General features: G+C 49.7%; 1 protein-coding gene and 1 pseudogene across 1 annotated transcript; both read left to right on the top strand.

Annotated features, from left to right (window-relative positions):
* The first annotated feature begins 6,272 nt into the window (after positions 1-6,272).
* On the top strand, positions 6,273-9,558 carry LOC139353621 (A-kinase anchor protein 9-like). The gene is made up of 7 exons (XM_070997969.1): positions 6,273-6,439; positions 6,512-7,090; positions 7,147-7,465; positions 7,854-8,009; positions 8,101-8,192; positions 8,266-8,373; positions 8,713-9,558. The coding sequence occupies exons 1-7, from the start codon at positions 6,401-6,403 to the stop codon at positions 9,109-9,111; spliced, it is 1,692 nt and encodes a 563-aa protein (XP_070854070.1). The 5' UTR covers positions 6,273-6,400; the 3' UTR covers positions 9,112-9,558.
* Positions 9,559-22,862: 13,304 nt separating this feature from the next.
* On the top strand, positions 22,863-27,792 carry LOC139353620 (uncharacterized; annotated as a pseudogene).
* The last annotated feature ends 44,016 nt before the right edge of the window (positions 27,793-71,808 follow it).

Raw genomic sequence — 71,808 nt, 5'->3', positions numbered from 1 at the left:
GAAAAATTTAAAACTACATCGTCGTCGAACAAAATTTAATCACCGTCGAGAAAATTTAGGAATTAAATCGTCGTTTGACATCGGATTGTGGTCACCATCGTTGCACGTGGGAATTCAGTGAATTCTTGGTGACAAATAAAATAAAATTTTCAATGAAGATTTTAACCAGTTCGAACATCGTTTGATCGAAACTTTTCCTGTCGTTTGCCAGTTAACTATTATTTCACAGCAATATGGGGGCGCGTTGGATTTCGTATCTCCGGAAGCGGGAATTGGAGGCGATTCTGAAGGAGTTTTCCTTGGAAGCAACCGGAACAGTTGAGGAAATGAGGAGCCGGCTGTCTGCTTTTAATAATCGGGACGACCACGTGCTGGAGATAGCCGAGCGGCTACAGGATTGCGAAGCGGAAATTACAGCCGCCCTAACGGATAGGAAGCAGCGTTCACCGACTCCGAACCCACACCCACCGGGTCCAACACAGCTTCAGGTGCCAGCACTGGAAGGCCGAGGTGCCGCCGATGTAGTCGGAGACACGGAGATCCATCCGGTCAAGCGGGATATTTTTCCCAGGAAATCAGAGATGTCCGCAGCCACGCTAGCGGAAAAGCTGAAGAATTGGGGAATCACTTTTGACGGGACCACGGACCCCATAACCTTCATCCAACACCTCGAGGAACGAGCCACCGCACACGAAGTTGACGTGGAGAAGATGCCGCAGGCCATCCCTGGTCTTTTGACGGATACAGCTGAGCACTGGTTTCGGACAAGCCAGCTGCTAGGAAAATCTTGGACGAACTTCAAGAAGGCGTTTCTTGACTTCTTTCTGCCACCCAGGTACTTTCAGCGACTCGAGGATGAGATCCGCACCAGAGATCAGCGACGGGGAGAGACTTTCAAACAATACCTAGTCAACATCAGACTCATGATGCACAGAGCGGGGTATAATGCGGAGCAGAAGTTGGACCGGATCTATGAAAATCTCCAACCGGAGTACCAGATGTACGCAAGGAGGCACGACTTCACCACTTTGGAGCAACTTACCACTTTAGCGGTAAATTACGAGGTCACCCGCGATCGGAGCACAGGAAGCCATGCCAGAATGTTGGCCGAACCACAACCAGCGCCTAGAAGGAACGAGTACGAGATCCCAGCGTATGCATAGGTCAACAGAATTTCACACGACCGGCCAGACGACCACCCACCCCAGCCACAGTTTTACAATCAGTTCCTCGAGTGGGGAACAGGTCAATGGTGCCGAACTTCAGTCTTGCTTGCAGGAATTGTGCCCAGGAGGGTCACCGTTTAGCTACATGTCGCAATCCCATAGTCCTCTTTTGTTGGGATTGTGGTCGCAGAGGAGTACGCACTCTCGACTGTTGCCGTCGTACCCAGCCGGGAAACGAGAGGAGTCTTCCCCGGAATTAGGAGAAATCTTACAGGTTCAGTCGAGCAGAATTATCGCGCAGGTGCAAATCGAGGGTCAGGAGTTTAACGCTACCATAGACACCGGAGCTAGCAGAAGCTTCGTGAGCGAACGAGTTGTTCAACGTGTAGGGTCGGTACACACTCATGTCAGCCTGGCGGAAGGCTCACGCAAGGAGATAACCAAGTCTCTGGTAGTTTTCCCTTCGTTCATGGAAGACGTACTATTGGGCATGGGCATGTCTGCCACTCTCCAATGCGGCCGCGCTTCGCTGCAGCTGTACCCTCTCCTAATATGCAGCCCCACTAACGACTTAGCTATGCCTCCTCTCTTGACAAATGCGTTCACTCCAGCAAACAACGATCCAGATAACGAGGTGCAAACCACCCCGACCAGCAGTATTTTAGGGTCTCGAGACGACAACGCCGTGCGAAATAATCCATTTCGACGGAATCATGCTACTGTTTCAGCGGAACCAGTAGAGGAAGGGCGAGCGCCTTCCCCAGTCAGACCAGGATACACGCCTGACACTGGAGGAGCACTAGCCGCAATCACCGCAAACGCCGAGCAAGAAGAATTAGAACCCTGGGTAAACAAATTCCTACAGTAGGAATTGGCCAAATTCGAAGGATTGACAGGAATGTCAAATATCGCTGAGCATACGATCACGATGCGAGATGATAAGCCCATGATAGGTATTTTCCTAAGAATCCCGCGATGCAGAGGATTATCGATGAGCAGATCGACGAACTGCTACGCAACGACTGTATAGAGCCTTCTCGGAGCCCCCACAGCGCCCCTATTGTACTCGTGGGCAAGAAATCTGGAGAGATGCGACTATGTGTAGATTTTCGACAACTAAATGCCCATTCTATTCCAGATGCATACCCGCTGCCAAGGATAACACACATCTGGGAGCGTCTGCGCCATGCCAAGTACATATCGACGCTCGATTTGAAGATATTGGATATTGGCAAATCCCTGTAGCCGAGTCCAGCCGCGAGTGCACAGCATTTACAGTCCCCGGGAGGGGCTTGTACCACTGGAAAGTGATGCCGTTTGGCCTCCACTCAGCAGCAGCCACATTCCAGCGGGCGCTCGACAGCGTCATAGGACCGGACATGGAGCCCAACGCGTTTGCGTATTTGGATGACATCATCATCATCGGCCGCACTCTGGAGGAGCATGTGCAGCATCTACAAGAAGTATTTCGACGGCTACGAAAGGCGAACCTTCGTCTCAACGCGAAGAAATGCATTTTCTTTAAGCGCAGCCTGGTGTACTTGGGACACGTCATCAGTGAGGAGGGAATTCACATGAATCCCGACAAGATTTCGGCAGTACGGCGACTGAGTCCGCCCACCACATGCAAGGAGTTGAGGAGATGTCTAGGGATTGCGTCATGGTACAGGAGATTTGTACCCAACTTTGCCAGCGTAGTGCAGCCCATGTCTTTGCTACTCAAGAAAGGAAAGAAATGGCAATGGGAGCAGGAGCAGCAAGATGCGTTCGAGGAACTCAAAAGAAAACTCACGGAGGCGCCGGTTCTCGCCTGCTCCGACTTCAACGAGAAGTTCGTGTTGCAAACAGACGCCAGCGACATCGGCCTAGGAGCAGTTTTAACGCAGAAAATCCAGGGAGAAGAACGAGTCAACGAGAACGCATTCGCCAGCAGACGCCTCATCGCCGCCGAGGAGAACTACTCCGCCACAGAAAAGGAGTGTCTGGCTATCATATGGGCCATCAGGAAACTCAGATGCTACTTGGAAGGTTATCGATTTGAGGTGATAACGGACCACCCCGCCTTGAAGTGGCTCAACTCGATTGATAATCCCACCGGCCGCATAGCGCGCTGGGCGTTTGAACTGCAGCAGTACCAGTTTGACGTCACCTATCGACGCGGGAGCCAGAACATTGTTGCAGATGCACTTTCTCGACAGCCTTTGGAAGTACTTCAGATGATCCAGGAGATGCACATGGTACCAGCGGATGCTGAAACTTGTTCAGGACAGGCCTGAAGATTACCCGGACTACGCGTACGAGAACCAACAGCTCTATCGGCATATCGGATCCCGACCTGACGACGAAGACTCCGTGCCCTGGAAACTGTGCGTAGCCAAGGAACACCGACAGCGAGTACTGTCGAAATGCCATGACCAGCCGACGGCAGGACATCTCGGAATCAGGAAGACAACCACCCGCATCGCCCAGAGATATTACTGGCCAGGTCTTTTCCGCGATATTGCCAGGTATGTCCGCAAGTGTGACACTTGCCAACGGTTCAAAGTCAGCCAAACCAAACCGGCGGGTAAAATGTTCACCAGACAGATTAACGAGCCGTTCGATACTGTCTGCGCCGATTTTATTGGCCCCTTCCGCGATCCAAGAGTGGGAATACGATGCTGCTCGTATTCTTCGACGCCTTTTCGAAATGGGTTGAGTTGGTCCCCTTGAGAAAAGCTACTTCGGCGCATCTCGAAAAATCCTTTCGGGAGAGGATTTTGAATCACTTTGGTATTCCCCGAACATTTGTCTGCGATAATGGGACACAGTTTACGAGTCGTTCATTCAAAGCCTTCTGCAAGCAGGCGGAGTCGTTTGACCCCTCACAAATAGCGCCACCAACATCGCCAGCGCCAACAGCATCGGCCGCCAGCGCCAACAACATCGCCAGCTAGCAGCTACAACATCGCCAGCGCCAACAGCATCGGCCGCCAGCGCCAACAACAACGCCAGCTAGCAGCTACAACATCGCCAGCGCCAACAGCAAACAAAACCCTCGCGAATAACTTTGTAAAAAAAAACATTGTACAGTGCATTTAATATATAAGCTTAGCCAATAATCATAAGATTTGTAGTTATATTGATACACAATAATTATTTTAGCTCAGCCTAAGCGATAGGTTCTGTTTACCTTTTCCCCCTCCGTTCTCACATCAGCAGTAGCCACACACACACACACACACACCAGGAGAGCAACGAAATATTCACCACGATAAGTGCAGCGCCGCACAGGAGCAAGCGAGAGAGGACATGCGATCGAGGAGGAAAACAACCCCCGAAAATTGGAACGCGCCAAGGGAAGAGCGAGAGAAAAGGAGTACCGAAACTTCGACAAGTGGAAAAAACCCAGAGCAGCCGAAAACTTGAACAAAACGCGGCGGCAAAGCTTGACTAGCTCTCTTTTGGAAAAGGCGGTGCACGGGATCAGAAGTGCTAGGAGTCATTTTTGCAAAGGCGGTGCACGGGATCAGAAACAGGAGCTCTCTTTTGGAAAAGGCGGTGCACGGGATCAGAAGTGCGAGGAGTCATTTTTGCAAAGGCGGTGCACGGGATCAGAATCAGGTCTCTCTTTTGGAAAACGCGGCGCACCGGACCAGAAGTGCGAGCAGTTCACTTTTGGACTTTTGGAAAACGCGGCGCACCGGACCAGAAGTGCGAGAAGCAGGGGACTCTTGCAAAGGCGGCGCACGGGATCAGAAGTGCGAGCAGAGCATATTTATGTGGACAACAGGAGTCTTTTGCCTTCGGGCTGATGCCAAGTGACCCAGGAAGGAGTTTACCTAGACGACCTCGAGGAGAGTGTGCCTGCCCAGGACCAGCGGCGGAGCACCCGGAGTCACGCGTGTGTGTGTGCGTGAGAGCGTGAGAGTCCCGTGCAATGAGAAATTTCTCGAAGGCCTCGATGCGGTTTCGCCCAGAGTAGGCTAGAATTTATAAACCATGACCTACCTAACCCGTTAATTGCGAGCACTGAGAAAAAAAAAACATGAACCAAGAATTTAAACAAAGAATATTTTCTTACATATCTGAACACAAAATTTGCCGCTGCCATGTTGTTCTTTTTCCCTTTGACTACTTTGATTTCTGATTTGATTTCCGAGCTGACTACACCGAGAGAAAGGGGTGGACTCAACTTTAGGAAACCTGTTGCTCATTAATTAAATAAAAATATTTCTCAGATATTAAAAATACTACGCACTGCCACACCCTCTTTTCAAAGGAACTTCGGGAAATATTTTTTTAAAAGCAAAATTTATTCTTCTTCTTCTATCACTGCCGGCTGTATTGAGCCAACTCGCGCCCGACTACACTGGGAAAACAAAATAAAGTAGAAACTCGAGTTACAAATGAATCAATAAAAATACCCCAATAAATGTATTTCTCGCCTGATTTTAATGCAACTCGTAGGGAAAAAAATCCAATCAAGCTGGCCACGCATAAATATGAATATTTCCAGACAAATGCCTAGATTTTAGGCCATAAATTCTGCCCTAGGGAAAAGTTGTCCCCATAATCGATCCCCTCTATCTCGGCCTTCTCGTAGCGAATGCGTTACCGCTGACGCTTTTCACTCTGCTACAGACACCGAATAAACTGTTTCTCTCACTCCATACCCCGGTGGCTGGCACTCTACATCTCACGCCAGCCAACCGATTTTCGTATTAGACCTTTTTGTCCCATATCTTTACAAATATTTTCGGTAAAGAGACCCTGGCGGGACTGAGTATATCCCAGCCTACGAGACTTCTTTACAACTTTCAATGTTGTTTTGCGTCTGTTGTGTTTGCTTGCTGTGGCCGCTCGCTTGTGTTTTCCGTTTGTTGCTGTTTTTTGAATATAAAATAAACGACGCGCCGAAAGTAATTGTTATTTGTTCCCCGTGTTTTTTTTTTTCGCGTCTAGTAGTCCTTGTGCCCGTCGAACGGAAGTGTCAAACTCACCAGTGCTAGTCGCCCCAGTTGTGCAGTCAGTAGGACCACAAGTTTCCACATTTCCACACACGACAGGCCTGTTTGCTGCTCTCTCTGCCCGGCAAACAAACATTTAGTGAATATTTTCTACACTTTTTGTTCGGTGGTTTTTTTTATTTTGCTAAAGTCACGTTGTGCCATCGGTATTGTTTTCGTTTCGGTTTTCGGGGAACAGTGCCGTTGTTCGTCTTGGGGGTCTAGTGACCTTGCGCGACCCGCACCATGGACCTGCGCAGCTGGCGTAAGGTCCTTATCCAGTGGGTAAGTAGTAGAGATCCTGGGATCTTCGCAGGTCTTCCCGATGCTATCCACTTACGCGATTTCCCGACACAGGTCATCGAGTGTCGCTTCACCGAACACAACTTCATCACGCTGGAGCAGTCGGACATCGATGCCTTCTTCTCGATCTACGTGCAAAAGGCCCAGGTGGCGCCGGTAGAGGAGGAGAACGCGCTGCCGGCCCAGCCTGGGGAGCACCGCTCCCCCCTGCAGAACTTCCTCCGAGATCATTATCCAGAGTTCAGTGCCCACATAGATGGCCGTGGCCAACTTGTGACCGCGGACTACGTGTATGTCTACACACTGCTCCTGCATTACTCATGCGTGAAGCAGCCCAGCGTGTTTATCCACAGCATCTGCAAGAAGCTGCCGGAGCTAGTGCAGACCTGCATCGCAAACTTCTTCGGCCAGACGTTGGAGCAACAGCTGACGCGCCAATTTCTCCGCCAGTCTATGAACAATGTGGCTGTGATTTACCGCCAGGGCGTCCAGATCAGCCCCAGTCGTCCGAGCTGCAGCACCATGAGTCCCGAACTGACCATTGACACCACACCGGACACATCCTCGTCCACATCCGCATCGCCTCAGCCGCCGAGCAGCACGCCACAGATCCGTCATCCAGCGCCTCCAAATGTCCGCCAACGAAATGCTAGCAGCGCACCCGGGAGCTGCACGGTGTTCGGGCCCAGCTGGAGGTGGTGTCCTACGAGAAGACCATGCTCGAGGAGCAGCAAACGGAGAAGGAGGACCTGATCATAGAAATGCTGGACAACATTGATGGGGCCAGAGGGTCAGGCTCGATGCTGTGCTTCTCGACGAAGCAAGCCACACTCTCGCTTAGCTCCAGCAAGATAGCGTTCTGCTTCTGCAGCTCTTTCCTCAGCTCGGCGTTCTCGTGCTCCTTCTCGCGCAGCTGCTTGTCGACCACAGAGCTGTGCAGATTCTCGGGCGTGGTGTTCGGGGACAGGGAACAGTTGAGCAAATCCGAGGACGCATTTAGAACCTCACGTCGGTTGTGTAACTCCTCGCGCGCTTCCTGTAGACAACGATCCAGCTCCTGCTTGTCGCGCTTCAGGCTGGATTCCTCCAGGCGCTGTTCCAGCTATTCAAGAAGAAAAACAAAAAAATATAAATATATATTTATGGAATTTTGGGTAGGTATTATGTAGGTACTTTGAATTTATATTTCCTAAACAGCGCCCTTTTTCGCCAATATTAATTTTAGAATTATGTACCTAGTAGCTTTAATTTAATTAAATAATTAACAACCATTAAATATGAATTCAAAAATATTAATTTAACAAATAAAATTCCCTCTCAATACCAAAAGTGTGTACAGTTCCGACCCAAAGGTGACTAGTTTTTCGCTGATATTCACACAAAATTCAGCGCTTCTAAATGTCCGCTCCGCTCACACCCAGAACCGAGCTGCTGGAGCAGCGCACCCGGGAGCTGCGCGGTGTTCGCGCCCAGCTGGAGGTGGTGTCCTACGAGAAGACCATGCTCGAAGGGCAGCAAGCGGACGAGGATCTGATTAAAACGCTAAACAAAGGTAAGAATGCCTCATAGATCTTGTGGCTTACATCCCTCTGATAGTAGTTAAATATGATAGTAACATATTTTATCGTTTTTTCCCATTACAGAGAACATGATGGCCAAGAGTCAACTGGCCAAGCTCAAGAACGCCGTCCAGAATGGTGAGAATGCAGACAACGTGCTAAATGAGTTCGATCATGTAGGTAGTAGACCACCAGATGGTCACAGGTACTTGGTGCCATAAACCAATAATAAAACTTTCCTCATTTCAGTTGAAGCGAAGCCTGATGAAGGAAAGCAGCCAAAAGGAGGCCATTATAGCCGAGACTAACGATAAGCTACAGGATTTGCGCGCCGAAAAATCCGAGCTTGTCGAGCAGGTATGCTACCTCTCTGATTTTATGGGGGCATTACACAAAAGAACTAAATCCGGCGAATTTTGTGTGAATATCAGCGAAAAACTAGTCACCTTTGGGTCGGAACTGTACACACTTTTGGTATTGAGAGGGAATTTTATTTGTTAAATTAATATTTTTGAATTCATATTTAATGGTTGTTAATTATTTAATTAAATTAAAGCTACTAGGTACATAATTCTAAAATTAATATTGGCGAAAAAGGGCGCTGTTTAGGAAATATAAATTCAAAGTACCTACATAATACCTACCCAAAATTCCATAAATATATATTTATATTTTTTTGTTTTTCTTCTTGAATAGCTGGAACAGCGCCTGGAGGAATCCAGCCTGAAGCGCGACAAGCAGGAGCTGGATCGTTGTCTACAGGAAGCGCGCGAGGAGTTACACAACCGACGTGAGGTTCTAAATGCGTCCTCGGATTTGCTCAACTGTTCCCTGTCCCCGAACACCACGCCCGAGAATCTGCACAGCTCTGTGGTCGACAAGCAGCTGCGCGAGAAGGAGCACGAGAACGCCGAGCTGAGGAAAGAGCTGCAGAAGCAGAACGCTATCTTGCTGGAGCTAAGCGAGAGTGTGGCTTGCTTCGTCGAGAAGCACAGCATCGAGCCTGACCCTCTGGCCCCATCAATGTTGTCCAGCATTTCTATGATCAGGTCCTCCTTCTCCGTTTGCTGCTCCTCGAGCATGGTCTTCTCGTAGGACACCACCTCCAGCTGGGCCCGAACACCGTGCAGCTCCCGGGTGCGCTGCTAGCATTTCGTTGGCGGACATTTGGAGGCGCTGGATGACGGATCTGTGGCGTGCTGCTCGGCGGCTGAGGCGATGCGGATGTGGACGAGGATGTGTCCGGTGTGGTGTCAATGGTCAGTTCGGGACTCATGGTGCTGCAGCTCGGACGACTGGGGCTGATCTGGACGCCCTGGCGGTAAATCACAGCCACATTGTTCATAGACTGGCGGAGAAATTGGCGCGTCAGCTGTTGCTCCAACGTCTGGCCGAAGAAGTTTGCGATGCAGGTCTGCACTAGCTCCGGCAGCTTCTTGCAGATGCTGTGGATAAACACGCTGGGCTGCTTCACGCATGAGTAATGCAGGAGCAGTGTGTAGACATACACGTAGTCCGCGGTCACAAGTTGGCCACGGCCATCTATGTGGGCACTGAACTCTGGATAATGATCTCGGAGGAAGTTCTGCAAAGGCGAGCGGTGCTCCCCGGGCTGGGTCGGCAGCGCGTTCTCCTCCTCCACCGGCGCCACCTGGGCCTTTTGCACGTAGATCGAGAAGAAGGCATCGATGTCCGACTGCTCCAGCGTGATGAAGTTGTGTTCGGTGAAGCGACACTCGATGACCTGTGTCGGGAAATCGCGTAAGTGGATAGCATCGGGAAGACCTGCGAAGATCCCAGGATCTCTACTACTTACCCACTGGATAAGGACCTTACGCCAGCTGCGCAGGTCCATGGTGCGGGTCGCGCAAGGTCACTAGACCCCCGACGAACAACGGCACTGTTCCCCGAAAACCCAACCGAAAACAATACCTATGGCACAACGTGACTTTAGCAAAATAAAAAAAACACGACCGAACAAAAAGTGTAGAAAATATTCAATAAATGTTTGTGTTTGCCGGGCAGCGAGAGCAGAAAACACGTCTGTCCTGTGTGGAAATGTGGAAGCCTGTGCTCCTACTGACTGCACAACTGGGGCGACTAGCACTGGTGAGTTTGACACTTCCGTTCGACGGGCACAAGGACTACTAGACGCGAAAAAAAATACACGGGGCACGGGGTACAAATAACATTTACTTTCGGCGCGTCGTTTATATTATATTCAAAAGCCGACGCTAGGGATGGGAGAAATGTATCAAAATCGATACTTTTCGTATAAAAATAAATATTTATATCGTGATATTTTTCAACTGACTTATCGCTGTTATCGCTATCAGCAACGTAAGTGACGGAAACGTAAGTGCGTAAATACAAATAAATATTTATGTCCTTCAAATTAGCGTCGGCCTGTTAGCAATGTCCGTCAAATTAGCGTCGGCCTGTTAGCAACGAAAGTGGAACGGTGGAATTTGGAACATGGGGGCTCTTTATATTTTTAAATTTTCTCGCTTTTTGGGGACCAAATCGAAAAATCTAAAATGCTAGATTGTTAAGAAAGAAAAGATCTATCGATCTAGGTAGGTTTGAGACACATCCGAGGTCTATTAATGTTTCAAAAATGCATTTGAAAAATCGTGTCCCCACAATTTTCTTAACTGCTCCCCTCACAGAGGTTGTGCCAATATGCACGATAAGCCAAGCTATTGGGAGTTAATTCAAGCTCCTTTTCTGAAAGTTTCATTAAAATCAAACCCACAGTTTTCGAGAAAACAGCCTAACAGTGACGCAACCTCGGATTTTCCCCATACAAAAAAGGGGGCAAAAATGAAATTACCTACGGCTCCACTCCTAGAAGTTGTGCCAACATGCACGGTATATGGGTAGATAGGGGATAATCTAAGAAGTGTTCTGTGAAAATGTTATCAAAATCAAACCCACAGATTTTGAGAAAACTGCTTTACAGTTGGGGGTGCTAAAAAGGTTAATAAAAGACCGTTTAATCCAGAAACTGAACCTTTAGATACTAAGACATGAACCTCAATGTAAACAGCTTAGCCATGACAATCATTCGACGCTAACTTTCTATAACTTTATACAACTTTCACAGAGGTTGTGCCAACTTGCACGGTATCGCATTAGAAGGGGCATCATTTTAGCTAATTTCTGAATAAATTACAGGCAATTCAAATCCACAGTTTTCGAGAAATTCAAGTATTTTCAATTATGGCTTTTGCCACGCGGTCACACTGTCCAGGCCAGCGAGAAATCGTATGCACCCGTGACATCAACCATCAAAATATATATGCAAACTAAAGTTTGCATATTAATTCATACAACTCTCACAGGGGTTGTGCCAACTTGCACGGTATCGCATTCGAAGGGGCATCATTTTAGCTAATTTCTGAATAAATTACAGGCAATTCAAACCCACAGTTTTCGAGAAATTCAAGTATTTTCAATTATGGCTTTTGCCACGCGGTCACTCTGTCCAGGCCAGCGAGAAATCGTATGCACCCGTGACATCAACCATCAAAATATATATGCAAATTTTAATTAATTCATACAACTCTCACAGATGTTGTGCCAACTTGCACGGTATCGCATTCGAAGGGGCATCATTATAGCTAATTTCTGAGTTAATTACAGGCAAGTCAAACCCACAGTTTTCGAGAAATTCAAGTATTTCCAATTATGGCTTTTGCCACGCGGTCACACTGTCCAGACCAGCGAGAAAGCAAATTCAGCCAAGACATTTACCACGAAAAGGTATTTATCGATATATCGCCAAGTGCCAAGCTACGACCTACAACACTTAATTGAGCCAATCGAATACTTTTGGCCGCCAAGTATTGAAAAATATATATTTTTATGTTTCAAATTTTCATTGTGATATGTATGCACCCCCTAATTGGTATTTATTTCCCTATTATTTTAATGTATAATTCATCGAAATCGAGCCAGTGGTTTGGTAGAATTTAACATTTTATTGATTTAAGAAAAATATAAAAATTACCTATTTGCTATTGTGGAGTTGCCATACTGCCGAACAGAATCCCCGTTACTTTGAATTAGAAGCTCGTGCAGATAAGTAAAGTGAAAAGAAAATAAAAGCTGAAATTTATAATAAAACTTAAAACATAGATACATTATGTGTAATTTATTCGTATTAAAACTATTTTGCTGCTCGCTAATGCGATTAGTGTGAGTGCTGGCAGCGCGGTTGCCAAACAATTTAAAAATCGCTTAACAGACAACACACCCGCACACCCAACATCCCAGCTTCCACAAAGTGCATATTGATTTCCTTCTGTGTCGACATGTTGATGTCCCAGTGCCACAGAGAGTCTGCTGCATCATTTCTAAGTCTCCTCCGGCTTTTGTTTGAGTTTCGATTCGTGACTTCTCCATCCTGGTTGAAAGTAAATCCGCTCGACACAAAAGGAGCGCGCAGAAGCACACGGAGCTTAGCTGGTACAGCGAGGAGCACTCTTCAACTTCCTCCCTCCCCGGCATCGCTATCTTCGTTATCCTTATCATTATCCGGCATACGCGCGGAAACATCCTCCACCCCGAGTAAACAATGTTGGCGCCTGGAAACACTCAAGTGCAATATTTGGCAACAATTATTTAATGTCTACATAATAATGTCTACATTATAACATTTGACTTTGTGTACCGCCATGTGAGCTAATTAGTGGTCGCGACCCCCCGCATGGCGACCCCAATTAGTCGCCCCATTCTATTAAACCCGAGTGCGCTTTGGCTGCATTCCGGAATGGTGTCATACCTGCCATAAAGCATATCTGCCAGCCGTAAAAGGCGCCGTGTCAACACGACCATTGCACTTCTGCTCCGGCGGGACCAAGATGACATTGCATCACCACCATCGATTCCAGTGGGTCAACAGCCGTCCCGGTGACGGGTTTGCCATCCCCCCGACCCAGGGCTTAGTTCGGTGCGTGTGATTAAACAATTGCATGGCCGGGTGGGAAGCCCTATTTGCCTTTCGGAAAAGAAATTCCTGGAACGGCCCTTATTAAATTGCTCAACCTAAAAGTTTTGAATTTCTCACACGGACACCCTACAAAAATTTGGCTCTCAAGTGGCGGCAATGTGCCAAGTGGGGGTAGTATTTCAAGTGCAGTGGCGTTCATGACTGGGACCCCGGGTGGAGCGGACGCGTCCGCAAAACACTCAAATCGCCCCCAATGGTGGTGTATTTATATTTCGGGGCACGGAGGCCAGCTGAATTATAGCTTCGGTGTTTTATAACATATAACCTCCTAAGCTTGGAAATAATTTTTATTTATTTATTTATATTCTGGTTTTGGGACAATTGCAAATTGCCACCAACCACTTAATTTAGCTATAGCTACTGGGCCTTAAGCTATTTACATATTTTCTGCAAAAGTTTATTTATATATAGTTATTAACAAAATTTAGATATTGTTATATAAGCGTATGGCCTTGATGAAATCATTGGCGCTGGCGCCAATTGGTGGATTTTGGGGATAGGGCATCAGGTGACTTTATGGAGAGGAGAAAGTGCCGCACGTTGTTTCGCGTACCGCAGTGCTCGCACTGGGGTGGGGGTTGTTTATTGAGAACATGCCCATGGGTGTATCTTGAGTGTCCAAAACGTAGTCTTAAGAATTTTGTGAGATCTCTGCGGTTGATGTTGTCTTCGGATGGGATGGTGTAATCTTTAATTGATCATTTCTTTTCGTTGACATATTTGTAGTGGTCAGATGCGTTTTGCCAGATCGATTCCATTTGTTTTTTGAAAGTATTTTTAATGAATAACTGTGTGTCTGTGAAGTTATAGTTGCATTCCATAACCTGTGGGCTTCTTTTGTTGTGAGCTTCTTTTGCTGCTAGGTCTGATGTGTCGTTACCTGGAATCCACAGTAATATAATCTTTGGTTGGTGGCGGTTGAGGATGTCTCGAATACGAACGGTATAGAAAGATTGGTTATTGGTGTTGGTAACTAAAGTTACAGCCCTTCAGTTAAAAAAAAAAGTTTCACTTGTGAATCACCTTGTGAATCCCGTGGGACATGTCCTCTTGCACAAGTGAAGAACAAGTGACGCTCCATATAGTAAATTGTATGGGATGTCCGCATTTTCACAAGTGAAAATTCAAATGAAAATTTTTCGAAGTCCCACGGGATTTCACTTGTTCCTTTTTTTTCGGCCAAAGAGCTAGTGGGATGGCTCTGAGGGCGCCGAGCTGAAGGCTACCGAACGGGTCGCAGGTTGCGGATAGAGAGCGCCCTGGTTCTCCAGGGTAGCTACGAATAAGCGTGGAAGTTGGACACGGCCCGGCTACCACCAAGCCCCCAACACGAAGCGCAAATAAGTAGCCCCGGACAGTCAGCGGGTATCTGCGCCGTAGCAGTACCGACGTCGCGCTTGTGCTGCCGCCTCCGACAAATAGCTCACACACACCCCTGCCCACACGCTCTGTACCTACCTCTTCCCTACCCACACAACTCATCTCACCCCGGGCTGGACTAAGGTGTCACTCGTACCGTGCCGAGAGTCAATCTGGCTGGGAGCCCGAGTCATCAAACAACTCAGTCTCAAACGGTGAGTTCAGGCAAGTGGCGACCGCCTGTTCTAATTCAGCCTTACCCGGGTACGGCGGATCTCTGCCCGGGTGGACCTGTCCTTTCTCCGCAGCTCGTGGGAATTAACATGAAGAATTTAACAAATATAAAATTAAAAGACTGCACAAGACAAGAGCCCGACACTCTTATAAAGTCGGAAGTCGTAACCAACGACGAAAGAAAGAGCAAGATCACGGCTCTGTCCACCCCTGCCAAGGCCAGCGAACAACGCAGCCGGCTAAGCCCAACTCGCCATAGCGACAAGCCCAAGCCTCCCACCAGCGTATGTGTGGCTAACAAGCCACTCCAACCTGAGGGTAGCGCTAAGGCCGGTCTCGTGGTGAGTACCAGGGCAAAGGAGTTTAAAAGGGTACAGCCTAACCAGGCAGGACCTCTTGAAAGAAGGAAGGCTTCTAGGATCCTCAAACGGCTGGCCACCAATCCGATACGGGAGGATCAGACATCGAAATTGGATTACCTGAAAATCCAAGAGGACATAGCCTGGGCAAAGGCAATTATCCCAGACTTCGACATCGCTATGACCACCACCCACAGCAACAAGCGAGAGAGGTCGATGGAGTCAGCTCAACCAGCGAGCAAGAAGGCTAAGGTAACCAACCGCGGCACATGGTCGAGATCCTTTGCGGAAGTGGTAAAGGATCGGAAGATCATTGGTGTCATCGACCAGAGCGTTGAAGGCGGAAGGATCCCAAGAAACCAATGGGGTCTGGTTAGACGGGCCCTTGCATCAGTGGCCTTGAAAGTGCTGGACGAAAACCCAGGCCCGCCACCCGATTGCACAGATGCAGGGTGGTACCAGGGCAATGTAATGTAGAACAGTCAAAACAAAGAACAAACCCCCATTGTGGAACCCAACCCTAGCGAACCTTAAAAGAGAGTGTAGAACTTACTTCAATAAAGCTAAATACAATAATAGCGAATCCTCCTGGAATTTATATCATACAAAACTAAGCCTATACAAAAAGGAAATTAGAATATCAAAACGAAGAGCCTGGGCTAACTTCTGCAGTGGTATAGAATCTACTGCGGAGGCATCCAGACTCAGAAAAATTCTAGCTAAAGCTCCAGCGACCATTGGCTATCTTAAAACCAATGCTGACAGCTGGACGGAAAACATTCAGGAAACCCTTGAACTACTATTAGACACCCACTTCCCTAAGAACACCCATGTAGTGGAGGACCTCCACATAGAGGAGAATTTAGACGACCAGAGTATTGACAACATTTCAAACCCTGGCCGCATTCAGTGGGCTGTCAACTCTTTTAAGCCCTGCAAATCACCTGGCCCAGATGGGTTCTTCCCGGCCCAGTTACAACGGACACTAGATATGTCCCTTCCCTGGCTGACAGCCATCTTCAACGGCTGCCTTGCTCTAAACCATATTCCAACAAGGTGGCTGGACGTTAAGGTAATTTTTATACCGAAGCCGGCAAGCCCTCCCACACCAACCCAAAGGACTTCCGCCCGATCAGTCTCTCTTCCTTCTTGTTGAAGACCCTGGAAAGGCTAATCGACACCCATATCAGACTAACCATCGACCATAGCCTACTCTCTGACGCACAGCATGCGTACCGTAAGGGTAGGTCAACCGATACCGCCCTCCACTCTCTAGTGTACAGTACAGAACGAGGCTTCCGCAATAAGGAATACTCTCTTGTAGCGTTTCTAGACATAAAAGGCGCCTTTAACAACGTCACCCCAACGGCGATTACTTGTGCTCTGACTGAACTGGGCATTGAGTGGCCCATAGTGGGACTCATACACACCATGCTAACCAGCAGGGTAGTGCACTTCACTATGGGACCGGCCCACTCGACCAGGAACGTCAGTAGAGGAACCCCCCAAGGGGGCGTACTCTCACCTCTTCTATGGGTTTTAGTGGTCAACAAACTGCTTTCACTCCTAGAAGAGGCGGGCACAAAAGTGGTAGCCTACGCGGATGACGTGGTTATCCTACTGCAGGGTAAATTCCCGCAAACCCTTTGCAATCTAATGGAGACAGCCCTATCCACCCTCTCCCGGTGGACAGCTGGCTGTGGACTGTGAGTTAACCCGGAAAAAACCGAACTAGTTCTCTTTACAAGGAAGTACAAGGTACCAATTCTAGTTCCCCCAAAACTACACCAAACGCGCCTAACCTTTAGCAACCAAGCAAAGTACCTAGGTGTCATTCTTGACAAAAAGCTCCTCTGGACTGATAGCATCCTAGATCGCACACGCAAAGCGGCCATAGCCCTCTTCGCTTGTAAAAAAGCCATGGGGAGGAAGTGGGGTTTCTCCCCCATGATAGTTCACTGGCTATATACTGCAATAGTCAGGCCCATTCTACTCTACGGAAACATCGTTTGGTGGCCTTCTCTAGATAAAAACTGTAACCTCCGGATCCTTTACAAGATCCAAAGAGGCGCAGAGCTCTGCATCAGTGGGGCGCTGCGCACTACCGCCACTGAGGCACTAAATACAATTCTCGATCTCCAACCCCTGGACCTACTTGCCAAAAGCTGGGCATCAGCCACAGCGCTGAGGCTCCGTGAAGCAGCGGCATGGACAACAGGCTCCACGGGTCACTCCAATATCCTATCAAAGCATTCACCCCTACCACGTTATACAGACTACGCCCCACCCATAGTCGACTTCAAAAGAAGATACAAAATTTATATACCCACCCGTTCAGACTGGGACAACCTCCCACATAAATTCGTAAACGCCGTCAACATATACACTGACGGTTCCAAGCTTAACTCCCAAACAGGTGGGGGAGTCTTTTCCCCCGAACTAGACTTAAAAGTCTCATTCCGCCTACCAGACCACTGTAGTGTTTTCCAAGCGGAAGTGATTGCAATTCAGGAAGCCACTACCACTAACTTCAGGAAATTCATTTTCTGATTTCTCTGATTTATTTTCCAATAAAAAAGTCTTTCTTTTTAAATTCAACTTTTCTAAAACTCTTTTGTAATTTAGGAAAAATCGTTTCTGCCATTTTTTTGGAGCATTTTTTTGCTTAAAATATCCACTATTGGCAATACAAAAATTTTTACGTAAAGACGTAAGAATTATTTGGTACTCGTTTTCTGACAAACGGCCTGACGTCCCTATTAGTCATAGCTCTAAAGCGGCTTCTATAGCCTTGGTCACGTTTACATTATTATTTCTGAAAATAACAAGAAAATATTCATGTAATTTTTTTAATTTTTAGGGGAGAGGTCGGAAAATTAGGAGGTCTGTAAGTTGGGACACTTTGAGCTTGTATGTTGAGTCGCCTTTGAAATTGGGGAAAATGTGATCGTTCAAGGATCGTGTTGTTTCTTATTATTATCTGGTCTAAGTACTTTAAAAATGGACTGGAAACAAGTTAAGTCGAACTAAACTTAATTTAACAAACATGAGTATATAGTTTATAAAAGTTTGGTGTACTTTTGGTATAAGTTTTAATTGCTTTTAAAATTCATTTCAACAAATGAGGTGTCATTCGACGCTTATTCACAGTAAGAATAAAACTAGCTAAATAGCCGGGGGTTTTTAGCCCCACCGTATCCAGCAGCTCCAATTTTCTAAAATTTTACTTTTACACTTTCACCGCCTTTTCTCCCAAACAAATCTATATTTCGAAAGTCTTGGTATGCAATCTTTTTGGTTTTTACGATACCTTTCGATGTGTGTATCACTCGTTACGATCGTTATCAGGAGCGTTGGCCAAGGATTCGGAGGACCCGGACAAAGGTTTAAGGAAGGCGATGACCAATGTAAAAAGCAAATTAACGTAACACAAAATTAGGCTTACTAAAAATAATTGTCCTTTAACAGAAAATATTTAAAAGTATATACAAATTTATGTATTTTAAATTCTATAAGTGAAAACTTATGGAAAAAATCTGATTTTCACAAGTGATTTCACTTGGGACGTATCACTTGCAAGTGATTTCATAAGTGAAAACGCATGGAAAAAATCTCATTTTCACAAGTGATTTGACTTGGGACGTGTCACTTGCAAGTGATTTAATAAGTGAAAACTCATTGAAAAATTCTGATTTTCACAAGTGATTTCACTTGGGACGTGTCACTTGCAAGTGATTTAATAAGTGAAAACGCATGGAAAAAATCTCATTTTCACAAGTGATTTGACTTGGGACGTGTCACTTGCAAGAGATTTCATAAGTGAAAACTCATGGGAAAAATGTTATTTTCACAAGTGATTTCACTTGAGACGTGTCACCGGCACGTGACAGGCCATACGAAAAATGGGTATAAGGAACAAGTGAAATCCCGTGGGACTTCGAAAAATTTTCATTTGAATTTTCACTTGTGAAAATGCGGACATCCCATACAATTTTCTATATGGAGCGTCACTTGTTCTTCACTTGTGCAAGAGGACATGTCCCACGGGATTCACAAGGTGATTCACAAGTGAAACTTTTTTTTTGAACTGAAGGGCTGTAACTTTAGTTACCAACACCAATAACCAATCTTTCTATACCGTTCGTACTCGAGACATCCTCAACCGCCACCAACCAAAGATTATATTACTGTGGATTCCAGGTAACGACACATCAGACCTAGCAGCAAAAGAAGCTCACAACAAAAGAAGCCCACAGGTTATGGAATGCAACTATAACTTCACAGACACACAGTTATTCATTTAAAATACTTTCAAAAAACAAATGGAATCGATCTGATAAAACGCATCTGACCACTACAAATATGTCAACGAAAAGAAATGATCAATTAAAGAATACACCATCCCATCCGAAGACAACATCAACCGCAGAGATCTCACAAAATTCTTAAGACTACGTTTTGGACACTCAAGATACACCCATGAGCATGTTCTCAATAAACAACCCCCACCCCAGTGCGAGCACTGCGGTACGCGAAACAACGTGCGGCACTTTTTCCTCTCCATAAAGTCACCTGATGCCCTATCCCCAAAATCCACCAATATCGCCAGCGCCAATGATTTCATCAAGGCCATACGCTTATATAACAATATCTAAATTTTGTTAATAACTATATATAAATAAACTTTTGCAGAAAATATGTAAATAGCTTAAGGCCCAGTAGCTATAGCTAAATTAAGTGGTTGGTGGCAATTTGCAATTGTCCCAAAACCAGATTGTAAATAAATAAATAAAAATTATTTCCAAGCTTAGGAGGTTATATGTTATAAAACACCGAAGCTATAATTTGTAAATGGAATTGTTGCGCGTCCATGAGTCGGTCAGCTGGCCTCCGTGCCCCGAAATATAAATACACCACCATTAGGGGCGATTTGAGTAATGTTTTTCGGACGCGTCCGCTCCACCCGGGGTCCCAGTCATGAACGCCACTGCACTTGAAATAATACCCCCACTTGTCACATTGCCGCCACTTGAGAGCCAAATTGTTGTAGGGTGTCCGTGTGAGAAATTCAAAACTTTTAGGTTGAGCAATTTAATAAGGGCCGTTCCAGGAATTTCTTTTCCGAAAGGCAAATAGGGCTTCCCACCCGGCCATGCAATTGTTTAATCACACGCACCGAACTAAGCCCTGGGTCGGGGGGATGGCAACCCCGTCACCGGGACGGCTGTTGACCCACTGGAATCGATGGTGGTGATGCAATGTCATCTTGGTCCCGCCGGAGCAGAAGTGCAATGGTCGTGTTGACACGGCGCCTTTGACGGCTGGCAGACATGCTTTATGGCAGGTATGACACCATTCCGGAAAGCAGCCGAAGCGCACTCGGGTTTAATCGAATGGGGCGACTAATTGGGGTCGCCATGCGGGGGGTCGCGACCTCTAATTAGCTCACATGGCGGTACACAAAGTCAAATGTTAATTAATTAAGAGCGGATTTGTCGCCATATCCCCGGAATGTTAGTTGGGGGAGAATGGGATTTCAGCACCTGCCCGATGTCCTCGGCTATGCATACCACTTGGGGCTCGCCTCTTCCGTCCAATAAAAAAATGTTTTCTCAAAAATATCCAAGTCTTCTCAGCAGTATCTCCTCCGGGGCTTATTGCTGTAGCTCTGCGCCTGTTATGCAGCTCTGGTTAAACATTGATAAGCCGCCACTGGAGTTGCAGTCACGATCCGAAAAAACCTTATGTTGACATTAAGTTATTGTTGCCAAATATTGCTTTTGAGTGTTTCCAGGCGCCAACATTGTTTACTCGGGGTGGACGATGTTTCCGCGCGTATGCCGGATAATGATAAGGATAACGAAGATAGCGATGCCGGGGAGGGAGGAAGTTGAAGAGTGCTCCTCGCTGTACCAGCTATGCTCCGTGTGCTTCTGCGCGCTCCTTTTGTGTCGAGCGGATTTACTTTCAACCAGGATGGAGAAGTCACGAATCGAAACTCAAACAAAAGCCGGAGGAGACTTAGAAATGATGCAGCAGACTCTCTGTGGCACTGGGACATCAACATGTCGACACAGAAGGAAATCGATATGCACTTTGTGGAAGCTGGGATGTTGGGCGCGATGAAGCTGGGCCGCGGATGTGTTGTCTGTTAAGCGATTTTTAAATCGTTTGCAACCGCGCTGCCAGCACTCACACTAATCGCATTAGCGAGCAGCAAAATAGTTTTAATACGAATAAATTACACATGATGTATCTATGTTTTAAGTTTTATTATAAATTTCAGCTTTTATTTTCTTTTCACTTTACTTCTCTGCACGAGCTTCTAATTCAAAGTAACGGGGATTCTGTTCGGCAGTATGGCAACTCCACAATAGCAAATAGGTAATTTTTATATTTTTCTTAAATCAATAAAATGTTAAATTCTACCAAACCACTGGCTCGATTTCGATGAATTATACATTAAAATAATAGGGAAATAAATACCAATTAGGGGGTGCATACATATCACAATGAAAATTTGAAACATAAAATATATATTTTTCAATACTTGGCGGCCAAAAGTATTCGATTGGCTCAATTAAGTGTTGTAGGTCGTAGCTTGGAACTTGGCCATATACCGATAAATACCTTTTCGTGGTAAATGTCTTGGCTGAATTTGCTTTCTCGCTGGTCTGGACAGTGTGACCGCGTGGCAAAAGCCATAATTGAAAATACTTGAATTTCTCGAAAACTGTGGGTTTGAATTGCCTGTAATTAACTCAGAAATTAGCTATAATGATGCCCCTTCGAATGCGATACCGTGCAAGTTGGCACAATCTCTGTGAGAGTTGTATGAATTAATTAAAATTTGCGTATATATTTTGATGGTTGATGTCACGGGTGCATACGATTTCTCGCTGGCCTGGACAGTGTGACCGCGTGGCAAAAGCCATAATTGAAAATACTTGAATTTCTCGAAAACTGTGGATTTGAATTGCCTGTAATTTATTCAGAAATTAGCTAAAATGATGCCCCTTCTAATGCGATACCGTGCAAGTTGGCACAACCTCTGTGAAAGTTGTATAAAGTTATAGAAAGTTAGCGTCGAATGATTGTCATGGCTAAGCTGTTTACATTGAGGTTCATGTCTTAGTATCTAAAGGTTCAGTTTCTGGATTAAACGGTCTTTTATTAACCTTTTTAGCACCCCCAACTGTAAAGCAGTTTTCTCAAAATCTGTGGGTTTGATTTTGATAACATTTTCACAGAACACTTCTTAGATTATCCCCTATCTACCCATATACCGTGCATGTTGGCACAACTTCTAGGAGTGGAGCCGTAGGTAATTTCATTTTTGCCCCCTTTTTTGTATGGGGAAAATCCGAGGTTGCGTCACTGTTAGGCTGTTTTCTCGAAAACTGTGGGTTTGATTTTAATGAAACTTTCAGAAAAGGAGCTTGAATTAACTCCCAATAGCTTGGCTTATCGTGCATATTGGCACAACCTCTGTGAGGGGAGCAGTTAAGAAAATTGTGGGGACACGATTTTTCAAATGCATTTTTGAAACATTAATAGACCTCGGATGTGTCTCAAACCTACCTAGATCGATAGATCTTTTCTTTCTTAACAATCTAGCATTTTAGATTTTTCGATTTGGTCCCCAAAAAGCGAGAAAATTTAAAAATATAAAGAGCCCCCATGTTCCAAATTCCACCGTTCCACTTTCGTTGCTAACAGGCCGACGCTAATTTGACGGACATTGCTAACAGGCCGACGCTAATTTGAAGGACATAAATATTTATTTGTATTTACGCACTTACGTTTCCGTCACTTACGTTGCTGATAGCGATAACAGCGATAAGTCAGTTGAAAAATATCACGATATAAATATTTATTTTTATACGAAAAGTATCGATTTTGATACATTTCTCCCATCCCTAGCGTCGGCTTTTGAATATAATATAAACGACGCGCCGAAAGTAAATGTTATTTGTACCCCGTGCCCCGTGTATTTTTTTTCGCGTCTAGTAGTCCTTGTGCCCGTCGAACGGAAGTGTCAAACTCACCAGTGCTAGTCGCCCCAGTTGTGCAGTCAGTAGGAGCACAGGCTTCCACATTTCCACACAGGACAGACGTGTTTTCTGCTCTCGCTGCCCGGCAAACACAAACATTTATTGAATATTTTCTACACTTTTTGTTCGGTCGTGTTTTTTTTATTTTGCTAAAGTCACGTTGTGCCATAGGTATTGTTTTCGGTTGGGTTTTCGGGGAACAGTGCCGTTGTTCGTCGGGGGTCTAGTGACCTTGCGCGACCCGCACCATGGACCTGCGCAGCTGGCGTAAGGTCCTTATCCAGTGGGTAAGTAGTAGAGATCCTGGGATCTTCGCAGGTCTTCCCGATGCTATCCACTTACGCGATTTCCCGACACAGGTCATCGAGTGTCGCTTCACCGAACACAACTTCATCACGCTGGAGCAGTCGGACATCGATGCCTTCTTCTCGATCTACGTGCAAAAGGCCCAGGTGGCGCCGGTGGAGGAGGAGAACGCGCTGCCGACCCAGCCCGGGGAGCACCGCTCGCCTTTGCAGAACTTCCTCCGAGGTGAGTTCGGGTATTTTGCATTTCCAGCCCGAAATAATTTTGCATGTCATGTCTCCTGAAAAACAGGGTTGTCATCCTTCATCTATTTTACTACTATACTATACTATTTTTTCAATACTATACTATACTATAGGGGATACTATTTTTTCAAAGTCATGGTTGCCCAAATGTCATGAGTCTACATTCCAAGACACCTTTGATATAGGAACTTTCATATAGAAAAAACATAGGCACCTACCAGAGTCGATTGTTAAAGAACTGATTATATGAGAATTTCACTTTGTTGTAAACAGAACAAGTGGAAATAATGGTATTCAAGGACTAATGGTCATTGTATATTATTTCAGTACTGTCAGGGTGTATTACCTCATATCTAGATAAGAAAAAAATGTTTTGGATATAGGAACATTCATGGGGAAAAGGAAGGACTTTGAATAGACCCTAACCGACTTGATATTTAACTTATAGAACTGATTATATGAGCAATTTTTTTTAATTTCAATAAAACTAGTTGAAATATAAGTATTGTTCAAGGGCAAATGTTTATTTTATTCCTATTTAGTCAAATATTGAATTGTGATTATAAATACAAGGGAATATAAATTCTTTTTAGATATGTACATATCAAATTCCCCTTTTTAATTTAGTTATTTTCTTATTTTGGGATTTTCAAAGGATTTTCTTTCTTCCATTTTACTTCACTTTATTGTCAATAAACTAGTTGAAATAGTAGGATTATTCAAGGATTAATGGCCATTTTATACAATTTTAGTGAAACCTTAGATTACTATAGGACATGCAAGGGTATGTACACTTCTCAAGTCCTCTTTTAAGCTAGTTCCCTTGGCGCCTCGAAAAGGTTTTGGGATTTTCCAAGGATTTTCCTCCCCTAACTTGTTGCTTAAAACTAGCCAAATAATGAGACCCATTTTTATTCCAACGCAGATCATTATCCAGAGTTCAGTGCCCACATAGATGGCCGTGGACAACTTGTGACCGCGGACTACGTGTACGTCTAAACACTGCTCCTGCATTACTCGTGCGTGAAGCAGCCCAGCGTGTTCATCCACAGCATCTGCAAGAAGCTGCCTGACCTAGTGCAGACTTGCATCGCAAACTTCTTCGGCCAGACATTGGAGCAACAGCTGACGCGCCAATTTCTCCGCCAGTCTATGAACAATGTGGCTGTGGTTTACCGCCAGGGCGTCCAGATCAGCCCCAGTCGTCCGAGCTGCAGCACCATGAGTCTCGAGCTAACCATTGACACCACACCGGGCACATCCTCGTCCACATCCGCATCGCCTCAGCCGCCGAGCTGATCATCGCGATCGCCAGCGCCTCCAAATGTCCGCCAACGAAATGCTAGCTGCGCACCCGGGAGCTGCACGGTGTTGCCGCCCAGCTGGAGGTGGTGTCCTACGAGAAGACCATGCTCGAGGAGCAGCAAACGAAGAAGGAGGACCTGATCATAGAAATGCTGGACAACACTGATGGGGCCAGAGGCTCGATGCTGTGCGAAGCAAGCCACACTTTTGCTTATCTCCAGCAAGATAGCGTTCTGCTTCTGCAGCTCTTCCCTCAGCTCGGCGTTCTCGTGCTCCTTCTCGCGCAGCTGCTTGTCGACCACAGAGCTGTCCAGATTCTCGGGCGTGGTGTTCGGGGACAGGGGACAGTTGAGCAAATCCGAGGACGCATTTAGAACCTCACGTCGGTTGTGTAACTCCTCGCGCGCTTCCTGTAGAAAACGATCCAGCTCCTGCTTGTCGCGCTTCAGGGAGCTGATTGTATCTTCTCTGGAAGATACAATCAGGCTGGATTCCTCCAGGCGCTGTTCCAGCTCCCGGATTCTGTCCACGCACGCGAGTAGTTTGTTCCCGGACGTTTTAAGCTATTCAAGAAGAAAAACAAAAAAAATATAAATATATATTTATGGAATTTTGGGTAGGTATTATGTAGGTACTTTGAATTTAGATTTCCTAAACGGCGCCCTTTTTCGCCAATATTAATTTTAGAATTATGTACCTAGTAGCTTAACATGATTAATAACCATTAAATATGAATTCAAAAATATTAATTTAACAAATAAAATTCCCTCTCAATACCCAAAGTGTGTACAGTTCCGACCCAAAGGTGACTAGTTTTTCGCTGATATTCACACAAAATTCAGCGCTTCTAAATGTCCGCTCCGCTCACACCCAGAACCGAGCTGCTGGAGCAGCGCACCCGGGAGCTGCGCGGTGTTCGCGCCCAGCTGGAGGTGGTGTCCTACGAGAAGACCATGCTCGAAGGGCAGCAAGCGGACGAGGATCTGATTAAAACGCTAAACAAAGGTAAGAATGCCTCATAGATCTTGTGGCTTACATCCCTCTGATAGTAGTTAAATATGATAGTAACATATTTTATCGTTTTTTCCCATTACAGAGAACATGATGGCCAAGAGTCAACTGGCCAAGCTCAAGAACGCCGTCCAGAATGGTGAGAATGCAGACAACGTGCTAAATGAGTTCGATCATGTAGGTAGTAGACCACCAGATGGTCACAGGTACTTGGTGCCATAAACCAATAATAAAACTTTCCTCATTTCAGTTGAAGCGAAGCCTGATGAAGGAAAGCAGCCAAAAGGAGGCCATTATAGCCGAGACTAACGATAAGCTACAGGATTTGCGCGCCGAAAAATCCGAGCTTGTCGAGCAGGTATGCTACCTCTCTGATTTTATGGGGGCATTACACAAAAGAACTAAATCCGGCGAATTTTGTGTGAATATCAGCGAAAAACTAGTCACCTTTGGGTCGGAACTGTACACACTTTTGGTATTGAGAGGGAATTTTATTTGTTAAATTAATATTTTTGAATTCATATTTAATGGTTGTTAATTATTTAATTAAATTAAAGCTACTAGGTACATAATTCTAAAATTAATATTGGCGAAAAAGGGCGCTGTTTAGGAAATATAAATTCAAAGTACCTACATAATACCTACCCAAAATTCCATAAATATATATTTATATTTTTTTGTTTTTCTTCTTGAATAGCTGGAACAGCGCCTGGAGGAATCCAGCCTGAAGCGCGACAAGCAGGAGCTGGATCGTTGTCTACAGGAAGCGCGCGAGGAGTTACACAACCGACGTGAGGTTCTAAATGCGTCCTCGGATTTGCTCAACTGTTCCCTGTCCCCGAACACCACGCCCGAGAATCTGCACAGCTCTGTGGTCGACAAGCAGCTGCGCGAGAAGGAGCACGAGAACGCCGAGCTGAGGAAAGAGCTGCAGAAGCAGAACGCTATCTTGCTGGAGCTAAGCGAGAGTGTGGCTTGCTTCGTCGAGAAGCACAGCATCGAGCCTGACCCTCTGGCCCCATCAATGTTGTCCAGCATTTCTATGATCAGGTCCTCCTTCTCCGTTTGCTGCTCCTCGAGCATGGTCTTCTCGTAGGACACCACCTCCAGCTGGGCCCGAACACCGTGCAGCTCCCGGGTGCGCTGCTAGCATTTCGTTGGCGGACATTTGGAGGCGCTGGATGACGGATCTGTGGCGTGCTGCTCGGCGGCTGAGGCGATGCGGATGTGGACGAGGATGTGTCCGGTGTGGTGTCAATGGTCAGTTCGGGACTCATGGTGCTGCAGCTCGGACGACTGGGGCTGATCTGGACGCCCTGGCGGTAAATCACAGCCACATTGTTCATAGACTGGCGGAGAAATTGGCGCGTCAGCTGTTGCTCCAACGTCTGGCCGAAGAAGTTTGCGATGCAGGTCTGCACTAGCTCCGGCAGCTTCTTGCAGATGCTGTGGATAAACACGCTGGGCTGCTTCACGCATGAGTAATGCAGGAGCAGTGTGTAGACATACACGTAGTCCGCGGTCACAAGTTGGCCACGGCCATCTATGTGGGCACTGAACTCTGGATAATGATCTCGGAGGAAGTTCTGCAGGGGGGAGCGGTGCTCCCCAGGCTGGGCCGGCAGCGCGTTCTCCTCCTCTACCGGCGCCACCTGGGCCTTTTGCACGTAGATCGAGAAGAAGGCATCGATGTCCGACTGCTCCAGTGTGATGAAGTTGTGTTCGGTGAAGCGACACTCGATGACCTACTGGATAAGGACCTTACGCCAGCTGCGCAGGTCCGTGGTGCGGGTCGCGCAAGGTCACTAGACCCCCGAGACGAACAACGGCACTGTTCCCCGAAAACCGAAACGAAAACAATACCGATGGCACAACGTGACTTTAGCAAAATAAAAAAAACACGACCGAACAAAAAGTGTAGAAAATATTCACTAAATGTTTGTTTGCCGGGCAGAGAGAGCAGCAAACAGGCCTGTCGTGTGTGGAAACTTGTGGTCCTACTGACTGCACAACTGGGGCGACTAGCACTGGTGAGTTTGACACTTCCGTTCGACGGGCACAAGGACTACTAGACGCGAAAAAAAACACGGGGCACGGGGAACAAATAACAATTACTTTCGGCGCGTCGTTTATTTTATATTCAAAAAACAGCAACAAACGGAAAACACAAGCGAGCGGCCACAGCAAGCAAACACAACAGACGCAAAACAACATTGAAAGTTGTAAAGAAGTCTCGTAGGCTGGGATATACTCAGTCCCGTCAGGGTCTCTTTACCGAAAATATTTGTAAAGATATGGGACAAAAAGGTCTAATACGAAAATCGGTTGGCTGGCGTGAGATGTAGAGTGCCAGCCACCGGGGTACGGAGTGAGAGAAACAGTTTATTCGGTGTCTGTAGCAGAGTGAAAAGCGTCAGCGGTAACGCGCATTTGGGCCTGGCTCATAGCATTCGCTACGAGAAGGCCGAGATAGAGGGGATCGATTATGGGGACAAATTTTCCCTAGGGCAGAATTTATGGCCTAAAATCTAGGCATTTGTCTGGAAATATTCATATTTATGCGTGGCCAGCTTGATTGGATTTTTTTCCCTACGAGTTGCATTAAAATCAGGCGAGAAATACATTTATTGGGGTATTTTTATTGATTCATTTGTAACTCGAGTTTCTACTTTATTTTGTTTTCCCAGTGTAGTCGGGCGCGAGTTGGCTCAATACAGCCGGCAGTGATAGAAGAAGAAGAATAAATTTTCCTTTTAAAAAAATATTTCCCGAAGTTCCTTTGGAAAGAGGGTGTGGCAGTGCGTAGTATTTTTAACATCTGAGAAATATTTTTATTTAATTAATGAGCAACAGGTTTCCTAAAGTTGGGTCCACCCCTTTCTCTCGGTGTAGTCAGCTCGGAAATCAAATCAGAAATCAAAGTAGTCAAAGGGAAAAAGAACAACATGGCAACAACATGTGTTCAGATATGTAAGAAAATATTCTTTGTTTAAATTCTTGGTTCATGTTTTTTTTTTTCTCAGTGCTCGCAATTAACGGGTTAAGTTAGGTCATGCTTTATAAATTCTAGCCTACTCTGGGCGAAACCGCATCGAGGCCTTCGAGAAATTTCTCATTGCACGGGACTCTCACGCTCTCACGCACACACACACGCGTGACTCCGGGTGCTCCGCCGCTGGTCCTGGGCAGGCACACTCTCCTCGAGGTCGTCTAGGTAAACTCCTTCCTGGGTCACTTGGCATCAGCCCGAAGGCAAAAGACTCCTGTTGTCCACATAAATATGCTCTGCTCGCACTTCTGATCCCGTGCGCCGCCTTTGCAAGAGTCCCCTGCTTCTCGCACTTCTGGTCCGGTGCGCCGCGTTTTCCAAAAGTCCAAAAGTGAACTGCTCGCACTTCTGGTCCGGTGCGCCGCGTTTTCCAAAAGAGAGACCTGTTTCTGATCCCGTGCACCGCCTTTGCAAAAATGACTCCTCGCACTTCTGATCCCGTGCACCGCCTTTTCCAAAAGAGAGCTCCTGTTTCTGATCCCGTGCACCGCCTTTGCAAAAATGACTCCTAGCACTTCTGATCCCGTGCACAGCCTTTTCCAAAAGAGAGCTAGTCAAGCTTTGCCGCCGCGTTTTGTTCAAGTTTTCGGCTGCTCTGGGTTTTTTCCACTTGTCGAAGTTTCGGTACTCCTTTTCTCTCGCTCTTCCCTTGGCGCGTGCCAATTTTCGGGGGTTGTTTTCCTCCTCGATCGCATGTCCTCTCTCGCTTGCTCCTGTGCGGCGCTGCACTTATCGTGGTGAATATTTCGTTGCTCTCCTGGTGTGTGTGTGTGTGTGTGGCTACTGCTGATGTGAGAACGGAGGGGGAAAAGGTAAACAGAACCTATCGCTTAGGCTGAGCTAAAATAATTATTGTGTATCAATATAACTACAAATCTTATGATTATTGGCTAAGCTTATATATTAAATGCACTGTACAATGTTTTTTTTTACAAAGTTATTCGCGAGGGTTTTGTTTGCTGTTGGCGCTGGCGATGTTGTAGCTGCTAGCTGGCGTTGTTGTTGGCGCTGGCGGCCGATGCTGTTGGCGCTGGCGATGTTGTAGCTGCTAGCTGGCGATGTTGTTGGCGCTGGCGGCCGATGCTGTTGGCGCTGGCGATGTTGGTGGCGCTATTTGTGAGGGGTCAAACGACTCCGCCTGCTTGCAGAAGGCTTTGAATGAACGACTCGTAAACTGTGTCCCATTATCGCAGACAAATGTTCGGGGAATACCAAAGTGATTCAAAATCCTCTCCCGAAAGGATTTTTCGAGATGCGCCGAAGTAGCTTTTCTCAAGGGGACCAACTCAACCCATTTCGAAAAGGCGTCGAAGAATACGAGCAGCATCGTATTCCCACTCTTGGATCGCGGAAGGGGCCAATAAAATCGGCGCAGACAGTATCGAACGGCTCGTTAATCTGTCTGGTGAACATTTTACCCGCCGGTTTGGTTTGGCTGACTTTGAACCGTTGGCAAGTGTCACACTTGCGGACATACCTGGCAATATCGCGGAAAAGACCTGGCCAGTAATATCTCTGGGCGATGCGGGTGGTTGTCTTCCTGATTCCGAGATGTCCTGCCGTCGGCTGGTCATGGCATTCCGACAGTACTCGCTGTCGGTGTTCCTTGGCTACGCACAGTTTCCAGGGCACGGAGTCTTCGTCGTCAGGTCGGGATCCGATATGCCGATAGAGCTGTTGGTTCTCGTACGCGTAGTCCGGGTAATCTTCAGGCCTGTCCTGAACAAGTTTCAGCATCCGCTGGTACCATGTGCATCCCGCCTTATCCTCCTGGATCATCTGAAGTACTTCCAAAGGCTGTCGAGAAAGTGCATCTGCAACAATGTTCTGGCTCCCGCGTCGATAGGTGACGTCAAACTGGTACTGCTGCAGTTCAAACGCCCAGCGCGCTATGCGGCCGGTGGGATTATCAATCGAGTTGAGCCACTTCAAGGCGAGGTGGTCCGTTATCACCTCAAATCGATAACCTTCCAAGTAGCATCTGAGTTTCCTGATGGCCCATATGATAGCCAGACACTCCTTTTCTGTGGCGGAGTAGTTCTCCTCGGCGTCGATGAGGCGTCTGCTGGCGAATGCGTTCTCGTTGACTCGTTCTTCTCCCTGGATTTTCTGCGTTAAAACTGCTCCTAGGCCGATGTCGCTGGCGTCTGTTTGCAACACGAACATCTCGTTGAAGTCGGAGCAGGCGAGAACCGGCGCCTCCGTGAGTTTTCTTTTGAGTTCCTCGAACGCATCTTGCTGCTCCTGCTCCCATTGCCATTTCTTTCCTTTCTTGAGTAGCAAAGACATGGGCTGCACTACGCTGGCAAAGTTGGGTACAAATCTCCTGTACCATGACGCAATCCCTAGACATCTCCTCAACTCCTTGCATGTGGTGGGCGGACTCAGTCGCCGTACTGCCGAAATCTTGTCGGGATCCGTGTGAATTCCCTCCTCACTGATGACGTGTCCCAAGTACACCAGGCTGCGCTTAAAGAAACTGCATTTCTTCGCGTTGAGACGAAGGTTCGTCTTTCGTAGCCGTCGAAATACTTCTTGTAGATGCTGCACATGCTCCTCCAGAGTGCGGCCGATGATGATGATGTCATCCAAATACGCAAACGCGTTGGGCTCCATGTCCGGTCCTATGACGCTGTCGAGCGCCCGCTGGAATGTGGCTGGTGCTGAGTGGAGGCCAAACGGCATCACTTTCCAGTGGTACAAGCCCCTCCCGGGGACTGTAAATGCTGTGCACTCGCGGCTGGACTCGGCTACAGGGATTTGCCAATATCCGCTCTTCAAATCGAGCGTCGATATGTACTTGGCATGGCGCAGACGGTCCCAGATGTGTGTTATCCTTGGCAGCGGGTATGCATCTGGAATAGAATGGGCATTTAGTTGTCGAAAATCTACACATAGTCGCATCTCTCCAGATTTCTTGCCCACGAGTACAATAGGGGCGCTGTGGGGGCTCCGAGAAGGCTCTATACAGTCGTTGCGTAGCAGTTCGTCGATCTGCTCATCGATAATCCTCTGCATCGCGGGATTCTTAGGAAAATACCTATCATGGGCTTATCATCTCGCATCGTGATCGTATGCTCAGCGATATTTGACACTCCCGTCATTCCTTCGAATTTGGCCAATTCCTACTGTAGGAATTTGTTTACCCAGGGTTCTAATTCTTGCTCGGCGTTTGCGGTGATTGCGGCTAGTGCTCCTCCAGTGTCAGGCGTGTATCCTGGTCTGACTGGGGAAGGCGCTCGCCCTTCCTCTACTGGTTCCGCTGAAACAGTAGCATGATTCCGTCGAAATGGATTATTTCGCACGGCGTTGTCGTCTCGAGACCCTAAAATACTGCTGGTCGGGGTGGTTTGCACCTCGTTATCTGGATCGTTGTTTGCTGGAGTGAACGCATTTGTCAAGAGAGGAGGCATAGCTAAGTCGTTAGTGGGGCTGCTTATTAGGAGAGGGTACAGCTGCAGCGAAGCGCGGCCGCATTGGAGAGTGGCAGACATGCCCATGCCCAATAGTACGTCTTCCATGAACGAAGGGAAAACTACCAGAGACTTGGTTATCTCCTTGCGTGAGCCTTCCGCCAGGCTGACATGAGTGTGTACCGACCGTACGTTATGTGGCGTCCCTACACGTTGAACAACTCGTTCGCTCACGAAGCTTCTGCTAGCTCCGGTGTCTATGGTAGCGTTAAACTCCTGACCCTCGATTTGCACCTGCGCGATAATTCTGCTCGACTGAACCTGTAAGATTTCTCCTAATTCCGGGGAAGACTCCTCTCGTTTCCCGGCTGGGTACGACGGCAACACTCGAGAGTGCGTACTCCTCTGCGACCACAATCCCAACAAAAGAGGACTATGGGATTGCGACATGTAGCTAAACGGTGACCCTCCTGGGCACAATTCCTGCAAGCAAGACTGAAGTTCGGCACCATTGACCTGTTCCCCACTCGAGGAACTGATTGTAAAACTGTGGCTGGGGTGGGTGGTCGTCTGGCCGGTCGTGTGAAATTCTGTTGACCTATTGGTGATGCTCCTGCATACGCTGGAATCTCGTACTCGTTCCTTCTAGGCGCTGGTTGTGGTTCGGCCAACATTCTGGCATGGCTTCCTGTGCTCCGATCGCGGGTGACCTCGTAGTTTACCGCTAAAGTGGTAAGTTGCTCCAAAGTGGTGAAGTCGTGCCTCCTTGCGTACATCTGGTACTCCGGTTGGAGATTTTCATAGATCCGGTCCAACTCCTGCTCTGCATTATACCCCGCTCTGTGCATCATGAGTCTGATGTTGACTAGGTATTGTTTGAAAGCCTCTCCCCGTCGCTGATCTCTGGTGCGGATCTCATCCTCGAGTCGCTGAAAGTACCTGGGTGGCAGAAAGAAGTCAAGAAACGCCTTCTTGAAGTTCGTCCAAGATTTTCCTAGCAGCTGGCTTGTCCGAAACCAGTGCTCAGCTGTATCCGTCAAAAGACCAGGGATGGCCTGCGGCATCTTCTCCACGTCAACTTCGTGTGCGGTGGCTCGTTCCTCGAGGTGTTGGATGAAGGTTATGGGGTCCGTGGTCCCGTCAAAAGTGATTCCCCAATTCTTCAGCTTTTCCGCTAGCGTGGCGCGGACATCTCTGATTTCCTGGGAAAAATATCCCGCTTGACCGGATGGATCTCCGTGTCTCCGACTACATCGGCGGCACCTCGGCCTTCCAGTGCTGGCACCTGAAGCTGTGTTGGACCCGGTGGGTGTGGGTTCGGAGTCGGTAACGCTGCTTCCTATCCGTTAGGGCGGCTGTAATTTCCGCTTCGCAATCCTGTAGCCGCTCGGCTATCTCCAGCACGTGGTCGTCCCGATTATTAAAAGCAGACAGCCGGCTCCTCATTTCCTCAACTGTTCCGGTTGCTTCCAAGAAAAACTCCTTCAGAATCGCCTCCAATTCCCGCTTCCGGAGATACGAAATCCAACGCGCCCCCATATTGCTGTGAAATAATAGTTAACTGGCAAACGACAGGAAAAGTTTCGATAGGACGAGAGAAATTCTTGGACGAGGGTCAAACGATGTTCGAACTGGTTAAAATCTTCATTGAAAATTTTATTTTATTTGTCACCAAGAATTCACTGAATTCCCACGTGCAACGATGGTGACCACAATCCGATGTCAAACGACGATTTAATTCCTAAATTTTCTCGACGGTGATTAAATTTTGTTCGACGACGATGTAGTTTTAAATTTTTCCACGACGATGTTTTTGAGAGCTGCCGATGCACGTGTTGACTCGGCGATGGTTATATGAGAAGCCCCCAACGATGTGATCCCGTTGCCTGTACTTGATCGACTCCTGCTCGTGTGAGAGGGACGACGATGAGAGTGAAAACGAAAAAAACAAAATGGCTGCGCTGTAGGGAGTATACGTTAGCTTTTCCCTACCTCGTTCTTTCGAAACTCTCGTGACCTGAGTTGGCTAGCCTAGAGGGCTCTCGCTCTCTTTCTCTTTCCGATTATCTGCCTGTATGTGTTTCGTCCTCACTTGATTTGCTGGCCACGTGAGCTTGGAACAAAGAATCTCTGATTTTAGGTTATGTACTTTGCTCTGCTTAGAAATACATGTATGTGTGTCTGCGTGCGTTAGAAATTTCTCGCTGTGTGTGGGTATACTTTTGTATAAGTTCTCCCGAATGTCATGTGCTCTGCTTAAATTCTAAGTTTTTTTTTCTGAGGTTATGTTCGATGCGTTGGTATATTTTTGAATATATATATATTTTCCTGTTTCCTGCCCTAGAAATTTTTGTGACCCTCGATATATGACTCTCCTTACGTTACGTTACCGAAAATTTTCAAACTTTGTACACAGATGGGTATTTAGACCATATTTAGGTCGTCTAAAATTTTCGTAAACCCCATGTCCCTGTTCGGGCTCCATTCTGTAAAGAAGTCTCGTAGGCTGCTATATACTCAGTCCCGCCAGGGTCTCTTTTTCGAAAATATTTGTAAAGATATGGGACAAAAAGGTCTAAGACGAAAATCGGTTGGCTGGCGTGAGATGTAGAGTGCCAGCCACCGGGGTACGGAGTGAGAGAAACAGTTTATTCGGTGTCTGTAGCAGAGTGAAAAGCGTCAGCGGTAACGCGCATTTGGGCCTGGCTCATAGCATTCGCTACGAGAAGGCCGAGATAGAGGGGATCGATTATGGGGACAACTTTTCCCTAGGGCAGAATTTATGGCCTAAAATCTAGGCATTTGTCTGGAAATATTCATATTTATGCGTGGCCAGCTTGATTGGATTTTTTTCCCTACGAGTTGCATTAAAATCAGGCGAGAAATACATTTATTGGGGTATTTTTATTGATTCATTTGTAACTCGAGTTTCTACTTTATTTTGTTTTCCCAGTGTAGTCGGGCGCGAGTTGGCTCAATACAGCCGGCAGTGATAAAAGAAGAAGAATAAATTTTCCTTTTAAAAAAATATTTCCCGAAGTTCCTTTGGAAAGAGGGTGTGGCAGTGCGTAGTATTTTTAATATCTGAGAAATATTTTTATTTAATTAATGAGCAACGGGTTTCCTAAAGTTGGGTCCACCCCTTTCTCTCGGTGTAGTCAGCTCGGAAATCAAATCAGAAATCAAAGTAGTCAAAGGGAAAAAGAACAACATGGCAACAACATGTGTTCAGATATGTAAGAAAATATTCTTTATTTAAATTCTTGGTTCATGTTTTTTTTTCTCAGTGCTCGCAATTAACGGGTTAGGTTAGGTCATGGTTTATAAATTCTAGCCTACTCTGGGCGAAACCGCATCGAGGCCTTCGAGAAATTTCTCATTGCACGGGACTCTCGCTGGCCAAAACGCGGTTCACTCCACTCACTCACCCGTCTCGCTCTCACGCACACACACACGCGTGACTCCGGGTGCTCCGCCGCTGGTCCTGGGCCTGCACACTCTCCTCGAAGTCGTCTAGGTAAACGCCTTCCTGGGTCACTTGGCATCAGCCCGAAGGCAAAAGACTCCTGTTGTCCACATAAATTTGCTCTGATCGCACTTCTGATCCCGTGCGCCGCCTTTGCAAGAGTCCCCTGCTTCTCGCACTTCTGGTCCGGTGCGCCGCGTTTTCCAAAAGTCACCTGCTCGCACTTCTGGTCCGGTGCGCTGCGTTTTCCAAAAGTGAACTGCTCGCACTTCTGGTCCGGTGCGCCGCGTTTTCCAAAAGAGAGACCTGTTTCTGATCCCGTGCACCGACTTTGCAAAAATGACTCCTCGCACTTCTGATCCCGTGCACCTCCTTTTCCAAAAGAGAGCTCCTGTTTCTGATCACGTGCACCGCCTTTGCAAAAATGACTCCTCGCACTTCTGATCCCGTGCACCGCCTTTTCCAAAAGAGAGCTAGTTAAGCTTTGCCGCCGCGTTTTGTTCAAGTTTTCGGCTGCTCTGGGTTTTTTCCACTTGTCAAAGTTTCGGTACTCCTTTTCTCGCTCTTCCCTTGGCGCGTGCCAATTTTCGGGGGTTGTTTTCCTCCTCGATCGCATGTCCTCTCTCGCTTGCTCCTGTGCGGCGCTGCACTTATCGTGGTGAATATTTCGTTGCTCTCCTGGTGTGTGTGTGTGTGTGGCTACTGCCGATGTGAGAACGGAGGGGGAAAAGGTAAACAGAACCTATCGCTTAGGCTGAGCTAAAATAATTATTGTGTATCAATATAACTACAAATCTTATGATTATTGGCTAAGCTTATATATTAAATGCACTGTACAATGTTTTTTTTTACAAAGTTATTCGCGAGGGTTTTGTTTGCTGTTGGCGCTGGCGATGTTGTAGCTGCTAGCTGGCGTTGTTGTTGGCGCTGGCGGCCGATGCTGTTGGCGCTGGCGATGTTGTAGCTGCTAGCTGGCGATGTTGTTGGCGCTGGCGGCCGATGCTGTTGGCGCTGGCGATGTTGGTGGCGCTATTTGTGAGGGGTCAAACGACTCCTCACATTCCCCTCCTACTTCGGGGGGCGTTGAGAAATGTGGGTGGCCGTGGCTTGCGTGTTGTCATGCGCCACAGGTGTGACGGGTTGTCCGACGCCATGTCTGTAGGGGAGAACAAAAGGGTATTAGTGCTTTGTTTTAACGATTACTAACTGGGTTTTTACTTTACTTTGTACGGGCCCTCGTACTTGGGTGCTAGCTTAGCGGCAAAGTTATCCGCTGCCCTGGACAAATGATGCTGTTTTACGAAGACCAGCGATCCTATGGTCGGTCTCCACGCACGTCGCCTGAGATCGTAATGCTTCCGCTGCTCCAACGAAGCTCTCTGAGTGTTCTCCTGTACTACCTTGAAAATGTCCCGTAGCAATTCCGCTTTCGCTTCGGGTGAACGTGGCGCTTGGCTTGGTCCTGGAGTCACTTCATCATACAAGGCTCCTGGGAGTCGTGGCTCTCTGCCTTGGACTGAATCCGGTTGATTCTGAGATGCTGCTATTAATTGCCAGATTCAGTTCGGGCAGAAGTTCGTCCCACGTCGTCTGCTTGTCCTCGATATACTGGGCGACCATCGTTTTAATGGTGCGATTGGCCCTATCTGTCGGGTTCTGCTGCGGAGTATAAGGTGCTGTATGTTGGATCTCCATTCCCGCCTGCTTGCAGAAGGCTTTGAATGAACGACTCGTAAACTGTGTCCCATTATCGCAGACAAATGTTCGGGAAATACCAAAGTGATTCAAAATCCTCTCCCAAAAGGATTTTTCGAGATGCGCCGAAGTAGCTTTTCTCAAGGGGACCAACTCAACCCATTTCGCAAAGGCGTCGAAGAATACGAGCAGCATCGTATTCCCACTCTTGGATCGCGGAAGGGGCCAATAAAATCGGCGCAGACAGTATCGAACGGCTCGTTAATCTGTCTGGTGAACATTTTACCCGCCGGTTTGGTTTGGCTGACTTTGAACCGTTGGCAAGTGTCACACTTGCGGACATACCTGGCAATATCGCGGAAAAGACCTGGCCAGTAATATCTCTGGGCGATGCGGGTGGTTGTCTTCCTGGTTCCGAGATGTCCTGCCGTCGGCTGGTCATGGCATTCCGACAGTACTCGCTGTCGGTGTTCCTTGGCTACGCACAGTTTCCAGGGCACGGAGTCTTCGTCGTCAGGTCGGGATCCGATATGCCGATAGAGCTGTTGGTTCTCGTACGCGTAGTCCGGGTAATCTTCAGGCCTGTCCTGAACAAGTTTCAGCATCCGCTGGTACCATGTGCATCCCGGCTTATCCTCCTGGATCATCTGAAGTACTTCCAAAGGCTGTCGAGAAAGTGCATCTGCAACAATGTTCTGGCTCCCGCGTCGATAGGTGACGTCAAACTGGTACTGCTGCAGTTCAAACGCCCAGCGCGCTATGCGGCCGGTGGGATTATCAATCGAGTTGAGCCACTTCAAGGCGAGGTGGTCCGTTATCACCTCAAATCGATAACCTTCCAAGTAGCATCTGAGTTTCCTGATGGCCCATATGATAGCCAGACACTCCTTTTCTGTGGCGGAGTAGTTCTCCTCGGCGGCGATGAGGCGTCTGCTGGCGAATGCGTTCTCGTTGACTCGTTCTTCTCCCTGGATTTTCTGCGTTAAAACTGCTCCTAGGCCGATGTCGCTGGCGTCTGTTTGCAACACGAACTTCTCGTTGAAGTCGGAGCAGGCGAGAACCGGCGCCTCCGTGAGTTTTCTTTTGAGTTCCTCGAACGCATCTTGCTGCTCCTGCTACCATTGCCATTTCTTTCCTTTCTTGAGTAGCAAAGACATGGGCTGCACTACGCTGGCAAAGTTGGGTACAAATCTCCTCAACTCCTTGCATGTGGTGGGCGGACTCAGTCGCCGTACTGCCGAAATCTGGTCGGGATCCGTGTGAATTCCCTCCTCACTGATGACGTGTCCCAAGTACACCAGGCTGCGCTTAAAGAAACTGCATTTCTTCGCGTTGAGACGAAGGTTCGCCTTTCGTAGCCGTCGAAATACTTCTTGTAGATGCTGCACATGCTCCTCCAGAGTGCGGCCGATGATGATGATGTCATCCAAATACGCGAACGCGTTGGGCTCCATGTCCGGTCCTATGACGCTGTCGAGCGCCCGCTGGAATGTGGCTGGTGCTGAGTGGAGGCCAAACGGCATCATTTTCCAGTGGTACAAGCCCCTCCTGGGGACTGTAAATGCTGTGCACTCGCGGCTGGACTCGGCTACAGGGATTTGCCAATATCCGCTCTTCAAATCGAGCGTCGATATGTACTTGGCATGGCGCAGACGCTCCCAGATGTGTGTTATCCTTGGCAGCGGGTATGCATCTGGAATAGAATGGGCATTTAGTTGTCGAAAATCTACACATAGTCGCATCTCTCCAGATTTCTTGCCCACGAGTACAATAGGGGCGCTGTGGGGGCTCCGAGAAGGCTCTATACAGTCGTTGCGTAGCAGTTCGTCGATCTGCTCATCGATAATCCTCTGCATCGCGGGATTCTTAGGAAAATACCTCTGTTTGATGGGCTTATCATCTCGCATCGTGATCGTATGCTCAGCGATATTTGACACTCCCGTCAATCCTTCGAATTTGGCCAATTCCTCCTGTAGGAATTTGTTTACCCAGGGTTCTAATTCTTCTTGCTCGGCGTTTGCGGTGATTGCGGCTAGTGCTCCTCCAGTGTCAGGCGTGTATCCTGGTCTGACTGGGGAAGGCGCTCGCCCTTCCTCTACTGGTTCCGCTGAAACAGTAGCATGATTCCGTCGAAATAAATTATTTCGCACGTGTGTGTGTACCGATCGTACGTTATGTGGCGTCCCTACACGTTGAACAACTCGTTCGCTCACGAAGCTTCTGCTAGCTCCGGTGTCTATGGTAGCGTTAAACTCCTGACCCTCGATTTGCACCTGCGCGATATTTCTGCTCGACTGAACCTGTAAGATTTCTCCTAATTCCGGGGAAGACTCCTCTCGTTTCCCGGCTGGGTACGACGGCAACACTCGAGAGTGCGTACTCCTCTGCGACCACAATCCCAACAAAAGAGGACTATGGGATTGCGACATGTAGCTAAACGGTGACCCTCCTGGGCACAATTCCTGCAAGCAAGACTGAAGTTCGGCACCATTGACCTGTTCCCCACTCGAGGAACTGATTGTAAAACTGTGGCTGGGGTGGGTGGTCGTCTGGCCGGTCGTGTGAAATTCTGTTGACCTATTGGTGATGCTCCTGCATACGCTGGGATCTCGTACTCGTTCATCCTCGAGTCGCTGAAAGTACCTGGGTGGCAGAAAGAAGTCAAGAAACGCCTTCTTAAAGTTCGTCCAAGATTTTCCTAGCAGCTGGCTTGTCCGAAACCAGTGCTCAGCTGTATCCGTCAAAAGACCAGGGATGGCCTGCGGCATCTTCTCCACGTCAACTTCGTGTGCGGTGGCTCGTTCCTCGAGGTGTTGGATGAAGGTTATGGGGTCCGTGGTCCCGTCAAAAGTGATTCCCCAATTTTTCAGCTTTTCCGCTAGCGTGGCTGCGGACATCTCTGATTTCCTGGGAAAAATTTCCCGCTTGACCGGATGGATCTCCGTGTCTCCGACTACATCGGCGGCACCTCGGCCTTCCAGTGCTGGCACCTGAAGCTGTGTTGGACCCGGTGGGTGTGGGTACGGAGTCGGTGAACGCTGCTTCCTATCCGTTAGGGCGGCTGTAATTTCCGCTTCGCAATCCTGTAGCCGCTCGGCTATCTCCAGCACGTGGTCGTCCCGATTATTAAAAGCAGACAGCCGGCTCCTCATTTCCTCAACTGTTCCGGTTGCTTCCAAGGAAAACTCCTTCAGAATCGCCTCCAATTCCCGCTTCCGGAGATACGAAATCCAACGCGCCCCCATATTGCTGTGAAATAATAGTTAACTGGCAAACGACAGGAAAAGTTTCGATAGGACGAGAGAAATTCTTGGACGAGGGTCAAACGATGTTCGAACTGGTTAAAATCTTCATTGAAAATTTTATTTTATTTGTCATCAAGAATTCACTAAATTCCCACGTGCAACGATGGTGACCACAATCCGATGTCAAACGACGATTTAATTCCTAAATTTTCTCGACGGTGATTAAATTTTGTTCGACGACGATGTAGTTTTAAATTTTTCCACGACGATGTTTTTGAGAGCTGCCGATGCACGTGTTGACTCGGCGATGGTTATATGAGAAGCCCCCAACGATGTGATCCCGTTGCCTGTACTTGATCGACTCCTGCTCGTGTGAGAGGGACGACGATGAGAGTGAAAACGAAAAAAACAAAATGGCTGCGCTGAGTTGGCTAGCCTAGAGGGCTCTCGTTCTCTCTCTCTTTCCGATTATCTGCCTGTATGTGTTTCGTCCTCACTTGATTTGCTGGCCACGTGAGCTTGGAACAAAGAATATCTGATTTTAGGTTATGTACTTTGCTCTGCTTAGAAATACATGTATGTGTGTCTGCGTGCGTTATAAATTTCTCGCTGTGTGTGGGTATACTTTTGTATAAGTTCTCCCGAATGCCATGTGCTCTGCTTAAATTCTAAGTTTTTTTTTCTGAGGTTATGTTCGATGCGTTGGTATATTTTTGAATATATATATATTTTCCTGTTTCCTGCCCTAGAAATTTTTGTGTCCCTCGATATATGACTCTCCTTACGTTCCGACTTAAAAATTTCGCTTCTAAGTGACTGAACCGAAAATTTTCAAACTCTGTACACAGATGGGTATTTAGGCCATATTTAGGTCGTCTAAAATTTTCGTAAACCCCATGTCCCTGTTCGGGCTCCATTCTGTAAAGAAGTCTCGTAGGCTGGGATATACTCAGTCCCGCCAGGGTCTCTTTTCCGAAAATATTTGTAAAGATATGGGACAAAAAGGTCTAAGACGAAAATCGGTTGGCTGGCGTGAGATGTAGAGTGCCAGCCACCGGGGTACGGAGTGAGAGAAACAGTTTATTCGGTGTCTGTAGCAGAGTGAAAAGCGTCAGCGGTAACGCGCATTTGGGCCTGGCTCATAGCATTCGCTACGAGAAGGACGAGAGAGAGGGGATCGATTATGGGGACAACTTTTCCCTAGGGCAGAATTTATGGCCTAAAATCTAGGCATTTGTCTGGAAATATTCATATTTATGCGTGGCCAGCTTGATTGTATTTTTTTTTCCCTACGAGTTGCATTAAAATCAGGCGAGAAATACTTTTATTGGGGTATTTTTATTGATTCATTTGTAACTCGAGTTTCTACTTTATTTTGTTTTCCCAGTGTAGTCGGGCGCGAGTTGGCTCAATACAGCCGGCAGTGATAAAAGAAGAAGAATAAATTTTCCTTTTAAAAAAATATTTCCCGAAGTTCCTTTGGAAAGAGGGTGTGGCAGTGCGTAGTATTTTTAATATCTGAGAAATATTTTTATTTAATTAATGAGCAACGGGTTTCCTAAAGTTGGGTCCACCCCTTTCTCTCGGTGTAGTCAGCTCGGAAATCAAATCAGAAATCAAAGTAGTCAAAGGGAAAAAGAACAACATGGCAACAACATGTGTTCAGATATGTAAGAAAATATTCTTTATTTAAATTCTTGGTTCATGTTTTTTTTTCTCAGTGCTCGCAACTAACGGGTTAGGTTAGGTCATGGTTTATAAATTCTAGCCTACTCTGGGCGAAACCGCATCGAGGCCTTCGAGAAATTTCTCATTGCACGGGACTCTCGCTGGCCAAAACGCGGTTCACTCCACTCACTCACCCGTCTCGCTCTCACGCACACACACACGCGTGACTCCGGGTGCTCCGCCGCTGGTCCTGGGCCGGCACACTCTCCTCGAGGTCGTCTAGGTAAACGCCTTCCTGGGTCACTTGGCATCAGCCCGAAGGCAAAAGACTCCTGTTGTCCACATAAATTTGCTCTGATCGCACTTCTGATCCCGTGCGCCGCCTTTGCAAGAGTCCCCTGCTTCTCGCACTTCTGGTCCGGTGCGCCGCGTTTTCCAAAAGTCACCTGCTCGCACTTCTGGTCCGGTGCGCTGCGTTTTCCAAAAGTGAACTGCTCGCACTTCTGGTCCGGTGCGCCGCGTTTTCCAAAAGAGAGACCTGTTTCTGATCCCGTGCACCGACTTTGCAAAAATGACTCCTCGCACTTCTGATCCTGTGCACCTCCTTTTCCAAAAGAGAGCTCCTGTTTCTGATCACGTGCACCGCCTTTGCAAAAATGACTCCTCGCACTTCTGATCCCGTGCACCGCCTTTTCCAAAAGAGAGCTAGTTAAGCTTTGCCGCCGCGTTTTGTTTCGGTACTCCTTTTATCTCGCTCTTCGCTTGGCGCGTGCCAATTTTCGGGGGTTGTTTTCCTCCTCGATCGCATGTCCTCTCTCGCTTGCTCCTGTGCGGCGCTGCACTTATCGTGGTGAATATTTCGTTGCTCTCCTGGTGTGTGTGTGTGTGTGTGGCTACTGCTGATGTGAGAACGGAGGGGGAAAAGGTAAACAGAACCTATCGCTTAGGCTGAGCTAAAATAATTATTGTGTATCAATATAACTACAAATCTTATGATTATTGGCTAAGCTTATATATTAAATGCACTGTACAATGTTTTTTTTTACAAAGTTATTCGCGAGGGTTTTGTTTGCTGTTGGCGCTGGCGATGTTGTAGCTGCTAGCTGGCGTTGTTGTTGGCGCTGGCGGCCGATGCTGTTGGCGCTGGCGATGTTGTAGCTGCTAGCTGGCGATGTTGTTGGCGCTGGCGGCCGATGCTGTTGGCGCTGGCGATGTTGGTGGCGCTATTTGTGAGGGGTCAAACGACTCCTCACAAAGTCCAAGGATACCCCCAAGGATGCCCCAAGGATACTACGGAAGGAGTCCAAGGATACCTCCAAGGATGACCAAAGGATACTACGAAAGGATCCCAAGGATACCCCCAAGGATTCCCAAAGGATACTACGAAAGGAGTCCAAGGATACGTCCAAAGATTCCCAAAAGGTACTACGAAAGGAGTCCAAGGATACCTCCAAGGATGACCAAAGGATACTACGAAAGGATCCCAAGGATACCTCCAAGGATGCCCAAAGGATACTACGAAAGGAGTCCAAGGATACGTCCAAGGATGCCCAAAGGATACTACGAAAGGAGTCCAAGGATACCTCCAAGGATGCCCAAAGGGTACTACGAAAGGATTCCGAGGATACCTCCAAGGATGCCCAAAGGATACTACGAAAAGAGTCCACGGATACCTGCAAGGATTCCCAAAGGATACTACGAACAAATTCCAAGGATACCTCCAAGGATTCGAAAGGAATACTACAAATCGACTCCAAGGATACTACAGGGCATCTACAAAGGCGCAATGAAACACATAAAGGACATCAGGAGAACGTTAAGAACACAAAGGGAGCGAACCAGAGCGTCTAAGGTCTCGATTGGGACTGATCGGAGGAAGGAAAAACACGCATCAAAAGTCTGCCGAAGGAAGGGGGAAGACGGCACAGAGCAGAGAGCTGTACCGTAGATCTGGGTAGTAAGAAGGAGAGGCCGATGGAAATAGCGGGATTGAGCAAAGAGGAAGGCTCGGAACCGAGGTGTCATTAAAGGGAGCCCAGGCTCCAGCTGAACAATCAAAATCGACGAGCATCATGAGCACTCGCATAGCCAGGAGCGAAGCGCGCAAAATGATGGCTGCCCACCAGCCGTCCGGAGGATCTAGCCCGGGGCAAGGATGGTCGACAGCCCGGCCTACCCGAACCTCGCGGCGGATCTCCGGGCGGGGCGTCCCCGAGCCGGTCATCAGCTCCGACAGCGACGTCGAGTTGGTGGAGGACCCGCGGGTGGAGCAACGGCGATGGCGGTTTCCCAAAGCGGTCAACCGGCCCGCGGACGCATCCCGACTGGCGAGGCGTAGGTGGAGTGGGCTAGCGAAGAGCCGCCCCAGGACCAGCTGGCTCCCAGTAGCCATGCCGAGGCTGTGGTAGCGGCAACGTGGGAGTTTCGACGAAAGTGCGTGGCGCGAAGGCGGAGTGAGGAGCGGCGGTGAAAGGAGATGGAGGAGTCGCCGGAGTGGCAGGCCCAACTGCGGATGGCCGAGGAGCAGGAGCAGCAGCTGTGGGAAAACCCGGGGTACCCACCCACGCCGAGGTATGCGCCCGAGCCCTGCATCCCGCCGCAAGAAGTGGCAGACGACTGGGCGTCCTCACCTCCGCGGTGGCTGCCCTAAATACCGCCCACACCGCGGTACGAGGGGTCACCACAGTGGACGCCAGCACGACCGCCCACGCCGAGGTTCGAGCAGCCACCACCGCAGAAGCAGCAACCACAGCAGCAGCAGCTCGAGCGCGAGCAACCACCATCGCAGCAGCAGCCACCACAGCAGCAGCCACCACCGCAGCAGCAGCCACCACAGCAGCAGCCACCACCACAGCAGCAGCCACCACCGCAGCAGCAACACATCCGGACGGACATACCGGCACCCGGACGTTCGTGGCCGAATGAGTTAGGTGGCGACAGCAGACGGTTGTCTGGACCTAGCCGGAGGGACCCGTAGAGGAGACGGCAGCGACGGAGGAGCCCCGAATCTGGGAAGAAAGTGGTCCCCGGGTGAGCCCGCTGGATCCCAGGACCCGTGGCAGACCGGAGTGGGCACCACCGACACCGAGCACCGGACCAACAACGCCAAGGACAGGGCCATCGACGCCAATGCCTACCGGGAGCGCGACAGTAACCGCGGAGCCTCTGGAGCGAGGACCCTGGCCTGAGCCCGTGGAAAACGGCCGTCCTCCGCTCAAGCGGCAGCACTGGGCGCCCGAAGTGTCCGAGGTGGTGACACGGCCGAAATTGTCGCGGACGGTGTCGGCGCCGGAGGGCCAGCGATGGCGAGAGATCGCGGAGCATGAGTGGTCCGAAGGGATCGCGGAGGCACCGGTGGTACAGGAGGCTCGCATCCTGGGCGGCAGGCGCAGCGTGCGCGTATGGAGAGAGGGGCGCGCGTTCCGCGTCCGGTTGGGGCTGGCGGGCACGAGAGTGTTCGAGGAGCGGCCGAAATAAAATTTGAATAAAATGAAAAAAAAAAAAAAAGGATCTCTCCACTCTGGGTCCAAAGTCCGTGCCTCCTGGTTGACCCACTTGTCCTTCACGTACCGCTTCCAATAGATGCTCCGCCCACTGGTGCCACTCCGCTGATTGCCGTGCTGCTTGTGGCACGCCTGTGTGCCGCTCCACTGCCGAGATGTGGCACTTCCTCTCCCGGTCCAAAGTTCACGGGAAAGTCCAAAGTCCGGTTGAGTTCCGTTATCCTGTTTTGCACACGGCACTCTTGCCTTGCCCGCGAAGTCTCCATTCTCTCTCGTTCAACATGCTTGGTCTCCAAACTCTCTCGCTCTCCGTCCTTGGTCTCCAATCTCTCTCGCTCTCCTTCATTGGTCTCCAAACTCTCTCGCTCTCCTTCATTGGTCTCCAAACTCTCTCGCTCTCCGTCCTTGGTCTCCAAACTCTCTCGATCTCCATCCTTGGTCTCCAAACTCTCTCGATCTCCATCCTTGGTCTCCAAACTCTCTCGCTCTCCATCCAAGTCTTCAAACTCTCCTCGCCGCGCCGTTACTCCGCGAATTCGCCGCGTAACTGGTAAGCGGCCGGCCATCTGCTGCTGCTACTATTTGTGGGGAGTTATTCAACTCCTCACATTCCCCCCTTACTTCGGGAAACATTTAGAACTTGTTTCTACCCTCCGGCGTTTCCTTGCATGTCCTAGCCTTCGAGTCATTGTGATTCCCGCGGCGCTCCCTCGTTGCTCCCTCGATGCTCCCTCGACGCTCTTAACTCCCTTGAGCTTCTACAGCGCTGATCATCCTCCTCGTAGCAACTTTAAATCTCCCGCGCCGATGTTTCCCGTGTCTCCACTGGGACATCGATACTCATGGGCTATCGATCCCAGCTCGGTGCTCGTTGCTGCGTCTCACTCCTTTCCATGTTTCCTCCGCCTGGTCACACCATTCGTGCGTGATCGATATTTATTCGCATATCGATACCGACGGTGCGGCGTTGCCACCTGCACGTTTGCGATATTTCCACCTTGGCCGATATTTCCATTGTCGTGTGCCCATCGATCGCACTATCGTCCAGTGCCAATCGATCGCCTATCGAGGCGCCCCCTTCCCTGGCTCGTGGTGATTTTGCAACTTTCATAGGTATGTAAGTTTCTTTTGCATTTCCTTCACTCCTTTTTATCTCATCCTTTCGTCCTCTCTCGCCCTTCACTCGTCCTCTGTTGGCAGCATCTGACTCCACATTGGCAGCTTTTGAGAGCGGGTGCGGAGAGGACTTCGCATTCGCTTCGCAACCGGGACAGCAGGTAAGTATTTATGATGTCCGTTTCTCTTTCCTGCATTAAGCCCCCTTTAAATTTCAGGTTGCTGGTGCGGCCCATGCATGCCCCGTTCTTTTTCTTGTTTTTAGTCAACTGTTGGTGTGGTGCGTGTTTCTGTTTTTTTTTTTTTTGTGACCAGCTGGCTACGGTGTAGATTTGATTCTGCACCGTCCTCCCCTTTTCCTCGGGTAACAACTAGACGAGCTCGTCCGGCGCATTCCGTATAGAATCTCCGGATGCTGCGGTGTATGTCTGGACTGCGCGTCTTGTGTTGCTTGTCTCCTTCCGCGCATACTCTCTTCTACGTTACCCGTATCCTTGTGCCGTTTTGTAAGTGTCCCTTCCACCTGGCGTTATCGCGGATGACTCTGGCAACTGCCCGACGCTGAATCCTGTTGCCTTGCGGTCGGGATCACCTTCCATCCCTATCCACGTCCTTGACCTTTCGGCTTCGGCCTGACGCATAATCCTTTGGCCTCGCCGTCTGGATTAACGAGAAACCCTTATCCATGTCCTTGTGCTATCCTGATTGTCCTTTCCGTGTGGCGTATGGATGACTCTCGCTTCGGCCTGACGCCTAATCCTGTCGCCTCGTACCCGTTGTTAGACATCTGACGTTTCTGCTGTCTGCTCGTTTAGTTGTTGCTTGAGCTCGCCAACGTGAACTGTCTTTTCTTTTTTCGACTGTGTGTGGCGAATTTTGCAGATCACTGGAGAGACGAAATCTACGACCTGGTAAGGGCCATCGTACCTCGGGGCTAGTTTTGCAGCGAATCCTTCGGCCGCTTTGGACAGGTGATGTTCCTTGGCCCACACTATGTCGCCCACCGCTGGTGACCATTGCCTCCTTCTCAGATTGTAGTGTATGGCTTGGTCCTGGGACGCCTTTTCCATATTTCGCCGCACGATCTCGAATACCTCTCTTAGTTTGTTGGAATTTTCCTCAGGGGTCTCCGTAGCTCGACCAGTGCCTAGGGTTTCCTTATCCTATAGGCTGTGCGTCTACCCTTCCCTGGGTAAGAAACGCCGGTGGATTCCAATGTGCTCGTGTTCACAGCTAGCATAATCTCCGGCCACTTCTCGTCCCAGTTTCTCTGGTCCTGCCCTGCGAACTGCGCAATCATGGTCTTGACCGTTCTGTTCGCTCGCTCGGTCGGATTTTCTTGTGGTGTGTATGGTGCGGTGAACTGTTGTCTGATACCCATCTCAGCCAGAAAACTCTTGAAGATACGGCTTGTAAACTGCACTCCGTTGTCCGTTATGACCACCTTCGGGACCCCGTACCTTGCGACTATGCGCTCCCTAAACGCCTTCTTGAGCGACTCTGCTGTCGCACTGCGTAGGGACACCAGTTCCTTCCATTTCGAAAACCTGTCTATCATGACCAGCAGGATTTTGGTTCCCGTGCTTAGATCTTGGTAGGGGTCCAACGAAGTCTGCACATACCGTTCCCATGGTTCCTCCGGCACTTGGCTCAACTTCTTCCCGGCCGCCTGCATCTGATTGGGCTTAAACCGCATGCAAATCTCGCATTTTCGTGCATGCCTGGCCAGTAGTATCGGGCTGCCAACCGTGCAATTGTCCTTCGGCTTCCTACGTGTCCCGCAGACGGTGCGTCGTGGTTCTCGTAGCGACTTTGGGACGCACATCTTCCATGACGCGACGTCTTCACTGCCTGCTCGGTGAGGTATGTTTCTGTATAGTGTCTCACCATCAATAACATAGTCCGGGTACTTCTGCGGCTGGGTCTTTATCTTTTCGCCCATGTCCTGGATCCAGCTGCATCCTCCTGAAGCTGTAGTTGCCGATGCCTCTTTTAAAACTCACGTTTAGCTGACCCTTTCTGTACGCTATCTCAAAGTCGTACTGTTGTAGCTCCAGGGCCCATCTGGCGATCCTTCCTGAAGGGCTTTCTATGCTGTTGAGCCACCAGGGCCATGTGGTCGACCTTAAAGTGGTAACCTTCCAGATATGGCCTGAGCTTCCGGATCGCCCAGACGATCGCCAAACACTCCTTCTCCGTTCTCGAGTAGTTCTTTTCCGCGCCGTTCAGTGTTCGGCTTGAGTAGGAGATTACTCTTTCGCCCTTTTCGGTGTCCTGGGTCAGTATCGCTCCGATGCCGTAGTCGCTGGCGTCTGTTTGCAGGATGAAAGTTCTGAAGTCCGGGCAAGCTCCGGGCTTAACCTCCTCAAACGCCATCTGGTGCTCTGGTGTCCACTCCCACTTACTGCCTTTGCGCAGCAGGTCGTTCAGGGGTTTGACGATTCTGGAAAAATCTGGTACACATCGGCGGTACCACGACGCTACTCCTAGGTATTGCCGAAGTTCTTTGACGGTCTTCTCTCAGGTTTCTTTTGTGTTCTTCCAGCGTGCGACCGATCACTATTATGTCATCCTGGTAAGCGAATGCGTGAGGTGACATCTCGGGGCCAATTACTTGGTCCAAAACTCGCTGAAACGTTGCCGACGCCGAGTGAAGTCCGAACCTCGTAGTGTTTCCGGTAGTGGTTGTCTTGATAATGCGTCGGCCACCACGTTTAGCTGACCCTTTCTATACGCTATCTCAAAGTCGTACTGTTGTAGCTTCAGGGCTCATCTGGCGATCCTTCCTGAAGGGCTTTCTATGCTGTTGAGCCACTTCAGGGCCATGTGGTCGGTTACTACCTTAAAGTGGTAACCTTCCAGATATGGCCTGAGCTTCCGGATCGCCCAGACGATCGCCAAACACTCCTTCTCCGTTGTCGAGTAGTTCTTTTCCGCGCCGTTCAGTGTTCGGCTTGAGTAGGAGATTACTCTTTCGCCCTTTTCGGTGTCCTGGGTCAGTATCGCTCCGATGCCGTAGTCGCTGGCGTCTGTTTGCAGGATGAAAGTTCTACTGAAGTCCGGGCATGCTAGCACTGGATCTGCCACGAGTCTTGCCTTAAACTCCTCAAACGCCATCTGGTGCTTTGGTGTCCACTCCCACTTACTGCCTTTGCGCAGCAGGTCGTTCAGGGGCTTGACGATTCTGGAAAAATCTGGTACAAATCGGCGGTACCACGACGCTACTCCTAGGTATTGCCGAAGTTCTTTGACGGTCGATGGCGGTTCCAGTTCGGCTATGGCGGCTACTTTTTCTGGATCTGTTTCTATTCCCTCGCTTGTCACTCGATGTCCCAGGTACAGTAGTTCCTTTTTAAAGAATTGGCATTTTTCTGGATTCAGCCTCAGGTTTGCCTCTTTTAGACGCCGGAACACTTCTCTCAGGTTTCTTTTGTGTTCTTCCAGCGTGCGACCGATCACTATTATGTCATCCTGGTAAGCGAATGCGTGAGGTGACATCTCGGGGCCAATTACTTGGTCCAAAACTCGCTGAAACGTTGCCGACGCCGAGTGAAGTCCGAACCTCGTAGTGTTTCCGGTAGTGGTTGTCTTGATAATGCGTCGGCCACCACGTTTAGCTGACCCTTTCTGTACGGTATAGAAGGTTTGCTTAATCTCGAGCCCAGGCGGCAGGTTGAACACTAGATTTTCGCCACCACCGCTGACATCTACTGTCGATGCCTCGTTGGCAAAGTCCAGCTGGCGCTGCTCCTGCTTCACCTGCAGCTGCAGCACGTTCTTTATATCCTCCTGCCCCGCTCCATCGTCCTCCAGCTTTGTCCAACAAAGGTTCTGATGGTGCTGTTGTTGCTGCTGCAGGGTGCTTTGTATCACAGATGAATAGGCCACAGTAAGGGGCGCCTGCCTCCGACCGCCTTTGTACCGGGGACGCCGTCTTGTGGACGATCACCTGGGCCTGCGGTGTGCTGACCACGTCCACGGCATGTAAATTCGTGATGGGCGATCCATCTGCGGAGCTCAACGCCGGGCTCGCATATTGCGCCGGATAGGATCCCGCCGGAACTGGCACTGCCAGCGGCACCGGACTGCCATCCTGCTGCTCAACTATTGTCGCTCGGAACGGCTGGCCATCCTTGCGCGTCACCTTGACCTTCCGGCCATCGATCATGTAAACGGTGTCCGGCTCTGTTTCCGCCTCGGCGATCTCCTGTTGCAGTTGCTGCTGGAGCTGCTGCTGTTGTTGCTGCGCTGCCTGCTGTTGTTGTTGCAGTTGGATCAGTTAAATCGAGTCGTTGTAGGCTTTTAATTGCTTTTCCTGCTTAATCAGCACTTTGTCGGCCACCAGGTTGAGCTGTTGCTGCTGCGCCTGCTGCTGTTGCTGTTGGGCCTGTTGTTCCTCCAGAGCTGCCGGCGCTGGCGGGCACGATGCGGTTGTAGGCGTAGGACCAGGGACTGGAGTTGGGATCCATGGTTGGCTTGGACTCTTCTACTGCTGTTGGCTGGTAATTTTTAGACGTTATAGAATCGGAACTGTCGGTCTGCTCGGGCCCAGCATTATCTTCACATCAGACTGCACAACGCTCCAAATAGCACGAGCGGTTTTTATGTTGAATTTCGGACGCAGCGTTACGTTTTTTTAGATTCGGTGCATAACTTGTTTGTGGATGAAACAATCTCCAAAATGCCCGCTCTGCTGCCCACCGGCCAAGGTGATTTGCAACTTTCTAGGTAAGTTTTCGCATTTCCTCACTCCTTTCTATTTCATCCTTTCTCTCTCCAGACGACCTCTCTCGCCTCTCGTCTCTCTCTCTCTCGCCCTTCAATCGTCCTCCGCCGGCTGAGCCTGGCTTCACGCTGGCAACACTCGAGAGCTGGTGTGGAGAGGACTTCGCATTTGCTTCGCTGCAGGTGAGTATTTTGGTGTCGTTTGGCTGCTTCCTGTATTAACCCAGTATGAATTTCAGGATGCTGGAGCTGCCATGTATGCCCCTTACTTCTGGCCCCTGTTTCAGCCGCGTTTCCCGTTTATGCCGGTTTTCAAACTCCGTTTTGTTCATTTTATTCAAATTTTATTTCGGCCGCTCCTCGAACACTCTCGTGCCCGCCAGCCCCAACCTCTCTCCAGACGCGCACGCTGCTCCTGCCGCCCATGATGCGAGCCTCCTGTACCACCGGTGCCTCCGCGATCCCTTCGGGCCACTCCGGCTCCGCGATCTCTCGCCATCGCTGGCCCTCCGGCGCCGACACCGTCCGCGACAACTTCGGCCGGGCCACCACCTCGGGGACGCCCCGCCCGGAGATCCGCCGCGAGGTTCGGGTAGGCCGGGCTGCCGACCATCCTTGCCCCGGGCTAGATCCTCCGGACGGCTGGTGGGCAGCCATCATTCTGCGCGCTTCGCTCCTCGTCACACGTGTGTTCATTATGCTCGTTGATTTTGATTGTGCAGCTGGAGCCTGGGCTCCCTTTAACGACACCTCGGTTCCGAGCCTTCCTCTTTGCTCAATCCCGCTATTTCCATAGGCCTCTCCTTCTTACTACCCAGATCTACGGTACAGCTCTCTGCTCTGTGCCGTCTTCCCCCTTCCTTCGGCAGACTTTTGATGCGTGTTTTTTCTTTTCCTCCGATCAGTCCCAATCGAGACCTTAGACGCTCTGGTTCGCTCCCTTTGTGTTCTTCCTTGGAATTTGTTCGTAGTATCCTTTGGGAATCCTTGCAGGTATCCTTGGACTCCTTCCGTAGTACCCTTTGGGAATCCTTGGACGTATCCTTTGACTCCTTTCGTAGTATCCTTTGGGCATCCTTGGGGGTATCCTTGGACTCCTTTCGTAGTACCCTTGGGCATCCTTGGAGGTATCCTTGGGATCCTTTCGTAGTGTCCTTTGGTCATCCTTGGAGGTATCCTTGGACTCCCTTCGTAGTATCCTTTGGCCATCCTTGGAGGTATCCTTGGGATCCTTTTGTAGTATCCTTTGGTCATCCTTGGAGGTATCCTTGGACTCCTTTCGTAGTATCCTTCGGGCATCCTTGGAGGTATCCTTGGACTCCTTTCGTAGTATCCTTTGGGCATCCTTGTAGGTATCCTTGGGATCCTTTCGTAGTATCCTTTGGGCATCCTTGGGGGTATCCTTGGACTTTCAATGTTGTTTTGCGTCTGTTGTGGTTGCTTGCTGTGGCCGCTCTCTTGTGTTTTCCGTTTGTTGCTGTTTCACCTCGCTTACGTGGATGGTCCGCTCTTTCTTTGTGTTTATGTGTCGTATTTTGCAGATTACTGGTGACGCAAAACCTATGACTTGGTAAGGTCCCTCGTATCTAGAGTCCAATTTTGCTGCGAACCCCTCGGCCACTTTTGATAAGTGGTGTTCCTTGGCCCACACGACGTCACCCACCTCTGGCGTCCATTGCCTCCTCCTTAGGTTATAATTCCTAGCCTGGTCCTGGGATGCTTTCTCCAGGCTCCGCCTTACAATCTCGAAGATTTCCCTGAGATTGTTTGCTTTCTCTTCCGGGGTCTCTGTCGGTCGTCCGTTCCCTACGGTTTCTCTGTCGTATAGGGCGCTCGGTAGTCTTGGTTCCCTGCCTTGGGTAATGAACGACGGTGTGTAACCTGTGGATTCTGAAACGCTCGTGTTTACTGCCAGCATGATTTCTGGCCATTTTTCGTCCCAGTCTCTTTGGTTCTGTCCTGCGAACTGCGCTATCATTGTTTTCACCGTCCTATTGGCTGTCTCAGTCGGGTTCTCCTGTGGGGTGTATGGAGCTGTGAACTGTTGCTTGGCTTCCATTTCGACCAGGAAACTCTTGAAAGTTTTGCTGGTAAACTGGACTCCGTTGTCCGTTATGACTATTTTGGGGACCCCATACCTCGCGATTATACGTTCTTTAAAAGCTTTCTTTAGGGACTCGGCCGTCGCGCTTCGCAGCGTCACCAACTCAGTCCACTTGGAGAACCGGTCTATCAATACCAGCAGCATTTGGTTACCGTGCTTCGAACGCGGCAGGGGTCCGCAAAGTCCGCACATACCGTAGCCCATGGTTCCTCTGGCACCTGCGTAAGCGTTTTCCCTGCCATTTGCATCTGATTCGGCTTGAATCTCATGCATGTCTCTCATCCTCGCACGTGGGCTCGGGCGTCCCTGTGCATTCCTGGCCAGTAGTACCGGGCTGCCAGACGTGCTATTGTCTTTCGGCTTCCTACATGGCCAGCCATCGGTGAGTCGTGGTTCTCCTTCAGCACCGTTTCCCGTAGAGCTTTCGGGACGCACATCTTCCATGTTGCAACATCTTCGCTGCCCGCTCTATGAGGTATATTCCTGTACAGGGTGTTACCCTCCATCACGTAGTCCGGATACTTTTGCGGCTGTGTCCTTTTCTTTTCGCGCATTTCCAGAATCCAGCTGCATGCTGCAGAAGCTTCCGCCGCCGACGTCTCCTTGATCCCTCGAAACGTTTCCCGCAGTGGCTGCCTTGACAAAGCGTCTGCCACCACGTTGAGTTGCCCTTTCCTGTACGCTATTTCGAAGTCGTACTGCTGCAACTCCAGGGCCCATCTGGCGATCCTCCCTGAAGGGCTCTCTATGCTGTTGAGCCACTTCAGCGCCATGTGGTCGGTTACTACTTTAAAGTGGTAACCTTCCAGATACGGTTTGAGCTTTCGGATTGCCCAGACGATTGCCAAGCCTTCGAGGAGCGAGATTGCTACGTCGAGACGTTCGGGATTGGGATACCAGGAATCTCCGAATTGAGACGCAGGTAGCTGAGATCCAGAGGGCTTCACGCGGCTAGGTCAAGGCGGTCGATTAACCCTGTCCACAAAGTCCTGGCGTTACGCCTGGAAAGAGTATACCAAGCCAGAAGGGAGAGCGGTCGATCGGTACGGTCTCGAGTGGAATTATCCAGGAGAGCCCTACGGATTCGACTTGCGAGGTCCCGGAGCGGCGTGCCTGAACCCCGAGTATAACAAGCCAGAAGGGAGAGCGGTCGATCGGTACGGTCTCGAGTGGAATTATCCAGGAGAGCCCTACGGATTCGACTTGCGAGGTCCCGGAGCGGCGTGCCCGAATCCCGAGTACCAAAAGCCACGCGGAAACGTCCCGGACAAAAGGCAAAAGGGTGAGGCTAGGGTGGAACGTTCGTTTACACTAGGCGTGGAAGCGAAGTAAGGCGCGAGGCAGCTTCCTGGCGTTCCGCCTTGACTGTCCGCGCGGGCTGAGCAGAAACCCCAGTGGGACCATCCGGGACAGAGCAAGGGTCAGGCGGCGGTGTGTCGAAAGGAGCGATCCTGGAGAGCGCAGCTTCTGTTCACCCTAGTCTGAGAATGGTGACGCTTCCCTAAGCCCGTACGGCCGATACCCCTCGCGAGTCCGAGTCGGTACCAGCAGTCACCAAGTCACGCGTGAGAAGCGATCAGCGAGCGAGCGTCTTCAGGGAGCTGCGAGGCTCTTCAGGGAGCGGCGAGGATCTTCAGGGAGCTGCGAGTATCTTCGGGGAGCTACAGGACAGGAGCACCGAGTCATCAAGGCGAGAGGTCGTCGAGTCAATCAGGACCGTCGGAAGCACCGAAGGTCACAAGCAACGAGTCCAGGCCAACCAAGCGACTAAGACACTTGTAATAATATACCCGCAATAAACCCAATACGAACCCGTGAATTCTGTGCTTCCTCAATGAGCTACTGGGCGGTCACGTTAATATAAATTTGGTGGGACCAACACACAATATACTGAGCTAGCCGCACGAATCTCGTAGCGAGCAGACCATAAAAATCAGTTCGTTACATCTGGCGCCCAACGTGATTGTCCCAACAGTGAGAACAGCACAATAAAAATGAGAAAGAAGTGGATTTACCGCCTCAAGAAGGAAGACTTCGCCCATGTCGCACAGAGGCTCAACGTCGCCCTGGAGGGCAGGCTAGACGACATGAGGAAGGCGCTATCGGAATGCTACTCCGAAACAGAGAACGATCCACAACTCGTCGACATCTGGGACGAGCTGGAGGCGACATACTACGACAGAGCCGGCCCAAGCATTACGTTAACAGCCGCCGAAGGGGACAACCTGGTGGCAAGCCTGAGCAATGACAACATGCAAAAAGAGGCCCACAGGAGAGAATCAAGCCAAGAAAAGAAAGCAGCAGCGCTGACCCCGAGGCCAAGCCAGGCGGACTATGCAAAGGTCGCTAAGAAGGTCCGCGAATGGTCGTTCAGGTTCGACGGGGCGGAAAAACCATTCGAGTTCCTGGAGCAGGTAGAATGGTCCGCCAACACGTACGGTTTGGAGCTTGATATGATCCCTCGAGCGATGCCGGAGTTGCTAAAAGGAAGGGCTTTGAAATGGTTCATCGCCTACAATAAGCAGTGGAGAACTTGGGTAGAATTCATTGAAAGTTTCCACACATACTTCCTGCCAAGAGATTTCTTCACCAGGCTGGCGGTCCAGGTCCGGCAAAGGAAGCAAGGCTTGAGCGAGTCGTTCAAGGACTACATGATCGACATGCAGACGATGGTGAGGCCACTTAGCTATTCTACGAAAGAGACGTTAAGGGTCATTAAAGAGAACTGCACCCCAAGCCTACGGATGTTCTTAAGAGCATACAAAGTGTCGGACCTGGACACTCTAATGATCCTAGCCGATGAGTACGAAGAACTTGAAAAGGAACGGGAAGTCTTCGCACAGGAGAACAAGTTCTCAAAGACAAAGTCGGCGTTACCAACACAGGTGACATGCAGGAGATGCGAGGTGGTAGATAACCAGGACACACGAGGAAACGACCAATGGTCACCACCACACCAAGCCAGACGACAGCAGGCAACAGACGCACCACGCGGAGGCCATTGTGCACCACCCCCACAGCAACAGAGACAGCCAAACAATACCTTGTGCAGGCCGCCAAGCAACACACATAGGCCACAAGATGCCACCCATATCACAGACCCGCAGGAGGCCTGTCGGAAATGCGGTGGGAACGGACACTGGGCTAGAGGATGTCGAAACCAGCGGCTGCTGTTTTGCTGGATAGGAGCGTCGATTGCTGCCAACGATCGGGAAATGGCCAGCGATCTCCGCCGCAGAGAGGCGAGCGGGGATCGCACAATGCCACTCCAAACTAACGGGCAAGCTAATCGAGGAGGAGCAGCAGTTGTCCGCAGCTGTGATGACTGGTGGGAACAGCTACAAAGCCACAATCGACACCGGAGCAAAGGCAAGCTTCGTCAGCGAAGAATTGGCGGACAATATTGCTGCTCTAGGAAGGATTACAAGGACGAGACGGCAAGTTAGGTTGGCAGATGGAAGGTGCGGCGGAATTGATGCGCAGCTCGAGGTGGAGGTCAAATTCGGGACCACAAACAAGTGACCATGAGCCTGTTGGTTTTACCCGGAGTAGTGGATCCATTAGTGCCCGAGGATCCAAGGATGTTGGGATGGAACTTCCTGAAACAAGTCGGAAGCGAGATAAGGTGTGCTGGACACGAGATTATAATACCAACCAGGAACCGACACAATGGATGGCTCGAGGAGAAGCTATCAGTAGCAGTCGTTCAACAAGTAGACGAGTTGGACGATACTACAGCATTCCTTGAAACAGAGCTGGCAGACTTCAGCACAATGTCGGGAACATCGAATCTGGCAGAACACCAGATCAAAATGAAGGACGACAAGCCAATCATGCAGAGATACTACCCAAAGAACCCAAAAACTCAAGGGGAAATCAACGCAAAGGTGGACGAGCTTCTCCAAATGGGGTTCATAGAGCATTCAAAAAGCCCTTACAGCTCCCCCATCGTGATGGTGAAAAAGAAGACAGGCAAGTGGAGACTGTGTGTCGACTTCAGGCAGATCAACGCGAAGTCAGTTAAGGATGCCTACCCAATGCCTCGCATAAACTACATCCTGGACCAACTAAGGGAAGCGCGGTACATCAGCAGTTTGGACCTGAAGGATGGATACTGGCAAATCCCACTGGAAGAGAGTAGCAGGCAGTATACGGCGTTCACGGTACCAGGCAAAGGTCTGTTTCAGTGGAGGGTAATGCCGTTCGGACTTCACTCGGCGTCGGCAACGTTTCAGCGAGTTTTGGACCAAGTAATTGGCCCCGAGATGTCACCTCACGCATTCGCTTACCAGGATGACATAATAGTGATCGGTCGCACGCTGGAAGAACACAAAAGAAACCTGAGAGAAGTGTTCCGGCGTCTAAAAGAGGCAAACCTGAGGCTGAATCCAAAAAAATGCCAATTCTTTAAAAAGGAACTACTGTACCTGGGACATCGAGTGACAAGCGAGGGAATAGGATCAGATCCAGAAAAAGTAGCCGCCATAGCCGAACTGGAACCGCCATCGACCGTCAAAGAACTTCGGCAATACCTAGGAGTAGCGTCGTGGTACCGCCGATTTGTACCAGATTTTTCCAGAATCGTCAAACCCCTGAACGACCTGCTGCGCAAAGGCAGTAAGTGGGAGTGGACACCAGAGCACCAGATGGCGTTTGAGGAGGTTAAGCCCGGAGCTTGCCCGGACTTCAGAACTTTCATCCTGCAAACAGACGCCAGCGACTACGGCATCGGAGCGATACTGACCCAGGACACCGAAAAGGGCGAAAGAGTAATCTCCTACTCAAGCCGAACACTGAACGGCGCGGAAAAGAACTACTCGACAACGGAGAAGGAGTGTTTGGCGATCTTCTGGGCGATCCGGAAGCTCAGGCCATATCTGGAAGGTTACCACTTTAAGGTAGTAATCGACCACATGGCCCTGGTGGCTCAACAGCATAGAAAGCCCTTCAGGAAGGATCGCCAGATGGGCCCTGGAGCTACAACAGTACGACTTTGAGATAGCGTACAGAAAGGGTCAGCTAAACGTGGTGGCCGACGCATTATCAAGACAACCACTACCGGAAACACTATGAGTTTTAAAAGAGGCATCGGCAACTACAGCTTCAGGAGGATGCAGCTGGATCCAGGACATGGGCGAAAAGATAAAGACCCAGCCGCAGAAGTACCCGGACTATGTTATTGATGGTGAGACACTATACAGAAACATACCTCACCGAGCAGGCAGTGAAGACGTCGCGTCATGGAAGATGTGCGTCCCAAAGTCGCTACGAGAACCACGACGCACCGTCTGCGGGACACGTAGGAAGCCGAAGGACAATTGCACGGTTGGCAGCCCGATACTACTGGCCAGGCATGCACGAAAATGCGAGATTTGCTTGCGGTTTAAGCCCAATCAGATGCAGGCGGCCGGGAAGAAATTGAGCCAAGTGCCGGAGGAACCATGGGAACGGTATGTGCAGACTTCGTTGGACCCCTACCAAGATCTAAGCACGGGAACCAAAATCCTGCTGGTCATGATAGACAGGTTTTCGAAATATACGGAACTGGTGCCCCTACGCAGTGCGACAGCAGAGTCGCTCAAGAAGGCGTTTAGGGAGCGCATAGTCGCAAGGTACGGGGTCCCGAAGGTGGTCATAACGGACAACGGAGTGCAGCTTACAAGCCGTATCTTCAAGAGTTTTCTGGCTGAGATGGGTATCAGACAACAGTTCACCGCACCATACACACCACAAGAAAATCCGACCGAGCGAGCGAACAGAACGGTCAAGACCATGATTGCGCAGTTCGCAGGGCAGGACCAGAGAAACTGGGACGAGAAGTGGCCGGAGATTATGCTAGCTGTGAACACGAGCACATCGGAATCCACCGGCGTTTCTTACCCAGGGAAGGGTAGACGCAGCAGCCTATAGGATAAGGAAACCCTAGGCACTGGACGAGCTACGGAGACCCCTGAGGAAAATTCCAACAAACTAAGAGAGGTATTCGAGATCGTGCGGCGAAATATGGAAAAGGCGTCCCAGGACCAAGCCATACACTACAATCTGAGAAGGAGGCAATGGTCACCAGCGGTGGGCGACATAGTGTGGGCCAAGGAACATCACCTGTCCAAAGCGGCCGAAGGATTCGCTGCAAAACTAGCCCCGAGGTACGATGGCCCTTACCAGGTCGTAGATTTCGTCTCTCCAGTGATCTGCAAAATTCGCCACACACAGTCGAAAAAAGAAAAGTCAGTTCACGTTGGCGAGCTCAAGCAACAACCAAACGAGCAGACAGCAGAAACGTCAGATGTCTAACAACGGGTACGAGGCGACAGGATTAGGCGTCAGGCCGAAGCGAGAGTCATCCATACGCCACACGGAAAGGACAATCAGGATAGCACAAGGACATGGATAAGGGTTTCTCGTTAATCCAGACTGCGAGGCCAAAGGATTATGCGTCAGGCCGAAGCGAGAGTCATCCACACGCCACGCAGAAAGGTCAAGGACGTGGATAGGGATGGAAGGTGATCCCGACCGCAAGGCAACAGGATTCAGCGTCGGGCAGTTGCCAGAGTCATCCGCGATAACGCCAGGTGGAAGGGACACTTACAAAACGGCACAAGGATACGGGTAACGTAGAAGAGAGTATGCGCGGAAGGAGACAAGCAACACAAGACGCGCAGTCCAGACATACACCGCAGCATCCGGAGATTCTATACGGAATGCGCCGGACGAGCTCGTCTAGTTGTTACCCGAGGAAAAGGGGAGGACGGTGCAGAATCAGATCTACACCGTAGCCAGCTGGTCACAAAAAAAAAAAAAAAACAGAAACACGCACCACACCAACAGTTGACTAAAAACAAGAAAAAGAACGGGGCATGCATGGGCCGCACCAGCAACCTGAAATTTAAAGGGGGCTTAATGCAGGAAAGAGAAACGGACATCATAAATACTTACCTGCTGTCCTGGTTGCGAAGCGAATGCGAAGTCCTCTCCGCACCCGCTCTCAAAAGCTGCCAACAGAAGACGAGTGAAGGGCGAGAGAGGACGAAAGGATGAGATAAAAAGGAGTGAAGGAAATGCAAAAGAAACTTACATACCTATGAAAGTTGCAAAATCACCACGAGCCAGGGAAGGGGGCGCCTCGATAGGCGATCGATTGGCACTGGACGATAGTGCGATCGATGGGCACACGACAATGGAAATATCGGCCAAGGTGGAAATATCGCAAACGTGCAGGTGGCAACGCCGCACCGTCGGTATCGATATGCGAATAAATATCGATCACGCACGAATGGTGTGACCAGGCGGAGGAAACATGGAAAGGAGTGAGATGCAGCAACGAGCACCGAGCTGGGATCGATAGCCCATGAGTATCGATGTCCCAGTGGAGACACGGGAAACATCGGCGCGGGAGATTTAAAGTTGCTACGAGGAGGATGATCAGCGCTGTAGAAGCTCAAGGGAGTTAAGAGCGTCGAGGGAGCATCGAGGGAGCGCCGCGGGAATCACAATGACTCGAAGGCTAGGACAAATGTTTCCCGAAGTAAGGGGGGAATGTGAGGAGTTGAATAACTCCCCACAAATAGATGCAGCAGCAGATGGCCGGCCGCTTACCAGTTACGCGGCGAATTCGCGTAGTAACGGCGCGGCGAGGAGAGTTTGGAGACTTGGATGGAGAGCGAGAGAGTTTGGAGACCAAGGATGGAGATCGAGAGAGTTTGGAGACCAAGGATGGAGATCGAGAGAGTTTGGAGACCAAGGACGGAGAGCGAGAGAGTTTGGAGACCAAGCATGTTGAACGAGAGAGAATGGAGACTTCGCGGGCAAGGCAAGAGTGCCGTGTGCAAAACAGGATAACGGAACTCCACCGGACTTTGGACTCTCCCGTGAACTTTGGACCGGGAGAGGAAGTGCCACATCTCGGCAGTGGAGCGGCACTTTGGCGTGCCACAAGCAGCACGGCAATCAGCGGAGTGGCAGCAGTGGGCGGAGCATCTATTGGAAGCGGTACGTGAAGGACAAGTGGGTCAACCAGGAGGCACGGACTTTGGACCCAGAGTGGAGAGATCCTTTTTTTTTTTTCATTTTATTCAAATTTTATTTCGGCCGCTCCTCGAACACTCTCGTGCCCGCCAGCCCCAACCGGACGCGGAACGCGCGCCCCTCTCTCCATACGCGCACGCTGCGCCTGCCGCCCAGGATGCGAGCCTCCTGTACCACCGGTGCCTCCGCGATCCCTTCGGACCACTCATGCTCCGCGATCTCTCGCCATCGCTGGCCCTCCGGCGCCGACACCGTCCGCGACAATTTCGGCCGTGTCACCACCTCGGACACTTCGGGCGCCCAGTGCTGCCGCTTGAGCGGAGGACGGCCGTTTTCCACGGGATCAGGCCAGGGTCCTCGCTCCAGAGGCTCCGCGGTTACTGTCGCGCCGCCGGTAGGCATTGGCGTCGATGGCCCTGTCCTTGGCGTTGTTGGTCCGGTGCTCGGTGTCGGTGGTGGCCACTCCGGTCTGCCACGGGTCCTGGGATCCAGCGGGCTCACCCGGGGACCACTTTCTTCCCAGATTCGGGGCTCCTCCGTCGCTGCCGTCTCCTCTACGGGTCCCTCCGGCTAGGTCCAGACAACCGTCTGCTGTCGCCACCTAACTCATTCGGCCACGAACGTCCGGGTGCCGGTATGTCCGTCCGGATGTGTTGAGCCTGCGGTGGTGGCTGCTGCTGTGGTGGTGGCTGCTGCTGTGGTGGCTGCTGCTGCGGTGGTGGCTGCTGCTGTGGTGGCTGCTGCTGCGATGGTGGTTGCTCGCGTTCGAGCTGCTGCTGCTACGGTGGCTGCTGCTGCGGTGGCTGCTGCTGCGGTGGCTGCTGCTGCGGTGGTGGCTGCTCGCGTTCGAGCTGCTGCCGCTGTGGTGGCTGCTGCTGCGGTGGTGGCTGCTCGCGCTTGAGCTGCTGCTGCTGTGGTTGCTGCTTCTGCGGTGGTGGCTGCTCGAACCTCGGCGTGGGCGGTCGTGCTGGCGTCCACTGTGGTGACCCCTCGTACCGCGGTGTGGGCGGTATTTAGGGCAGCCACCGCGGAGGTGAGGACGCCCAGTCGTCTGCCACTTCTTGCGGCGGGATGCAGGGCTCGGGCGCATACCTCGGCGTGGGTGGGTACCCCGGGTTTTCCCACAGCTGCTGCTCCTCCTCCTCGGCCATCCGCAGTTGGGCCTGCCTCTCCGGCGACTCCTCCATCTCCTTTCACCGCCGCTCCTCACTCCGCCTTCGCGCCACGCACTTTCGTCGAAACTCCCACGTAGCCGCTACCACAGCCTCGGCATGGCTACTGGGAGCCAGCTGGTCCTGGGGCGGCTCTTCGCTAGCCCACTCCACCTCCGCCTCGCCAGTCGGGATGCGTCCGTCGGCCCGGTTGACCGCTTTGGGAAACCGCCATCGCCGTTGCTCCACCCGCGGGTCCTCCACCAACTCGACGTCGCTGTCGGAGCTGATGACCGGCTCGGGGACGCCCCGCCCGGAGATCCGCCGCGAGGTTCGGGTAGGCCGGGCTGTCGACCATCCTTGCCCCGGGCTAGATCCTCCGGACGGCTGGTGGGCAGCCATCATTTTGCGCGCTTCGCTCCTGGTTATGCGAGTGCTCATGATGCTCGTCGATTTTGATTGTTCAGCTTGAGCCTGGGCTCCCTTTAATGACACCTCGGTTCCGAGCCTTCCTCTTTGCTCAATCCCGCTATTTCCATCGGCCTCTCCTTCTTACTACCCAGATCTACGGTACAGCTCTCTGCTCTGTGCCGTCTTCCCCCTTCCTTCGGCAGACTTTTGATGCGTGTTTTTCCTTCCTCCGATCAGTCCCAATCGAGACCTTAGACGCTCTGGTTCGCTCCCTTTGTGTTCTTAACGTTCTCCTGATGTCCTTTATGTGTTTCATTGCGCCTTTGTAGATGCCCTGTAGTATCCTTGGAGTCGATTTGTAGTATCCCTTTCGAATCCTTGGAGGTATCCTTGGAATTTGTTCGTAGTATCCTTTGGGAATCCTTGCAGGTATCCGTGGACTCTTTTCGTAGTATCCTTTGGGCATCCTTGGAGGTATCCTCGGAATCCTTTCGTAGTACCCTTTGGGCATCCTTGGAGGTATCCTTGGACTCCTTTCGTAGTATCCTTTGGGCATCCTTGGACGTATCCTTTGACTCCTTTCGTAGTATCCTTTGGGCATCCTTGGAGGTATCCTTGGGATCCTTTCGTAGTATCTTTTGGTCATCCTTGGAGGTATCCTTGGACTCCTTTCGTAGTACCTTTTGGGAATCTTTGGACGTATCCTTGGACTCCTTTCGTAGTATCCTTTGGGAATCCTTGGGGGTATCCTTGGGATCCTTTCGTAGTATCCTTTGGTCATCCTTGGAGGTATCCTTGGACTCCTTCCGTAGTATCCTTGGGGCATCCTTGGGGGTATCCTTGGACTTTGTGAGGAGTCGTTTGACCCCTCACAAATAGCGCCACCAACATCGCCAGAGCCAACAGCATCGGCCGCCAGCGCCAACAACATCGCCAGCTAGCAGCTACAACATCGCCAGCGCCAACAGCATCGCCCGCCAGCGCCAACAACAACGCCAGCTAGCAGCTACAACATCGCCAGCGCCAACAGCAAACAAAACCCTCGCGAATAACTTTGTAAAAAAAAACACTGTACAGTGCATTTAATATATAAGCTTAGCCAATAATCATAAGATTTGTAGTTATATTGATACACAATAATTATTTTAGCTCAGCCTAAGCGATAGGTTCTGTTTACCTTTTCCCCCTCAGTTCTCACATCAGCAGTAGCCACACACACACACACACCAGGAGAGCAACGAAATATTCACCACGATAAGTGCAGCGCCGCACAGGAGCAAGCGAGAGAGGACATGCGATCGAGGAGGAAAACAACCCCCGAAAATTGGCACGCGCCAAGGGAAGAGCGAGAGAAAAGGAGTACCGAAACTTCGACAAGTGGAAAAAACCCAGAGCAGCCGAAAACTTGAACAAAACGCGGCGGCAAAGCTTAACTAGCTCTCTTTTGGAAAAGGCGGTGCACGGGATCAGAAGTGCGAGGAGTCATTTTTGCAAAGGCGGTGCACGTGATCAGAAACAGGAGCTCTCTTTTGGAAAAGGAGGTGCACGGGATCAGAAGTGCGAGGAGTCATTTTTGCAAAGTCGGTGCACGGGATCAGAAACAGGTCTCTCTTTTGGAAAACGCGGCGCACCGGACCAGAAGTGCGAGCAGTTCATTTTTGGAAAACGCAGCGCACCGGACCAGAAGTGCGAGCAGGTGACTTTTGGAAAACGCGGCGCACCGGACCAGAAGTGCGAGAAGCAGGGGACTCTTGCAAAGGCGGCGCACGGGATCAGAAGTGCGATCAGAGCAAATTTATGTGGACAACAGGAGTCTTTTGCCTTCGGCCTGATGCCAAGTGACCCAGGAAGGCGTTTACCTAGACGACCTCGAGGAGAGTGTGCCGGCCCGGGACCAGCGGCGGAGCACCCGGAGTCACGCGTGTGTGTGTGCGTGAGAGCGAGACGGGTGAGTGAGTGGAGTGAACCGCGTTTTGGCCAGCGAGAGTCCCGTGCAATGAGAAATTTCTCGAAGGCCTCGATGCGGTTTCGCCCAGAGTAGGCTAGAATTTATAAACCATGACCTAACCTAACCCGTTAATTGCGAGCACTGAGAAAAAAAAACATGAACCAAGAATTTAAATAAAGAATATTTTCTTACATATCTGAACACATGTTGTTGCCATGTTGTTCTTTTTCCCTTTGACTACTTTGATTTCTGATTTGATTTCCGAGCTGACTACACCGAGAGAAAGGGGTGGACCCAACTTTAGGAAACCCGTTGCTCATTAATTAAATAAAAATATTTCTCAGATATTAAAAATACTACGCACTGCCACACCCAAAGGAAAATTTATTCTTCTTCTTTTATCACTGCCGGCTGTATTGAGCCAACTCGCGCCCGACTACACTGGGAAAACAAAATAAAGTAGAAACTCGAGTTACAAATGAATCAATAAAAATACCCCAATAAAAGTATTTCTCGCCTGATTTTAATGCAACTCGTAGGGAAAAAAATCCAATCAAGCTGGCCACGCATAAATATGAATATTTCCAGACAAATGCCTAGATTTTAGGCCATAAATTCTGCCCTAGGGAAAAGTTGTCCCCATAATCGATCCCCTCTCTCTCGGCCTTCTCGTAGCGAATGCTATGAGCCAGGCCCAAATGCGCGTTACCGCTGACACTTTTCACTCTGCTACAGACACCGAATAAACTGTTTCTCTCACTCCGTACCCCGGTGGCTGGCACTCTACATCTCACGCCAGCCAACCGATTTTCGTCTTAGACCTTTTTGTCCCATATCTTTACAAATATTTTCGGAAAAGAGACCCTGGCGGGACTGAGTATATCCCAGCCTACGAGACTTCTTTACAGAATGGAGCCCGAACAGGGAAATGGGGTTTACGAAAATTTTAGACGACCTAAATATGGCCTAAATACCCATCTGTGTACAGAGTTTGAAAATTTTCGGTTCAGTCACTTAGAAGCGAAATTTTTAAGTCGGAACGTAAGGAGAGTCATATATCGAGGGACACAAAAATTACTAGGGCAGGAAACAGGAAAATATATATATATTCAAAAATATACCAACGCATCGAACATAACCTCAGAAAAAAAAACTTACAATTTAAGCAGAGCACATGGCATTCGGGAGAACTTATACAAAAGTATACCCACACACAGCGAGAAATTTCTAACGCACGCAGACACACATACATGTATTTCTAAGCAGAGCAAAGTACATAACCTAAAATCAGAGATTCTTTGTTCCAAGCTCACGTGGCCAGCAAATCAAGTGAGGACGAAACACATACAGGCAGATAATCGGAAAGAGAGAGAGAGCGAGAGCCCTCTAGGCTAGCCAACTCAGGTCACGAGAGTTTCGAAAGAACGAGGTAGGGAAAAGCTAACGTATACTCCCTACAGCGCAGCCATTTTGTTTTTTTCTTTTTCACTCTCATCGTCGTCCCTCTCACACGAGCAGGAGTCGATCAAGTACAGGCAACGGGATCACATCGTTGGGGGCTTCTCATATAACCATCGCCGAATCAACACGTGCATCGGCAGCTCTCAAAGACATCGTCGTGGAAAAATTTAAAACTACATCGTCGTCGAACAAAATTTAATCACCGTCGAGAAAATTTAGGAATTAAATCGTCGTTTGACATCGGATTGTGGTCACCATCGTTGCACGTGGGAATTCAGTGAATTCTTGGTGACAAATAAAATAAAATTTTCAATGAAGATTTTAACCAGTTCGAACATCGTTTGACCCTCGTCCAAGAATTTCTCTCGTCCTATCGAAACTTTTCCTGTCGTTTGCCAGTTAACTATTATTTCACAGCAATATGGGGGCGCGTTGGATTTCGTATCTCCGGAAGCGGGAATTGGAGGCGATTCTGAAGGAGTTTTCCTTGGAAGCAACCGGAACAGTTGAGGAAATGAGGAGCCGGCTGTCTGCTTTTAATAATCGGGACGACCACGTGCTGGAGATAGCCGAGCGGCTACAGGATTGCGAAGCGGAAATTACAGCCGCCCTAACGGATAGGAAGCAGCGTTCACCGACTCCGAACCCACACCCACCGGGTCCAACACAGCTTCAGGTGCCAGCACTGGAAGGCCGAGGTGCCGCCGATGTAGTCGGAGACACGGAGATCCATCCGGTCAAGCGGGATATTTTTCCCAGGAAATCAGAGATGTCCGCAGCCACGCTAGCGGAAAAGCTGAAGAATTGGGGAATCACTTTTGACGGGACCACGGACCCCATAACCTTCATCCAACACCTCGAGGAACGAGCCACCGCACACGAAGTTGACGTGGAGAAGATGCCGCAGGCCATCCCTGGTCTTTTGACGGATACAGCTGAGCACTGGTTTCGGACAAGCCAGCTGCTAGGAAAATCTTGGACGAACTTCAAGAAGGCGTTTCTTGACTTCTTTCTGCCACCCAGGTACTTTCAGCGACTCGAGGATGAGATCCGCACCAGAGATCAGCGACGGGGAGAGACTTTCAAACAATACCTAGTCAACATCAGACTCATGATGCACAGAGCGGGGTATAATGCGGAGCAGAAGTTGGACCGGATCTATGAAAATCTCCAACCGGAGTACCAGATGTACGCAAGGAGGCACGACTTCACCACTTTGGAGCAACTTACCACTTTAGCGGTAAATTACGAGGTCACCCGCGATCGGAGCACAGGAAGCCATGCCAGAATGTTGGCCGAACCACAACCAGCGCCTAGAAGGAACGAGTACGAGATCCCAGCGTATGCATAGGTCAACAGAATTTCACACGACCGGCCAGACGACCACCCACCCCAGCCACAGTTTTACAATCAGTTCCTCGAGTGGGGAACAGGTCAATGGTGCCGAACTTCAGTCTTGCTTGCAGGAATTGTGCCCAGGAGGGTCACCGTTTAGCTACATGTCGCAATCCCATAGTCCTCTTTTGTTGGGATTGTGGTCGCAGAGGAGTACGCACTCTCGACTGTTGCCGTCGTACCCAGCCGGGAAACGAGAGGAGTCTTCCCCGGAATTAGGAGAAATCTTACAGGTTCAGTCGAGCAGAATTATCGCGCAGGTGCAAATCGAGGGTCAGGAGTTTAACGCTACCATAGACACCGGAGCTAGCAGAAGCTTCGTGAGCGAACGAGTTGTTCAACGTGTAGGGTCGGTACACACTCATGTCAGCCTGGCGGAAGGCTCACGCAAGGAGATAACCAAGTCTCTGGTAGTTTTCCCTTCGTTCATGGAAGACGTACTATTGGGCATGGGCATGTCTGCCACTCTCCAATGCGGCCGCGCTTCGCTGCAGCTGTACCCTCTCCTAATATGCAGCCCCACTAACGACTTAGCTATGCCTCCTCTCTTGACAAATGCGTTCACTCCAGCAAACAACGATCCAGATAACGAGGTGCAAACCACCCCGACCAGCAGTATTTTAGGGTCTCGAGACGACAACGCCGTGCGAAATAATCCATTTCGACGGAATCATGCTACTGTTTCAGCGGAACCAGTAGAGGAAGGGCGAGCGCCTTCCCCAGTCAGACCAGGATACACGCCTGACACTGGAGGAGCACTAGCCGCAATCACCGCAAACGCCGAGCAAGAAGAATTAGAACCCTGGGTAAACAAATTCCTACAGTAGGAATTGGCCAAATTCGAAGGATTGACAGGAATGTCAAATATCGCTGAGCATACGATCACGATGCGAGATGATAAGCCCATGATAGGTATTTTCCTAAGAATCCCGCGATGCAGAGGATTATCGATGAGCAGATCGACGAACTGCTACGCAACGACTGTATAGAGCCTTCTCGGAGCCCCCACAGCGCCTCGATTGTACTCGTGGGCAAGAAATCTGGAGAGATGCGACTATGTGTAGATTTTCGACAACTAAATGCCCATTCTATTCCAGATGCATACCCGCTGCCAAGGATAACACACATCTGGGAGCGTCTGCGCCATGCCAAGTACATATCGACGCTCGATTTGAAGAGCGGATATTGGCAAATCCCTGTAGCCGAGTCCAGCCGCGAGTGCACAGCATTTACAGTCCCCGGGAGGGGCTTGTACCACTGGAAAGTGATGCCGTTTGGCCTCCACTCAGCACCAGCCACATTCCAGCGGGCGCTCGACAGCGTCATAGGACCGGACATGGAGCCCAACGCGTTTGCGTATTTGGATGACATCATCATCATCGGCCGCACTCTGGAGGAGCATGTGCAGCATCTACAAGAAGTATTTCGACGGCTACGAAAGGCGAACCTTCGTCTCAACGCGAAGAAATGCAGTTTCTTTAAGCGCAGCCTGGTGTACTTGGGACACGTCATCAGTGAGGAGGGAATTCACATGAATCCCGACAAGATTTCGGCAGTACGGCGACTGAGTCTGCCCACCACATGCAAGGAGTTGAGGAGATGTCTAGGGATTGCGTCATGGTACAGGAGATTTGTACCCAACTTTGCCAGCGTAGTGCAGCCCATGTCTTTGCTACTCAAGAAAGGAAAGAAATGGCAATGGGAGCAGGAGCAGCAAGATGCGTTCGAGGAACTCAAAAGAAAACTCACGGAGGCGCCGGTTCTCGCCTGCTCCGACTTCAACGAGAAGTTCGTGTTGCAAACAGACGCCAGCGACATCGGCCTAGGAGCAGTTTTAACGCAGAAAATCCAGGGAGAAGAACGAGTCAACGAGAACGCATTCGCCAGCAGACGCCTCATCGCCGCCGAGGAGAACTACTCCGCCACAGAAAAGGAGTGTCTGGCTATCATATGGGCCATCAGGAAACTCAGATGCTACTTGGAAGGTTATCGATTTGAGGTGATAACGGACCACCCCGCCTTGAAGTGGCTCAACTCGATTGATAATCCCACCGGCCGCATAGCGCGCTGGGCGTTTGAACTGCAGCAGTACCAGTTTGACGTCACCTATCGACGCGGGAGCCAGAACATTGTTGCAGATGCACTTTCTCGACAGCCTTTGGAAGTACTTCAGATGATCCAGGAGGATAAGCCGGGATGCACATGGTACCAGCGGATGCTGAAACTTGTTCAGGACAGGCCTGAAGATTACCCGGACTACGCGTACGAGAACCAACAGCTCTATCGGCATATCGGATCCCGACCTGACGACGAAGACTCCGTGCCCTGGAAACTGTGCGTAGCCAAGGAACACCGACAGCGAGTACTGTCGGAATGCCTTGACCAGCCGACGGCAGGACATCTCGGAATCAGGAAGACAACCACCCGCATCGCCCAGAGATATTACTGGCCAGGTCTTTTCCGCGATATTGCCAGGTATGTCCGCAAGTGTGACACTTGCCAACGGTTCAAAGTCAGCCAAACCAAACCGGCGGGTAAAATGTTCACCAGACAGATTAACGAGCCGTTCGATACTGTCTGCGCCGATTTTATTGGCCCCTTCCGCGATCCAAGAGTGGGAATACGATGCTGCTCGTATTCTTCGACGCCTTTTCGAAATGGGTTGAGTTGGTCCCCTTGAGAAAAGCTACTTCGGCGCATCTCGAAAAATCCTTTCGGGAGAGGATTTTGAATCACTTTGGTATTCCCCGAACATTTGTCTGCGATAATGGGACACAGTTTACGAGTCGTTCATTCAAAGCCTTCTGCAAGCAGGCGGAGTCGTTTGACCCCTCACAAATAGCGCCACCAACATCGCCAGCGCCAACAGCATCGGCCGCCAGCGCCAACAACAACGCCAGCTAGCAGCTACAACATCGCCAGCGCCAACAGCAAACAAAACCCTCGCGAATAACTTTGTAAAAAAAAACATTGTACAGTGCATTTAATATATAAGCTTAGCCAATAATCATAAGATTTGTAGTTATATTGATACACAATAATTATTTTAGCTCAGCCTAAGCGATAGGTTCTGTTTACCTTTTCCCCCTCCGTTCTCACATCAGCAGTAGCCACACACACACACACACACACCAGGAGAGCAACGAAATATTCACCACGATAAGTGCAGCGCCGCACAGGAGCAAGCGAGAGAGGACATGCGATCGAGGAGGAAAACAACCCCCGAAAATTGGCACGCGCCAAGGGAAGAGCGAGAGAAAAGGAGTACCGAAACTTCGACAAGTGGAAAAAACCCAGAGCAGCCGAAAACTTGAACAAAAGGCGGCGGCAAAGCTTGACTAGCTCTCTTTTGGAAAAGGCGGTGCACGGGATCAGAAGTGCTAGGAGTCATTTTTGCAAAGGCGGTGCACGGGATCAGAAACAGGAGCTCTCTTTTGGAAAAGGCGGTGCACGGGATCAGAAGTGCGAGGAGTCATTTTTGCAAAGGCGGTGCACGGGATCAGAATCAGGTCTCTCTTTTGGAAAACGCG

The sequence above is a fragment of the Drosophila suzukii genome, chromosome Y (genome assembly GCF_043229965.1).
Source record: "Drosophila suzukii chromosome Y, CBGP_Dsuzu_IsoJpt1.0, whole genome shotgun sequence".
Classification (NCBI taxonomy): Eukaryota; Metazoa; Arthropoda; class Insecta; order Diptera; family Drosophilidae; genus Drosophila; species Drosophila suzukii.
This window is presented reverse-complemented; position numbering and strand designations above follow the sequence as displayed.

What these genes read in the sequence shown, in the direction of transcription:
- LOC139353621 (XM_070997969.1), top strand. Translation starts at nt 6,401, where the DNA reads ATGGACCTGCGCAGCTGGCGTAAGGTCCTTATCCAGTGG. An exon ending in GATTAAAACGCTAAACAAAG is followed by an intron (nt 8,010 to 8,100) that starts GTAAGAATGCCT and finishes TTCCCATTACAG; the next exon opens with AGAACATGATGGCCAAGAGT. An exon ending in AATCCGAGCTTGTCGAGCAG is followed by an intron (nt 8,374 to 8,712) that starts GTATGCTACCTC and finishes CTTCTTGAATAG; the next exon opens with CTGGAACAGCGCCTGGAGGA.